Source organism: Carassius gibelio, chromosome A1 (genome assembly GCF_023724105.1).
Source record: "Carassius gibelio isolate Cgi1373 ecotype wild population from Czech Republic chromosome A1, carGib1.2-hapl.c, whole genome shotgun sequence".
NCBI lineage: Eukaryota > Metazoa > Chordata > Actinopteri > Cypriniformes > Cyprinidae > Carassius > Carassius gibelio.
Window position 1 is genome coordinate 23,404,795 of NC_068371.1, and position 67,324 is coordinate 23,472,118.

The 67,324-nt window shown below is 37.6% G+C and overlaps 2 protein-coding genes across 9 annotated transcripts; one reads left to right on the forward strand and one right to left on the reverse strand.

Annotated features, from left to right (window-relative positions):
- The first annotated feature begins 9,011 nt into the window (after positions 1–9,011).
- On the forward strand, positions 9,012–10,599 carry LOC128016075 (BTB/POZ domain-containing protein KCTD12-like). Its single transcript, XM_052600452.1, has one exon. It carries the CDS (start codon positions 9,069–9,071, stop codon positions 9,879–9,881), a length of 813 nt encoding a protein of 270 aa, XP_052456412.1. The 5' UTR covers positions 9,012–9,068; the 3' UTR covers positions 9,882–10,599.
- A 15,528-nt stretch (positions 10,600–26,127) lies between these two features.
- On the reverse strand, positions 26,128–57,705 carry LOC128015991 (LIM domain only protein 7). Of its 8 annotated transcripts, none has more exons than XM_052600298.1 (29): positions 57,553–57,705; positions 56,812–56,885; positions 54,957–55,027; positions 54,752–54,821; positions 54,273–54,379; positions 52,513–52,543; positions 51,596–51,709; positions 50,357–50,555; positions 47,677–47,836; positions 45,290–45,319; positions 44,566–44,773; positions 42,132–42,280; positions 40,315–40,735; positions 38,610–38,879; positions 38,277–38,391; positions 35,946–36,107; positions 34,566–34,660; positions 34,235–34,298; positions 33,077–33,102; positions 32,878–32,985; positions 32,123–32,212; positions 31,747–31,961; positions 31,425–31,469; positions 30,782–30,837; positions 30,514–30,679; positions 29,876–30,130; positions 29,730–29,759; positions 27,480–27,585; positions 26,128–27,036 (listed from the first exon to the last, which is right to left on the reverse strand). In XM_052600298.1, exons 2-29 carry the CDS (start codon positions 56,878–56,880, stop codon positions 26,935–26,937), a joined length of 3,534 nt encoding a protein of 1,177 aa, XP_052456258.1. In that variant the 5' UTR covers positions 56,881–56,885; positions 57,553–57,705; the 3' UTR covers positions 26,128–26,934. The 8 variants fall into 8 exon arrangements, with proteins under 8 accessions (XP_052456258.1, XP_052456240.1, XP_052456249.1 ...); XM_052600280.1 differs by having other exon boundaries at positions 29,730–29,762; XM_052600289.1 differs by lacking the exon at positions 57,553–57,705 and adding an exon at positions 57,382–57,518 and having other exon boundaries at positions 29,730–29,762.
- Positions 57,706–67,324: the final 9,619 nt, after the last annotated feature.

Here is a 67,324-nt window from a genome sequence, read left to right on the forward strand (position 1 = left end):
ATGCATCTCATCACCACGGTAAGCAAGCAGGGGACCTGAGCATATTACAGTGTTTGACATCGTTGTTCACACACCTCTTTAATGTTATTTTTAGTGATCTCCAACTGGTGAAGTCAAACATTATTAGTGCCGTTGTTAACTGACTAGCTGCGCAAATCCACGTTCATTATCAGCGTTTGTTTGCGCAGCTTGTCAGTTAACAACGGCTCTGTGTAGTAACAGCTGCTCTATGTGAAATCACGCACATGATGGAATTTACCGCTGATCGGCCGATCTTTATCGGTGCACCCCTAATGCAAATTACTTACTTTGAAGTATATACGCATACACTGCATATGAAAATATATTTTAAATGTATCCTTTTATGTTCCACACCAGAAAGAGCAACATTGTTTTTTGGGGGAAATATAGGGAATTTTTGGGATGAACTATTCCATAAAGATCATTTTTAAAGCAGTAAATTACTATATAGCGTTTCTGGTGTGTTCTGTGTTGCTGTTTTAATCACTGTGTTGCTTCAGCAGTTTAGACTCTAAAATGCCAAGACTCTCATGAGAAGTGATGGAAGTTAATGTTGTGTGACTAACATCTCCCAGAGAGAGAAAGAAGGAAGGTATGAAAATACCACCTATAAAATACCACCGGAAAGCAACTGAAGAAATATTTGAAGCCTTATGGGGGACTTTCATGTCACCTTCTCTCAAATTTGACAGTTTGTGTAACTGAAAACACATTTATAATGTGGATTGCTTTTCTCTGAGATCCTACCTCAGGGTATACTTTCCTATTAGTTATGAGACTATACATCAAATTATGTTCTCTTCTTTTATGCAGTGCTCTCAATCAACCAATGCACAACTAAATGGAAGACATAACTTAGCCCAACCAAAACACAAACACACACACACACACACACACACACACACACACACACACACACACACACACACCTATTGATTTAATGAGGACTCATTTACCTCCACAAAACCGCAGCAGACAGACAGGGGAGATGCAGAAGAGGAAATACAGATAAAGAACTGAAAATGTCAAGGCTGATTAGACTTTCATATGTCTGCAGTAACACATAAACTGGATTGCATCCTGACGGAGACACTCTGTGCTGAAATTAACAGGCATCTCCAAATGGCAGACATCTGGGGAAAAGGCTCTTTTCTCAAAGGGCAGAGGTCAATATGACTTTAAGCCAACAATAAAGGCTGAATACACTGTCAGAGTGAAATAGTAGGATGATATTTCTAACCGAGTGAGCTGTAATTGAAGGGGTTTATGTACTTCAGTGCCTTCTGTGTAGTGAGGCTTCATTTGACAAGCATGCACAGCTGATCAATGCTGCCCTCTGCTTTATGAGGATAGAATATAAGGATGATATTTTACACAAGCAAACTGGCAGGACCAACATCTGCACTATAAAATCAGAGTATGTCCAGCTGAGCCCTTCTTAGTATTTTATGGTTTTAGACAAAACACTAGAAAGAATAGAGTAGTCAGTAGGATACAAACTGCTGAAAAATATTCAGAATGTAGTTGAACATTACCAATGCACATGCCACAATCTGTTTCTCAAAAAAACAGAAGACCACACACCAACACCAGCGAGTGATTGCTTATGCATGTCAGGGCTAGACACGAAATCACAGACAAATTCGTGGGATTTTTTCATTTAAATGGCAAGGGTCTGACTGGGGAAAAACAAACCGTGACGAGCGGAGAGGAGAAGACTGACATGTTGATATATTAGGGCAAAGAGTTACGTTAAAATTCAGCCCACAGTCCATTGTGTCACCTGACATAAGGGTTTGATTGACTGTTTAGAGGAATTCTGCAAGATTTTAAAAGATGTTGCTGCTGACCAGTGAGCCTTCTGTACGTTTAATTTCAAGGCCCATATCAAACAATGTAAAGATTTAATTTAAAACACACATGAAGGTGAACATGAAATCTAGTGATTTGAGCAACTAATCTCTTCACAGAACTATGATCATAACCCATCAATCGGTGTACACTGAATTATAAATTGGCAGAAAAATAGCATTGCAATATAATTATAGTATAAATATAATAAAATATAATTATACTAATTTGCTATATTAAAGGTGTAGTTCACCCAAGAATGAAAATTTGTTGATCTTCTACTCACCCTCGAAGCATCCTAGGTGTATGTGACTTTCTTCTTTCAGAATAATCCAATCAGAGTTATATTAAATATTGTCCTTGCTCTTCCAAGCCTTTCAATGGGGTAAGCAGGTGTTTGTTGTCAACAGTTCAGAAGACGTGAAATAAAGTGCACGTATCTGTAATAAAACATCCCTCACACGGCTCCAGGGAGTGAATAAAAGACCCCTGTAGCGAATCCATGATTTTTTGTAAGATAAATATCCAGATATCAAATGTATATGTGCAGGCGGATGTTGAAGTTAACTAACCCTATAATTAACTACATTTTAGTATAGTTGTAACAAAATAGTTATTATAAATATAATTGCAATAATAACTACGGTTAAAATAATAGCTATAATAAGTATAATTACTCTCTTTTTTTCTCTCTTAAATCAAGTTAAGTCAAGTTGAGCTTTATTGTCATTCCGCTATGTGGACATACAGTGGAACGAAATGTCGTGCCTCACAGGTCCACGGTGCTACATAAATATAGACATACAACAATGAAGTAAAACAGTCTAAACCTATACACAAATAACCTACTGGTAACGTCCATCATGGGACCGTGGTGTGGACACCGGTTCTGCCACTTGCCGCCTCCCTGTGTGAAGAGGCTCGCTCATTTTGGGGGCGTTTTGTGCAGTTGGTGCGGTGCTCGAGTCGCAGTTCCGAGTCCACACGGAACATAAATACAAACTGAAAAACCTGTGAAATCCAAGTTGAAAGGTTCAACATCTGTATTTATTTTATTGTTTTGCAATTGTTTTGTTTTCTTTAGGAGTCATGTAAGCAGGGGCACTGCACAAGATCCCGGGCCCTATGCATCGGCAGTCCTAATGCCCCCCCCCCCCCCCCCCCCCTTATTTAGATCAAAATGTTATGACATTGTATGTTACAATTGTAAACTTAAACTGTGAACCTTTAAGCAGGGTCTAAAATTTATACATAGTCTTTTTATAGAATACATTTTATACATATTATACATTTAACTAAAGGATCCTGCAGGCACAGAGATGGTCCATGTTACAGGGGTTTGTGTGGGGTTTCAGAGGAGGGCAGGGTGATTTGAGTTCAGGGCTCTCACAGCCTGGGGTAAAAAGCTGTTGAGCAGTCTGGCAGAGCGGGTTCTGATGCACCGGTACCGTCTTCCTGATGGTAGGAGCTGGAAGATACTGTAGAAGGCGTCCTTCAAAATACTGTTGGCGTTGCTGGGGCATCGTGTCCAGGAGGGAGGGGAGAGGAACACTGATGATATTTTGCAGCTGTGTTCACTGTCCGCTGGAGGGTCTTGTGGTCTGCTGCACTCCAGATCCCGTACCAGACAGTGATGCAGCTGTTCAACATGGTCTCTGTGCCCCTCTAGAATGTGGTGAGGATGGGTGTAGGGAGAATTGGTCTTTTCAGCTGGTAGAGAAAGTGTAGGGGCTGTTGTGCCTTCTTAGAGAGTGACATGGTGTTCCATGGAGGTGAGATCCTCTGTGATGTGCACCCCAGGAATTTAAAGCTGCTGAATCTCTCCACAGTTGAACTGTCGATGGTCAGTGGGGGGTGGTCAGGGGAGTTTCTTCTGAAGTCCATCACAACCTCCTTTGTCTTCTACACATTAAGGGCCAACACGGACTGACTGAGGTCTTCCAGTTAGAAAGTCCATGATCCAATTACAGAGGGAGGTATTTAGGCCCAGCAAGTTTAGTTTATTAATGAGCTGTTGTGGGATTGTGTTGAATCCTGAGCTGAAGTTGATGAACAGCATTCTAACATAGGATTCTTTATTCTCTAAGTGGGTGGAGGAAATTGCATTTTCTGTACAGCGGTGTGGATGGTATGCAAACTGGAACGGATTGAGTGTGTTGGGGAAGCTGGTTTGATGTTGTGCGTGACTAACCTCTCAAAGCACTTCATCATGATTGGAGTCCGTGCTATGAGACGCTAGTTGTTTAGATAGTACACAGGTGATTTCTTTGGTAGCGGTATGATTGCTGTGGATTTGAGACATGTGGGGACGACTGCCTGGCTCAGCGAGATGTTGAAGATAACTGTTAGGACATCTGTCAGCTGTGCAGCAGTCTTTCAGTACACAGCCAGGTATGTTCTTGGGACCCGCAGCTTTTTATTATTACCATTAATACATTTATTTAAAGGAGTCATATGCATAGAAAGAACATTATGTTGTGTATTTAGTGTGATGAAATGTGTCTATGCGGTTCAAGGTTAAAAAAACATTCAAGTATTTTTACGTGTTGTGTTACGTATTGCGCTGCATCAACATAATACCATGTCTACATTTGTGATCAGAGAAATGACAAAAAACAAGCGCTACCATACACTACTTAATACTCGCGTTTGAATCATCAGTGGCAAATTCTTTAAATATAAAAAACTTACAGGCTGTGAGTCAGAAGCACCAGACTGTCCTTGTAAAGTTAGAACTGCCCCACTTTATAGAAACAGTCTTTGAGCACAGACGCATTGTAGTCTACTTTCCCAGGATCAGAAAACAGTCCTCCACAAAATGTGCTGCCCATATCTGAATATTTGGGTTGAACTGTTCTGAAACAGTGTTGTAAATACAACTTAACCACTGATTTCTAGTTATTTACTCTTCTGGAAGGCCAAACAAAGTAGTTTCGCTTTCACAATGAAACACAGCATCACACACGACAGGCTAGAGTGATTGGGCGGCGGGTTAGCGGCAACCACGTGTGACGACCCCAGGCTGGACTCCTCTTCATCCACGGTGAAAGCCGATCTGGTGAACCACAGCAGGAAGTTGATGTATTTCCTCAGTAGTTTTGCTTTTACAACGAAACACACAGCATCTCCACAACATGGTGTTGGCAGCAACAACAATACTACAGCAAGAATAAAAGTTACCCCTTCTTTCTTTGCGTGAACATCTGGGCGGCGTTATGCAAATTTTCCCACATCGTGAGATAGACACGTGGGGGTGTGTTTAAACTACGTTTCAGTCTTAACTTTTATAAAAAATATCTCTTTGGATTTGAGACTTCAGTCTTTGCAACTTTACAGATCTTTATGCACCAAGAGCTTGTAACGCTCCAAATAGAAAGGAAATTTTTAAATCGCATCATATGACCTTTTTAATAGCTATCGATGAAAGACTTGATTTAAGAATGAATTATATTCCTTAGACAAAATATTCCTCAATGAAGTATTCTATGACTCCAAATCATTGTTCCTTTTATTTATTATTATTATTATTATTACATTTTCTTTAATGACTACTGATGAAAGACTTTTTGTTAAGAAAACATTCTTATTATTTATAATCATTTATAATTATTTTCCTAAAACTTTATCATCAAAAATATTATATGGCTCCAAAATCATTGTGTTCCTTTCGTTTTCCATTGTTTCAGTGAAAATTAACTCCAGAAAGTTAAGACCAGTAAAGCCAGACTGGTAGAAGGTGATTCATTGACTTATCATTATGTTTACAAATGAGTCTGTCAGTCTGTATGGAACAAACTAGCTGCTGAGAAATTAAATCAATTAGAAAACGTTGCAGCTCGTTTGATAAATTGCCCTAATTATATATATTACATATCACACTTCAGGATACAGACTCTCTTTAAAAAAAAAAAGACAACACTTGTTTTGACAATTCGATTGCATTAGAAATCCATACATGAATAATTCTAGCCAAAATATCTGAGCATCAGGCTTTAGCTAAAATTATGTGACTGTTAATGTCTGCTACCAGGTTGAATTATTTAATCATATGAGTAATGTACCACTACAGCAAATAGCTAATCTGCAGATGACCTTCATTATTTCCGGCTCACTGAACAGTTTTTTTTTCCTCCGCTCCAATATAGGAAATGATGTGGAGGCGTAACAGAAGGAAATTTAAGGTTTAAGTGCTACATGCCCAGTCTATTCACCGGACACCATCCAATGAACAAAAACATCACTGCGATATTCATCTACACAGATGCCTAATTATCTGATTCTCCCAACAGCGCCTGACCTTTCCTAATAGACAGAAATACATGGGATCAATACTGCAACTCTCACACAGATGCCCTGCTATCATGCATCATGAAATTACTTCACTCCTGTGTCAGTCTCAGCAGAATGACACCATGCATATCCGAGAGGAAGGCAGCTGTGTAATGAAGTGTGCTTTCTTCAGACATCTCGGGGGTTCCTCTATTTTGAACCGTCAGTGGTTAGATTCTGATAAAGAGTGGTGCCTCAAATTTTGAAGAGGTGAACCAAAAGAGATCTGCAAGTGAGCAATGATGTGTTTGCACATGTCTGTCAAAGACCTAAATGTAGCTCAATGTTGTTTACAGTGTTTACGTGCATCGCAATGTACCACATCGGCCACAAAGGGGCAAACTTGCACTGTTTTTCCTTACACGAGTCACGAGATACATGTTAAATAAATCGATAAATTAAATAAATACATAAATAAATATGCTAGTACAGCCACACACTGCTGCATGTCAGAATTGTTTAATAATATGCTCTGCTTACTGAAATCTCAATTTGTTTTGGGCAATTACTGAGAGGAAGAAAATATTCTGCCGTTTTGAGATATATCGTTCTGACTGGGTTGGTAAAAAATGAAAATGAAGATCACAGTATATAACAGATCGTGTAAAAAGCCAGAGTACCTGCATCAGTTGTTTTGATAAACACACTGAACCTTTATTTAGCTAACCTTGCGCGTAAAATGAAAATGTATCGCGTCTTAATATTTCGTTTTTCTATCCGTTTTGCTTGAAGGCATGAACTGTAGCAACTGAGGTGAAGGAAATGCTTTATAAACAAAGAGCGGTTTCCCATCTGCCCACAGTCAGAAGTGTGTCTCAGTGGTCTGATGATGGAGAACTATTCCCACACTCCAGCACACTGAATGGGCCTTCTGGGAAATTTAGAAGCGCTTCTTTAGGAGTCAGTGATGTGTGGACCGTTCTCTAGACAGCGTTTTAACCATAGACAGTAAAAGAAATGGACACAGCGACCCCATTGGAACTCAATTGAGACAAATGAAGCCCAGTTTTAGCGTTTTTTAGCACTTCCGTTTCTGACGCGCAGACTCAAACGAAGCTTGACGACGTCAGCAACCTGTCTGCCAGATGTAAATATTCTAAGTGGCTGTGCGTACAAACTGCCATCGTTAATCTTGCAGAGACGGCGAGCTTGAGCGGGGAGTTCTTTGTCGTGAGTGAGCAGGAGTAAGTATTCTGATTAATTATTTTGTATAGTATTTTAAACTGTAACGCCAGTACGCCATATTAAGTTAATTGTCTGCGAGCTTCTCCACCTGTCTGTACGGTAATGCGACAGAGAGCCGAGTGGTTATGACGCAATAGCCTATTTTTTACAAAAACTGTTTATACGGGGCCATAATGTAACATAGAAGGTAATGGAGCCCTTTATACATTGTCGTGTATCTTTAGAAATAAATAATGGACAAACAGAGTCTTTAAACGCCTCAGATGTAAAGTTATTCGCTGTCAAAGTGACGCCAAAATGAATGGGAGTCAATGGGAATGCTAACGCAAGTGAAGTTCTGCTAAAAGATGGCAGCCCCCACCGACTTCAACTTCCGGTCGAGTTCCTTGCCCCTTGGGTTTTAACAGGATGGAGAACAGTCTTGTTTTTTTTTTTTGTTTTTGTAGATGGCTCCCCCTACTGGACAGACAGAGTGTGCACCTTACACACTGTTGAACATCTCTTCTCTGTTTTAAAATGGAGCTATCCAGGTCATACGTCTAATGACTGTTAGCATTTCAGAGTTGAAACTTCCTTATTTATTTTTTATGATTTTTTTTTGCGGTTAAAACTATTATTACATAATGTCTACCGAGAATCCAACGAGTTGTTTAACAAAGCATCAATTTCAGAAACAGAAGTAGAGCGATCCATGATCCTGCTTCTCCTCCTCACCCACTAGATGTCGCTAGAAGATCTGCTTTCATATAGACATGGAGGCGCCTGTTTTGCATAAACAACATTGCAGTTCTACATTTCAGATTAGTAGTAGATAAAGGTTAAAGGTCATATATATATATATATATATATATATATATATATATATATATATATATATATATATATATATATATATATATATATATATATAAGCATAAGCATAAGCTAAACAACCTCCAAAGGATATCTCATTGCAGAATTGACCGTACATCCACAGGGCATATAAAATTAAATAGTATTAATTTTTTTTAAAAAAGAACTTGTATTTTTGATCTACAAATAGGAAAGTTTCACTGGCTCAGTCAGTGTATTTTTTAACGAAAGTGCATCTTGTTTTTCTAGTAGTTCCTAATTTCAAATGTGTTCACGTTATGGCAACACCTTTAACACATCTAAGTGTATTAAGTTAGTGTTAAGTGATTTTTAGTGTAACACCATTTTGCAGTGTCCTTGTTACACGTAGCCTACTTATTAAAGTAGCCTAACCTAATAACAATAAATTATGCCTAATAATAGGCAACTTTAATCCTAACCTATATTAAGTGCATTTTGAAAGCTACAATTACACTGTACATGGACAGTAAAAAAAAAAAAAAAAAAAAATCAGATGCTCTATTACTTTGTCAGGAATCAAAAGAACAGATTTGTTACTCCGATCGTGGAATCCACATAAAAAATGCTTGCATTCGAAATTGTATTGATTTGTGGAACATTCTCAAATTGAAGCCTACTGGATCACAAGAAACATCAAAAAAAAAAAAAAAAAAAAAAAAAAAAAAAAAACGGGTGGTAGTAAAGAGTTAATACAGCCGTCAGATTCCTCCTCCTACGTAACTGTGTTTAGCCCACATAAACAAAGCTGAAATATTCCTCTCTTCTTCAGTCCCGTGATTGCACCGGAGGTCTCGCGCAGCTGTGCAGAGATGGACAAGAGTCGCGCGGACGCTTCCCAGCAATTCCCCGAAATTATTGAGCTGAATGTCGGGGGGCAAGTTTACGTTACTCGCCACTCAACTTTACTCTCCGTGCCCAATACTTTACTTTGGACCATGTTCAGTCAGAAAAAACCCGCGGAACTTACCACCGACAGCAAAGGACGCTACTTTTTGGACAGGGACGGCTTTCTGTTCAGATATATTTTGGATTACTTGCGGGACCAGACTCTGGTTTTGCCCGACTACTTCAAAGAAAAGGCGAGCCTTCTTAAAGAGGCAGAATATTTCCAACTTCAAGAGCTGGCAAAGCGCCTGAGACCGTCGGTCAGTAAGGAGAACTCCATCAGCGAGGAGGTGTGCCAGAGCGACCCGGAGGAGGCTGCGCTCGCCTGCATGAGTATCTCCAGCACCGGTCCTCGCTCTCCGTCCCTGGACGCGAGGAAATCCGGCTACATAACCATCGGGTACAGGGGCTCCTATACCATAGGACGAGACATCCAACAAGACGCCAAATTTCGACGGGTGGCGAGAATCACCGTGTGCGGGAAAACATCGCTCGCCAAAGAAGTTTTCGGGGAGACGCTGAACGAGAGCAGAGACCCCGACAGACTCCCAGAGAGATACACTTCTCGGTATTACCTCAAGTATAATTTCCTGGAGCAAGCCTTTGACAGGCTGGCGGAGATGGGCTTCCACATGGTCGCGTGTAGTTCCACGGGCACCTGCGCGTACGCGAGTAACGACCCCAACGAGGACAAAATCTGGACGAGTTACACCGAGTACGTCTTTTGCAGGGAGTGAAGAGGACTCACTTTTGGGAACGTTTATTCTAACACGTTTTTTTTTTTTTTTTTTTTTGGACACTCATCTTTCCGTTTGTTGCGCACCAAGAATGTGTCGTTTTTTTCCTTCACAATAGCTGGGCAGACGTTTTGTGCATATTGTGTGTGTGTGTGCGTGTGTGTGTGTGTGTGTGTGTGTGTGTGAGAGAGAGAGAGAGAGAGTAATAATTAAATAATATCTGATCTCCAAAGTCTGTTCCCAAAATTCAAACAACCACTGATAGCAGTTTTCAGTATTCAGGTTTTGACTGTAGGAAGCACTCTCTCAATGATACGACCTTTTTAAGTCAAACTTTATAACACTTACATTCTGTACATTTTGTGATATTAAAAGTTCATTAAATTCCTGCACTTAAAAGTTTCCTCATATGAGATTAAGTTTTTTTAATTATTATTTATTTACTTTCTTCTTCTTTTTTTTTTTTTTTACTGAGAGTACAGTACATTAAGAAGCTATATCACAACAGTAAAATAAAATGTCATCCCAGTAGTAAAATAGCAACCTGTTCCACAATGAGTAAATATATACTTCCCTTCCCTCTGATTTTCACTGAACAGTCGCATTAAATTTGTGTTTTTTTTTTTTTTGTATTTGCACTGCTATGTATCTTTTTTTATTATTCTTAGCCATGATGTCTGTCAGCTTCACACACAATAAACTTATCATGAAAGACAAATTTGGATGGAGACTCTGAATACTACAGATTTCTAACTAAATGTTGCACATGAAATTTACATGCCAAACAAGCTATGCATAGTTATTGTAAAACCGTGGCTACTGCAAACCTAGATCACAGTTGATATCCTGTCCCAGATCGTGTGAAATAACAATGTTAAAGAAACTGTGGTGTGCACAAACTGAACCCCTTTGTTGATGGTACAAGATTTGGTGGGCGGAGTCTCAGAAGCAAAAGGAGATGTGAATGTGAGTGGAGAAGAAACTCTGTCGGGCCTGAGGAAACAGATGGACTACAAGGAGACAGAGAACAGGAACTAGGCCTGTGTCTGCCAGCAGTCCTGTGATTACACATACACACACACACACCATCTAAAGGGCATTAGACACTTCCTCTTCATCGTTACACAGATATAACCAAAATATGCAAATATCAGTGGTTTGAAAATCATAGTACACATAAACATGCTTTTATTTTATAACTGTGAGGTGTTATGGCCAGTAAATGACTGACGATGCTGGGCCACCTGGAGAGTGTCAGTGTCACAGAGACAGGAACAAATTATCTCTCTAGAGGAAGTTGTATCAAGAGGAAGAGAGAAAGCAGATAATATCCGGTTTTAAAAAAATCCTCTCAATTTTTTCGTTAATACGTACTGCTTGTTTTTTTTAACATTCATGAAAAATCAGATGTTCAAAATGTTTGTAAAATGAAAAAAATAAAAATCTCCCCTCTATCTTTTAACATTAGCATAGCCAAGAAAATTGTAAAATATTTTAAAAACTTGTTTTGAACATTCAGAGAACATTCAGAAACAACATTTTTATAACTTAATGGGACTGTTAAAGTAGCAAAAACGTTCATAGAACATGGTTTTGTTAGCTGGTAAAGCAGTATATACAAACAAAATGTAGCACATTGATTTCAGTGTTAATTTTGAATGTGAATTGCATTGTGAGAGTTGTGTAAGATAATATTCTGGAGTAATTAAAAAATAGGCCTATTTCATCCATTGTTTCACATTATTAACCTACTGATTAGATCAGTGTACGAAGCACTTTGCAATCAACACAATTGTTCATACTGCAACATTATCACACTGCCTTTCAAAATGTTACCTTCCACGCATGACAGTGTAGGTAATGCACTACAGTAGCAATGACAGAAGAATTTCAATGTTGTTGCATGCAGCTTTAGAGCAGATATACCTTTGTCACACTTGTGGTTCCTTCTTTTTGCATTCCACCCACACAAGTGACAAACCATCATGGCATTACATCTGTTCCTCAAAACACACACAAATCCTTCCCTCTGCTTTAACTTGTTTGAAAATAGATCTTACCATACTTATAAACACAAAAGTAAAAACAGCCTGCTTTGCTATCATGGTCACACTAAAGGCCAGAGTTGCAATATAATTTGGTGAGTCTAGATTTATGTGGTCAAGAAAAGAGTACCATGCTGAAGTTTTTCATTACACTCTGGAAATACAAGCATGTGCATAATAGGTTAGGAATCTCGGAAAAGCATTACACTGTGCCTTTCAGTTATAACAAAAGTTTCCTGTTATACGCAAAAGGTGTTTTCAACATGCATGTTACCCTAAAGTACACCTTCCCTTTTCAGAAGACAAAGAAAAGATAAATGATATATTTTAAAACTCATTTCCAGTGTTTTAAATAACAGTATCTGTGGGTCTTTCTTACGGCTTGTAATAATTCAGTGGAATACTCTGCCAGACCGGAGACATACACTATGGAGGAGACAGCAGATGGTCCTGGTCATTACATTCCTTAACTGGAAGATACTCTGTTTGCACTTTTGATTTCCTTTAGACATATGCATTCATTTATTCTTTCAGTCAGCCAAAATTAAACACACTAAAGATGGATTATGAAGACGTTTTTGGAAAAAACTCCTGTGTGATATTTAGACAGACTTTTGAATACAGGTTTCATTTCATGCGCATGCATATTATGTGTTCAGTCTATAGGTATATGCAGGTGCGTAGTGTTTGTTTACAAAGTGACTGGCATGCATAATACCATGTTTCAGTAATATTCACAGATCCGTGTAAACAGGAATCATTTTGATGATGCCGTCTGTGTATGTCAAAACCGCAAAGGAAAAAGATTCTGTTTTTAGAATGTTGCTGTGTAAACATACCCTAAGTTTAGTTCATTCATTATTTCATTAATCCCAAGTGCTTTACTGACCTCTCTTTTCATTAAGTTTTTTTTTTTACAAATTTTACAGCTGTTAGATTGTGTTTTGTTCCAGTCCCGTTGCTGCAGAGGGAACACTGACAGAAGGCCTTGTGTTATGAGAAAATATTTTCATAATGAACTGGGGGAAGGAAATGTTGTTAGAATATAACATCGTTATGTGGGAAGCTTCATATTACATGAATAGATCATTTAGACATTTAAATGAATGACAGCACACATTAATGGTCTTGCGTAGATTTGGAAAACCTGGAAGACAAATGCCATGCAGTGCTGGAGCAAATGTGGAGAGGATGCTTACATTTTATTGCCTTTTATCCTGCTATTGACCAAGACAAATATATATGTCCCCGTATATTCAATATTTGCACGCACTGTTTATTTAGAGAAGGACCTGAGTGCACAGTTATGAATGGTCGAGGGGATTTTCCAGCATTCAGATATATCTCCCCAGGAGCCTTTGTCATAAACCACAGAGAGCCTTTGCCTCTATGTAAACCAACTCCATAGCGACAAGCCAAGATCAATATAATCGAATGTCCTGCTGAATTCTCCGGTTCCTACCTTCATTCTGTTTGTCTAATAACCAACGCGGGTGAGTGGCTGAATCAGGAATCCTAGTGTTGTCAGTTATAAGGCTTTGAATATGTTTAGACAATCGCCGCGCTTAATGAGGGCAATTTTAACGGCGAACTCCGTCTGACTCACAGAAGAGAATCAGAAGGATGTCGAAGACTTCCCGTCATCACCATGACAACCACTTTTAGTGTGTTTACAAAGTCGCTTTATGGCTGCACGAGCCACCTGCACCTGTAAATGCCTATGTTGAAGAGGATGTTGTCATTATTCAAATGAGACTTTTCTATATTTGCTTTGTGTTCATATCTAGAGTGCAAATATGAGCCTGATCATATCATCTTCAAATAAGGAAGGTATTTTTGGGGGGCTGTGCAACAAACCTGCACATTATGTCGGCAGCATGTACGGTATAGCATAGTGGTCACAAGGAGGCTTGGAAAATTGGGAGTCCTTTGCTGGTGCCAGTGTGGGGGACATCCCAAAGCTTCTGGAGCAGAACATTGCCCAGGGTCTGTACATCAGAGACAAAGTACACTACAAATCAAAGTCCAATAATCCACCAGTCTAAGGAGAAGGATTTAGAGGTTTGTTTTTACCCCTAACTAATAATTGCCTTTGGCCAAATGTGATTCGACGTCTTTTCACAAAGCAGATTTTCTTTGAAAGTGGGCCAGGTTATGTTATTACACAAAGATCGTGGAGAATATAGGCAATAGAAAAAGGCTCTGTGTAAAACCACAGGCATGATTCATGAGTTTTCACTGCAGAATGTTAAAATGAGGAGGATTCGATGAATACATCTCAGCATTTTCAGCAGGAACAGGTCAGTATTGTATTTTAACATAATCACTGAGTGCATCAAAAAAATCAATTCAAGATAAAGCTCCTCCATATAGCCTTGTGGGTTTAATAAAAAGCAGATTGGATCTTTTCCTTCACACACGGTTAGGGTAGAATGTGGTCTTCTAAGATGACTTAAGATTTGTACTTGTCTTTAGTGTGTATATTTCCATTATGAGGAGGGAATCTGACCTCGGATCAGTTATAAAAGACAAGGTGTTCTGCCATCAGGGCAGACAGTATCAGCTTCGATGGATACACACTCATCATAGACTAGATGTGTGAATATAGTAGTTAATATTGGAATTTTATCAGGACTCAGCTCATGAATCTGTCACTAAATGGGAATTTTTAGCTTGTGCTAGTGTCCTCTGTAAATGTCGCTGTTGCTTTCCCCTCTCACTGTGTCTTCCGCACCGTGGAGGTCCGGTTAGCCTCACGCTGCTCTTTCTGAGCATGGTAAAGGCCGTCGGCATCAATCAGCGGCGGGGAACAAAAGCAGGCGCTCAGGCGCACCCCTCCCAGCATCCTGCACCCCCGCTGGCTCTGACACAAGGCTCTTTTGGAGAAAAAGGAACCCCTGGTGACTGTAAAAAGGCCAGGAAATCTACTGTCCCAGAACTCAAGAGTGTTCATATGAAAAAACAAAAAAAAATACAAATTGAGGCTTATGCACATGCGCACATAAGCATGCTGGCTAGGGAGGTGACAGATAAAGTAAGTGTGTAATGATGATAATCAACTTATGGACAGGAAATACACTTTCACAACACACCATAACTTCCATAACCGTCTCAGTTGTCAGAATTAATATTCTGTCCTTAACATTTTTTGCACATATGTCAATACACCCGAAAAACAGATGAAAGGAGCTAAAAGTTGATTCATTTCAACTAATAATTTGGTGAACTTTGGGATTGTGAGCACAAATTCCTAGTATGGGTCACCACTTGGTCACACGTCAGATCACTTTTTCACTTTAATAACCTATTTATTATAATAACTTAATAAACTTCTTTAACCAAAATATGAACAAAAACATCTTGCCTGCAAAGACTTACATCCATCTTATTTTTCAAAATGGAAATAAGCTATTTCTGAGAATGTGCTCGACTTTTGTTTCATTAGCTTCCATTTAACAAAGAATGAGTGCAGTAAACAGCAAAACTATCCATGTACAGTAACATACAGAGTGTTTATGATTATGTTAAAGTTAATTGTTTCCCCTAAAGTCTCTTTCACACTAAAGGCAAACAAGTGCCCTGGTGTAGGCCTAGCATCTGCTGAAACCTCAGGCTAATGTCTGACCATTAAAAGTCATAAATAATGCACTGTTTTGGACAGGAATATAGCTTCAGCAGAAGTTATTCTACAACACAGTGTTAGAATAGGTTTATGGACTCTCCAAAGTACGCCGCATATAAACCCTAGTGGTAGAAAAGAGATGTTGCAGGAGTGCACGCAAAGCCAGTTAGTCATCATGCGAAGCAAGCCAAATGTGCCTGTGTCTGGATAGTGTTAGCTGGGGGGAACTACTAGACAAGATATTCTGCAGATGCTCACATTTGCTCAGAGCTGTAGCTTATATCCGGCACTGATAAGACCTTTCTTATTTCTTCAACTGTAGGGTTAGCTCAACAATTCTGATCACAAGAGATGGACGTTCTCACTGAGGCTTTGCTGACAGTCTCTATGGCGCTTCGTGACGCACAACATTTTAGGATGAGATGATGATCAGCTGCATAATCACAGGAACTATTCATATCAATGTTAATTTACGTGCCATGCTGCTTATATCAGTTCTACTCACGCTAGTGCTTATCTTTGAGAGGGGCTGCTTGTTTGTGGAAATTATATTTCACAGAAGATAATCAGACACCGCACACTCCGACTTTTAAAATCATGATATGATCTCTGTCTGCTAACAAAGGCCACTATTATATATTCCTGGAGCTCAGGGCTAAAAGGAATGCAGTCCCTACAGAGATACATCCACACTGCTTCGACCTTGAATACAACGAAATGTTCTCAGAATATTATTGCAAAAGATACTATGAGCTAAACTTTTAAATCTAAGCTTTCATCTAAAATAAAAAGCCTTTAAAAATATCATTCGCCTTGAGAAATAAATATTTCCATTATCAGGAATGCAGCAGTGCTACGACAGAATGATCCACATAAGCATAAGGATATGAGATCTGACATGTTTGGGTCTGAGATGGGAAGATTCTGGGTTTAACCCTCTGGCCTTGGTGAATAACAGCTGTGTCTTCCCATCTGTCACTGCCTTCACATGTGATGGTATATTAGTACTATGGGGACTATAACTGCTCAGTGACCAACATCTGCAAGCATGGGCATCACGGGATGCTTTGATTTTAAGGGTAGAGACAAGAATGAGTTTTGATCTTCCACTATTATACAACTGTTTGTTGTTTGTGTTTTCTTTTCCAGTAACACTTTATAGAAAGGTTCAGTTTTGATAGGTAAACTAAGAACAGCATTTATTAATTAAGGTTAATACATTTTCAGCAAATTAGATTGATTTCTGGAGGATAATGCAACACTGGAGACTGGGGTAATTGCTGCTAAAAAAACCTGCTTTGCTTACAATATTACAATATTATTGTATTTTACTATTTGTCTGAACAAATAAATGCAGCCTTGGTGAGCATAATGGACATAATAAAATATTAGCAACCCAAAGCCATATGAGTAAAATTTAAAAAAAATAAATGTGATCATTAATGTTCAGTTCAATTCGCATTTATATGTATAGCACTTTTTTTCATAATACATACAGTATTGATTCACAGCAGCTTCAGAGAAAATTAGCATAGCTGCTATTCATAATATTTAAAGAAAATAATCATGGGCATTTGATCCGATATAACTATAATACAAGGTTAATTTCTGGTCATCAAATCTTTTACTACATTCTTAACTTTTTGAATTCAAAAACATAAGCAATGCCTCTAAGATTGAAGGATTTTTTTTTTTTTGGTCCAATAAGAAATGTTTGTCTTGACACATTTTTATGTCTTTATGAAATATATAGCTAAGTATCATGACCATAATAATGATAATGCATAATATTTCCAAAGAGATGCATGTATATAGAAAGAGGTAAGGGTCTAAAACAGATCCTTGCTGCACTCCATCATTTATTGGCATTAACCAAATAATTCTGTTTAAATAAACAAAACAGTAATGGTATGACAGGTAGGATCTAAACCATTCTAATGCCTTTCCCTGAATACAAGTATTATAATGTCATCAACATATTATGTAGTTATTCCATTGTACTCAATGTAAACCTACACAGCTTTCATAAAATATAGCATTACTATTACAGTATTGCTGTTTTTGTAAAAGAGGCCAGTTCAACAATAACAGACAAATGCTGTCTTTCCAGATGCATGTTTCTAATCTAACACCTTTAGATATTATATGTCTGTATTACATTTTCTGTTGTACACATACACACAATCATTCATACTAAGCAAGGACAGGGAAAGCAACAAGATAATGAGAAAGAGAGAGTCTGGCCTTGTTACAGAAAATCCCAAAACAAACAAATGCTTGCCAAGTGCCAGTCTTCATTTTTCATTATGCAGATAAAAAAAAAAATGCATAATGAGTGAATTTTCTTGTAAGCCTTCAGAGGTACTGGGTTTGACTGGAAAGTCCCCACATAGAGCCAGATGAGACTACAGTGAGACAGTGATTTGCTGTGAGAAATACAAATAAATTACAAATTTTGTATGAATGAGGGTAGTAAGGGTCCAAATGTGCCTGGCTGAGCAAAATAATAACAACAGCTAGTTTAGCTGACCATCATCTGAGGTCTCACTTTGTTCCGGAGACACCAGGAACAAACATTATAATGCAATAGGCAGACACAAGAGAGAATTACATTAGATTTCATCAGCATTGACACACTAATGAAAAAGAGTCTGGCTATTTATATCTGCAAATTGCATTGAAATGCACTGGCCCAAGCAAATTGTGTTTATGAAAAAAAGTCCTCATTATATATATATATATATATTTTTTTTTACCCTATTTTGTCTCCTGTGCACTTTTTAATGACGTGTTTCAAGGGATAGACAAAGAACAGGCCAAATGAAAATCTAACTTTGTGAATATTTGATGCATAATCTTATTTGTACATGTCCTCCACCTAGTGATATCAGAATCTCTGCAGGCTTTTTAACAAAACAAAGGAAAACACGGCCAAACCTTCAGTGGAGAAGTCAATTGAAAATCTCAGAAGAATACTCCCACACACACGCACACAAACAGTGAGGTGAGTCATCTACATACCTTTCCAGACTCCCCTCAGCTGTCTGCCTTCTTGGACCAATGTTTCCATGACAACTGGCCAAGACTGCGGTTGGCTGGTCACTGACCCCAAGTCAAAAGAGTCCACCAAACCCACAATTAACCACTGAAACACTACAACACACTAAGATCAGGCCATGTACTGGAGCCGTCTCAGTATGTTCTGTGTCACTCCCTCACATTCTTAGGGGAAGACTCCTTTGCCTAAAGAGAGTCAGTGGTTAGTCTAGCAATCAGTGGTGACCATATAAAAAGAAAATATGACTAAAAGGTAGCATTGGGAAATATGTTAATTCACATTTAATAAAATTGCTAACAATGAGCAATGAAAAATTTGGAAATCTTAAAAATAATAATACAAAAGAGTCCACCAAACCCCACAATTAACCACTGAAACACTACAACACACTAAGATCAGGCCACGAACTGGAGCCGTCTCAGTATGTTCTGTGTCACTCCCTCACATTCTTATGTCCAAAAACATTTTAATAATGTATTTGTAAATGCTGAAATAAATCATGATTTATAGATGCTTTTAAAAAAGAGGCTGTTTATCATTGTTAGCTCATGTTAACTAATGTACTTAACTAATGTTAGCACGTGACACAATGTGTTTTTTTAATTAATGTTTTTTTATAAATGTACCATCCAGGGTACCATTTATTTTATTTATTTTTTCATTATTCAGCAAGGATGCATTATATTGATCAAAATTGTCTGGAAAGACTTCTGTTTCATATAAATGCTGTCCTTTTGATAATTGGAATATGTTACATTTTAAAATATATTCAAACAGAAACTTTATATATATATATATATATATATATATATATATATATATATATATATATATATATATTTTTTTTTTATTTTTTTTTTATTTTTTTTGGTGAGCAGAAGACTTATTTAAAAATCTTACCAACTACAAACTTTTGAATGGTAGTATTTTTATGAGTGTTTTTCAACTACCACAATTTTTGTATTGTTTGAAAATTATATTTTGTCTGACTTCTTTTTCTCACTAAAGCTAGGTGAAGAAGGCATTAAAAAAATACAATTAAATATATAAATAAAAATCCATGAAGTTCATGTCAGTTTAATAGAACCTGAAGTTGAAATTTGTTTTAATAAAAACCAGTCCTTGGGTCATAAATGTGTCGATATGTTAATTGCACCTTGTCTTTCATTAAAGGTGTTCTAGGTCACAACCATCAGATCTGTATCATGTCATGTTCTCCTACACAAAACCCAGTATACCGTTTCTGTGTAAACTGGCCTTTCTTTGTGAATAGGGCTGTTGTTGTGCTGAAAGAGAAAACGGCCCTCCCCAAACTTTTGCAGCAAAGTTGGAAGCACACTATAATGTCAATGTATGGCGTAAAAATTTAATGTTTTTTGGCATAGAATGCTGAAATATAGCCAAACCTGTAAATTATAAAAGGGTATCCACATACAATATTAATGTATTTATTTACCTGTACCCTTTAAGGATGGATGTGATTAAGATGTCCTTATTGTTAATAAAAACTAAAACTTGTCTGTCAATTAAAATAAATCTGAAATAATAATATAATATAGAAACTTTAATGGATATAAAATTCAGGTATAAGTAGCAAATCTAAATAAAAAGAAAAAGTTAAACAGAAATATGATCACAGAAACATAAATAGATCAAAATGACAATGCACAAGAACATCACTAAAAGAAAAGTTAAAATAAAAAAAAAACAGAAAATATCAAACTAACTAATTCAAAACATGGGCAAGTAGAATTTCTTCATGTGGAGATGACTCAATCATAAGTTTTGTTGCGGTGTAGGCAGAGATGTATGGCAGATATGATTCAGTTATAGAAGAAGTTGCAAGAGTTGAGCAAGAACTGTATGAGATTATCTGCATTGGACACGTGCTATAGAAGAGACTTTTTATCAGGGTCTTAGAAAGAGCTACACTAGATACAATGCATGCAATGGTAGATCTGACCTTGTTTAAAAGCTTACCACAATGGTACACAGGGCTCATTCATGGAAAACCATTGGTCAAATGGAAAGAAACATTACAACTTAATGAAATGCGGAAATTAACTGGACAATGCATTCACAATACACTGTGGCATAACACTAAAAGCCATGCAAACCTATTGCAAACTGTAAGTGCAACTTAAAGGATCAAGTGCACACTAATGCATTCTATCACTTTTGGGCATGCAATGTTTTAGATATTTTCCGCCTTTGAACCTCTTTCCTCCATGGATCATTTTCTTCTCCGTCAATAAAACATCTAACCAAGCCATTTCTATGTCTTGACTCAAGGCCCAAGTAATCATCCTTCTAATGGAGGCCTCTGTACAAAAGTGTTATCTCCTCCTGCAGCCTTTGGCACAGCCCTTCTCCTAGCCCCCCCTCAAAACGGATAAGAAGAGAACACAGTGTGTTAATGGAGGCCTCAGTGCAACCCTATTTAAAAGACACCTTTACAATCAAGAGATAGCAAAGAATATTTTAAAGCAATGAGAAAAAATAATAGAGCAATTAACGATACCAGAGAGGGGTTGAATGTCTGCCGCGCAGCTGTGAACTCTCCACACTCAAAGAGCGTGTGAAATGAGCTCTGTGTGGGCTGATCTCACACACACACACACACTCTCTCTCTCTCTCTATCTGATTTGAAATATCAGTGACCCAGTGAGAAAAACAATCTCAGGTCAACAGAAGAAACTGATCTGTAATGCTAGCTTGTGACATTTACAAAATGGCAGTGCACTTGACCTGCTCAACACGGCCATTTCCATGCCCACAAACACATTCGCATTAATACACATGGATCAGCAGCAGCTCCATTCTTCTGTTTCCTTCTGCATGTATAAAAAAACAGCTCGTTTCAAATGATTCTCTGGGTAGTGTGATAAAACTAGCTCACGCTGCAGTTTTCTAAAACCGGAACGTTACACAACAATGGAAATAGCTTTTTATGCATGGCATCACTACCACAAAGCCTACAATACTGACCAAAGAGAAAGAACAAATGTCTCTTGGTATTTAAATATATTCCACATTTGTCCCAGTCTTGTACATTTCTCAGTTGATTCCAGTTTTTAAGGCATCTGGATATTCATCCATCAGTTCCTGTAGTGCGCAGTTCATGAGATTAAATCTTTCAGTTGAACACAGTTCTCATTAATTCTGTTTACATTGCATTTCTTTATAGGGATTCCTCTTTTTATTTGCTTTTCTTTTTTCTTTTGTTTTTGTTTTTGTCTTTGTCTTTGTGTGTGTGTGTGTGTGTGTGTGTGTGAGTGTAATTTCCCTCCCACCTCTCATACAAAATCAAAACTAAACTAAAAAAGCAAAATGCACATGTATAATATATAAGGGGGCGCTTGTTGTAGCAGTTCCATTGAAATGTTTGTTCACCGTCCTATTCACCTGCTTTTTGAATTATTTTACTATATTAAATGTTAGCTCTCCCCCCGAATAATCTATTTATTATTAATACTGTACCCAACTGCATAGAGGCAATATGGTTGAATCTTAATTTTTCGCGCATAATGGACATTTTAATATTGTGTCCACTGGTTTTATTTGAGTGCATGATATGACAACCACCTTCTCCATGCAGAAAAGTTCTGTATCCTACCACGATGAGTGTGATTTCACCAAGTACAACATGTTCCTGGATCAACATCCTTGTCAACATTCCAATCAACCAATCAGAATTGATATATAACTTTCCAGGAAATATCTGTTTTAGGCTTAAAATCAGGGTTAGGTGCTTCTACGCCCTTGTTGATCAGCTATCATTGCACACTGATTTAAGGAATACATTATGGGTATGGTTAGGTTTAGGGGTAGGGGTAGGGATTGGGTTAAGTCTATATTTTTGGACAAACATGTTAATCCAGGAACTGTCTGTAGGTAACAGAATGACAGCTGGTATGGAGTCATTTAATAATAAAACATATTTTGAGTCAGAATATCCCTCCTACATGCCGTACAAAGCAGGTGCTATATCTCTTAGCTGGTTACTGTAGTCAAGAACACACAAATTGGACCTGGACCTGTATCAGCCTCTGAGATAGTAGATGCGATGCATCGTACCAAACATATGAATTAATGTTCTTAAATGGACATCAGTCAAGTTTCCTTTAAATGAAGAGTGTCAAACATGTCCAGTTAACGTAAAGTGTAAAACCTCAATGGATCCCTATGAAGAAGAGTAAAAACATTGTGGGAAATTAGCGAGAGGAAAAGGTTCCAAGATGCTAACAAAAAATTTTACCACATAAACAAGGAATACAAGGACTTTTTCAGATGTGTTAAACACATGGAGGGACCATAGTCCTGCAGTTTAGCTTCAACCTTATTTGAATGCACTTGAAGCACCTAATCAAGTCCTTAAGGCTGATTTGAAACTACAGGTGTGTGTGTGTGTGTGAGTGTGTGTGTGTGTGTGTGTGTGAAGCAGGGTTGGAACTAAGCTTTGTAGGATTGCAGCCCTCTAGCAAATGAGCTTGACATACCTGGTTTAGAAACATAGCCAAAACCAGTTTAGAAACTTTTATTAATATCAACTGAAGAAAAGAAGAAGTCTAGAAAAAAATGCAGGATTGTAGGAGTGCTCATGCGAGTGGAAATTGTTACTAGTCATTACTTGGAGGTTTTCAAAACTGTGGTCTGTCCAGAGGCCAAAGCCCAAAACCCTGTCCATGACCTGCTTTTCTAAGACCCAACCAAAGATCACACAAGATGACCCGTCCATGCTAAACTATACTTAAATACAACATTTGGTGGACAGAGGGAATTAATTGTGTTATTTTGTGTTTTATGCCACCACAAAATGGCATAAAGTTATAAATCCCATCTGCTTCTGAATACCCAGAAAATACAGTCTGGAGAAATTGAGGAGAAAGAAAAGAAAAAAAAAAAAGTGTGAAATGGCTTTCAACCCACCGGACATTTAATTACATTTGAACTGTTAACCCTCCTCCATTATGTGTAACTTCACGTTGTTATAGTTTAAGCAAGTGTCCTGAATTCCCATTCATTCCTATGGGAAATTCAGTCATTCAAATTTTCAGTTTACATGGATTTCCAGGAATACTCTCTTCACAAAAACATTAAACAGGACAGTGCTTGCTGAGACCAATGAGGTTTTTATATTTCATGCCATCTACACAACAATTTCACTGATCTGTGGTAATGCGAATTCAGACTTTCCGGTAATATTCTGAGAAGCCTTATCTTAGGGATACACAGAAAGACCACAATACGCACATACATGGGGGCGGGAGGTATTTTCCAAACCATCCTGTATTTACTCCAACTCTGTTCCCAAGCTACCCAAACTGCTTCTTGTTTGCAGAAATGCTTTGCAAGGGAAAACAAGACATCATTCAGTTGGCTGAGAACTCTTATTCTGCTTTAGGGGTTTATAGGGACAGCTCTTGATCTGCCATGGCAGTAAAAAATAAGCTAAATAAATTTAAACTCACTGCACTCCCATATAAAGACACAGAAGTGCTACTGTGCCCTTAAAAAAGGCCATGTGTCATGAACTAGCTTGAAGGGAATGGTAAAAATATACAGATCTCGAAAACACAACAGACAGAGAGATTAAATGTCAACGTGCATAAAGAAAAACAAGGAAGGGGGAAAATAGGTTATGCTAATAAATAGGAAGACACTTGCAATCACGGGACAAAGAAAAACAAACCGTGGCATGCGGTATTAAAGAAGGTCTTCTTTTGTTTAGTATCATGCGACCCCAGCTGGCTTTTATGTCACCATATACAAAATTCAATTCCAGGGTTATTTGGGTATATTTAAATCAGGTGAAGAATGATCCCAATTGTTCCTTGGTCTCTCAGAGGGAGTCTGTTGACCTCAGCCAGCAGATATAAAGCTCAGATTGCATGAACTGAGCATCCCTAGCAAACTAAGCATGAGGACACATCTGAGACTTGGTTGCACGCATGAACGGAATGCTGTGCTTTATGGGTGATGTGGACCCTTGCGGCTAGTGCACTAAGGTCATGACTTCCAGAACAATTCTGGGAAGATTGCACTGCTGAGGGAAGAGGTATCTGCATGTATGGAGAGGGACAGAAGAGCACCATCTGTTTATCATAATTGACGCAATTGTGCAAATATTAAACTTAAGCATGATAATTACAATGAATTTTTATTTTTTTTATTTGATGAGAACGGTTTTAATTTGATGAGAACAGTGAAGTCTACTATAACGGTAATGGCACGGAGGAGCAATATCATTGGAATCGCTTTCAGAATTTTTTTTTTTTTTTTCAGTTTATGAACAATAAAAACAATGTCAGCCAAACATAATTCACCAAGCATAATGACCACAAGTATTTTAAGTGGCAGACGACAAAACTGCAGCATGATTAGAAAGTATTAAACACTTTATTGTCTGTCTGGATACTAATATACAGGTCTTTACTCTCTCATGGCTTTATATCGATATATATATATATATATATATATATATATATATTAAATAAAGACATTTAGAAGACATACATATTTTTCCCCCATGCATTTTGAAAGAATGGTGTCTTTGGCTTTCAAACTTGCTTATATTCCAAGCTTGTATGTTTCTGATGTAGTCATAAACTTTTATATTCAATGATCGTCCATCGCTCTGTGACTTTTTCAGTGAGATGAACTCAAGAACAAAAACAGTTGGATTCATGAAATCATTTTGACTGATTTAGGTACACCGGTGAACGGATTAATTCGAGCGATTACTTTATTTTCTGTACCCACACATTTCTCAAGATGCCAAGAAGAAACGAAGCTGGATCTTCAGTGAATGACGGCTCCAACCCACTGTTGTATGAACAATTACGGTGACTTTGTTTTGCTGTGCACCAGTTCTTATTTAAATTACAAAAAAAGAGATTCCAGGATATTAGTCTTTTGTGTGCCATAAGAGTTTGTATATACATGAGTGCGAGTAAACAAAATAAAGAATATACATTTTGGGGTCAATAAAAGCAGTAAACCACTTTTAAAGTAACTGTTCATCCAAAAATCCAGTGCTTCACACTCCAGTCCAGTAAGTGGCAGATATGCACCTGGTATGCAATCCATCACAAAAACACCAGAACACCACCACATTTCAGTGGTTGGTGATGGTGTTCCTTGTTTAAATATTGGGTTGTTTTTGGAGCACTTGGTCATACGGGTTTTAAAAGAACAAACAGAACAAAGCTCTGCAGGTAGCTTCTATTATTCCAACACTGCACAGGGCGGTTAAGTCTGACAAATCTGCACCGTAGAGGAACTGAAAATAATGTTGTAGTTGTAGGAATGAGGAATGCAAATGACTGTGGGAGCAAGTTAATGACAGGAGGCAAAAAAAAAGGTCCGGCCATATTCTACAGAAACTCTTAAATTATCCAAATTTGGAACAAAGTATGCGTCCGTTTCAGCTAGGATATAAAGAGATAATGATACGGATGGATAAAAATAGGCTTCAGTATAGGCTTTAGTTCTTCAGTAAAATTAGTTTCAGCACAGTAGTTTCCATTTAAAATCATGCTTTATTTCCAAGGCAACACTTAATTTAATTCATTTAGTCAGTTAGAACTAGACTTTGACATACAACGAGAGAGACATGTAAACTTCAAACAGAAACGTCTGGCCTATGGGGCGTGAAAAGAAGCATTCCATGTCATTTGATCTTACAACTATATGAAATACAACCTTTATATGCATGCCATCCGATTGGCAGAATATTTCATCTAAATAAAAAAAAAAAAAAAAGAAAAAAAAAAAAAGGCAGTTACTACAAGGGTGCCACCTACTGGATTAAACTTTGCAACATCTATTAGGAAGACAGACCAAATACATTTCTATTGTAAAGCAGATTGTTTAAAAATGTTGCATATGGTTCCTCTTAACTGGAACTTAACCCGTCTACCATCACCACTATGTGATTTCTACCAATGAAAGGGAAAAAGTGCCAAATAAAGTGTGCTAGAACATTTATTAAATAATTATCAGAGGAAAGCTTGTATTATAAAGAAAGGGGATGATATGGTAAAGAAATTAGTTATCAGCAAGGACATAAAAAAAGAACATAAAACAGTTCTTTGAAGTCATGAGAGACATCAGACTTGTTATTACTTGCCACATGGAATGCATAACTGTTCAGTAATGCATGTTCATCTCACTACATTGATGACAGCCAGCACAGAAACAACCTTCAGCAATGATCAAAATAACATGTTCGAACTCGTCACTTTGTAGCGGTCATACCATGAGAACAATCAGAGAAATGTCAGTTTATATGATTGTCAAAGCAGTGGGTAAAGCCTGCTGCAGTGGTTAGGTTGTGCTAATAGCTGTGATTCCTGAGGCCGCTTCTGTGGTACACTCCTCCATGATCTGTTGCAATGCATTCTGGTCACTCGGAGATGGAGGAACAGACTAAGAGAAAAAATGCAGTCTTTTAGTTAGCATGTTGTTCCCGAAAAACTAAAAGCAAAGGTTTCTGAAAGTCGTCTATTTGTGGACACTGAGGATCACATTGAGAAAGATATATTTCAGAGAGTTTCAGTTGAGATCATCTCTGAATAATTAATTAAAATGTATTTCATGACCATCTTTCAAAATAATAATAATAATAATAATATAAAAATGATTATTGTACATGAAAAAAAAAATCTGTATATAATGTAAGATTTTGACTTTTGTAACATGTCTGCAATTAGGCTGGTTTTAATCAGGGCCAAGCACCATTAGCAGTGTAATTAATTTAGGAATAAAGGCTAGTCTGCAGGTTGGTATTTTTAATAGATAAGTGTATGGTTATTCAAAGCAAGCCCTGAATTGAATCTGGTTTTCTAAATGGCACGTTGGTTGTTTCTTACCTCTGATTCTGCTGTAGCAGCTGTTACAGAAGAGCCGTCCGTGTCGGACTCTGACCTGAGCTCCGGACTCAGCCCCTCTCCCAAGTTCAGTCCTGCAGCCGACACACTGCAAGATCAACAAGAAACAGCGAGTCTGGACACACATCAAGATGACCGGATACAACCTGATTTTCCAATGACTCCAAAGAATTCAAACCCTCCCAAGGTAAAATGATTGAATCATAAGCAATCCAATAATCAGTGTGGGTAGATCCTCCACCATAGCTAGTTAGATTTGCAAAGGTGATTTCTTTAGTGAAGGCTGGTGAAGCGGTGATGCAACGGTCCTGCGCAGCAGCGAAGAAACTAGGAGATACTGTAAACAAAACAACCCCTGCAACCGGACACAGGAATCTAAAAGGAACAAGCTTCATTAGAAGGAAAGCAAGAGACCAAAGCAAACACTGGATTTTCCAGAAAATAAAGTTACACTTGACTATAGGTCGTACCAGGTCAAAAACAGCATGCTGTGGAAGTAAAGTTCTATTACTAGATAAATAGTTGTATTATTTTGAAATAATGTAATATACGGTAAAAAAAGTATTTATATATTCATGTACACAAACGTTTTTGTTTCCCCTCACTCCACAACAAACCCTTTAAATTTAACGGAACAGATGATTAATGAAAAATATAAGTATTAAAAAGAGTTATCAAACCATTCGTTATAAACAACAATTATTCTAAACCGGAAATAAATAAAGCCTCTACTTCATTTATTTAAAGCAAAACTAAAACTACTTGTGGGTATGGGAGTTATGCTCGTGTAAGTTGCTTTGGCATAGAAACAAAACATTTCAGAGGATTTACAAAAAAGTAACATTCCGGAAAATCCAGTGGTTTTGTGTTTGGAAAAGCCTGTGTGATCAGTGACGGGCAGGGTTCTGGTGATGCAATGGTTGGTATTGGTTATGCTGAGTTTAGCCAAAGGGGAGTTCATTTCACCAAGTTTATTGGCAATGAGTCAATCAGAAAACAATTTGATAATGTTATTAACTTACTAAGAAAAACACAAGTTAGAGTTAAAGCACTACTGTTATATTCCTTTACATAATTTTCCCCTGGATTTCAAGTCAGGACTTCAGACAAATCTATACCATTTCCAATTTGTTTTGCATGTTTGTAATCTGATTGCCTACACTAAAATAGATTAATTTGCTGATATTAGGTGACTAATGATCTCCTGTCGGCCCAAATGACGAAGGTAAAAAATCCAGCAAAGGTGCAACCAATCCACGCTCTCATTTCAAGGTGACCTACAGTCTCACCTTGAAGCAACCAATGTGAAAGCTGAGCTCCAGGGCACTGATGACCATGGCAGCTCCCTTCCCCAGAGGCTGCTCGCACCTTGAGCACATCCGCCTGCCACTGACCAGCCTACAGGCACCACATGCCAGTGTCAAGAGTTCAATGTCTGACAGAAGACTGCATTGCTCTGCCCTTGCACTGATTCGACTGCATTTAAAAGAAGAGGTTGGTGGCGGAGTACTGAAAGGCTCGGAATAGCATACTACCATACTATACTGCATGTACACTGTACACAGTTAAGTTTTAGCATGCATGAAATACTGAATTTGCAAAATGTACATGATGAGAACATGATGTGTGACAGTGTATCCCAAAATGCAATATGTTCCACTTGGGCTTTCAGTGCAAAAAAAAATTAATCAATAACAATTTTAACATTTCGATCTTGATTGCATATTAATAACATAGCCAAAAATATATGTATTTTACAATACAATATACACTGCAGCATATACTGTTCACTATTGTTCAAGCTTGGGGTCTGTAAGATTTGTTTTTAATGTTTTGAAAGAAGCCCACCAAGCCTGCATTTATCTGATCAAAAATACAGTTAAACATTAATACTGTGACATATAATTGCCATTTAAAAAAATAAATAAAAATAAAAATCTTGAATACGTTAACATTTTTGCTGCTTCATATTTTCGTGGAAACAATTACTTTTTTCCAGGATTCGAGTAAAATTAATTTTGTATTTTTTGGGGTAAGAATATAAGTTTTTACTGTCACTTCTAATCAAGTTATTGCATCCTTGGTGAATATAAGCATTATTAAATAATAATAATAATAATAATAAAAAAAATCATACATATTCCAAATTTTTGAGCTGTAAGAGTACACTACATTATACACTGCAGTATACTAGTATTGCATTCAGAATATAGCCAATGTTTTCTTAAATACCTGGGGTTAAAGGTCAGGTAGAGTGAAATCCTTCTTAAAGAAAAAAACAAAACACTGAAAATGCATTTACATGAAGCAATGCTTTGGATTTCTTCAGTAAAGACGCAAAGAACCATTTCATTCTGAAATCCCACACTAGCCCATACCTTCCATGCTGCTGAGAGTGTGGACAGGACCCAGGACCTGATGGCTCAGGCGTAGTTGTGATGGGTGGAGCGGGAACGTTGGAGCTTTGCTTAAGACCGGTAGAGAAGATGGCTGAACCAGGGCTCAGGCTGCTGCGTCCGCCTCTGTAAGTGCCAGTGTTTCCCAAAGCAGAATGGGGCCTGTTTGCGATACCCGAAGTGTAGGACTGCCTGGACCAGGAGTTGGTTGCTTGGAGGTTGTCCAGAGATTCATATCTGTGATGCAGAGATCGAGATATTAAAGCCTTCAAGATTGAAAATTATGTGTTCTGGATGACAAAGGAAACCACATTACCGGTCAAAAGTTTGGGCTGAGGTAAGTTTCTGTAATGCTTTTAAAGAGGTTTCTTATGCTTACCAAAGCTGCATTTATTGGATCAAAAATACAGTGAAAACAGCAATGTAGTGAAACATTATTATAGATTTAAAATAACTGTTTTCTATTTGAATACATTTTAAAATACAATTCATTTCTGTTGCTGTGAAAGCTCAATTTTCAGCAGCCATTATTCCAAGTGCCACACTAGTGCACGGTAGAGTAGAGCTGACAGAGTAAGCCCATGCTAAACAATATAATAAAAGAGTTCATTCATCAGGACCTCCTGACAGATGTTCCCACAGAGATGGGCTCTTTGTTGAGGCTGGCATTGCGCTGACGGATCCAACTGTTGTCAGTGAGGAGCGGAGTCTTCTTCCTCATCTCCTGCAGGATCTGCAGACGTTCCTTTTCTGTCTGCGACAGCTGGCCCTTCTTTTTACCGCTTCCTGCAGCCAATGAAGAGACAAGGCCCAGAAGACTAGTACTGTACCTGGCATTCAACTATTCAGGAATTTGGATAAAAATAACTCAATATAAACTATTCAGACCTTTAGCATCTTGTTTGTGAAGGCTCTGAAGTGCAGGAGTAGATTTTGACTTTGTCCTATGCAGAATTAATACATTAATTACACACACACACATGTAATTCCAGAATAGTTGGGACGTTTTGTGAAATGCTATGCATAATGCTATGGAAGAATATGTTATTTGTTCATTCTCTTTAACCTTTATTTAATAGACTAAAGCACAAAGAAATTCCAAAGTTTTCACTGGCCAACTTAACATTTTGTAAATATAAAACACATTTTGATGGCTGCAACACACTCCAAAAAAGTTGGGACAGAGGCATGTTTAACACTGTGTCACATCAATTTTACTTTTAATTACAATGGTTAATTGTTTGGGAATCGAGGATACTAATTGTTAAAAGTTTTGCAACAATAAATCCCTGCATTCTTATGGCAATGGGGACAGAACTGAGAGATGAGGTTAACATGAAATACTGTATTACTAAATGGAAATGTAATCTGAACTGGAACTGTTTAGATTTCTCTTCACATTATAATGAAACCGTAAAAAAAAAAAATACATACATACACACACACACACACACACACGTACAAATCGCCACATCTTTCTTATGCCACAAAAGACAGTAAAAGAACAATGTAGCCCCAAAAGCAAACTAACCTGTCAGAAACTGTAAGCTTGGCAAACCCGTAGCACTCCTCTGAGCTGATGCAGGACAGAGCAGAAGCAGACAGACAGACAGACAGAGACCAAAGCAGCAATAAGATGTACATACACATGCTTGGACCAAATAAACAACAAATGCCAAATAAGCTTATATGCTTAAAGAAAAAAAAAAATACCTAATACTGTTAATTTTGGCATCTTAAAAATATGGTGCTCATGGCATGAGATGCTGGAAAACAGCTAAAAACGTTTTTGGCATTAACTTCAAAAAACACCTACAACTTTTTTTCCAACTGTTGTTTGGCATACTTCTTACCACAGGCTCTTTGTGGTTGAATCACACTCCACTTCTGACTTTAGTGACTGCTGTCGTGCTGCTGTATGCACAGCGGTCGGTCTGTTCTGTGTTTCTTCCACCTTCTCTGCATTCTGATTGGATGCCACTGAAGTAGTAGCAATGAATTGGTTGGAGGAGGAAGGTGGAATATTAGTGGTATTTCCATTGGACAGCACATCAGGGCATATCTCCTCCTAGAAACGGCAGGAGGTAAATAATAACAGTGTTGTTATTCTTATTCACAATTTATAATGCTGGAGAGTCTAAAAAGCGATGGAACCACTGTATATAACATTACAATTAACATGAGAGAAATTTGAGAAAGATGAAGCAAGAGTTATGACAATCTTCTGACCTCAGTAGCACTGTGCTCCTCTCCATAGACCTCCTGCTGAGCTCTCCTCCACTCCTCCTCTAACTTCTCCTGGTCACGTCGATACTTCTCCTGAAACCATTTCAGACAAAAGTCCACAAGGAAATCGCAAAAGAAACGGCACGAGAGTCAGATGTTTTTGTACGTTTATTTTAAAAGGTTTGTGATACTTCTGTACCTTTTAACGTATAAGAAAAGTAGACTTAAAGCTATGTTTAAATGTTTCACCACCTGCTAGAGCAAATTCGTAATAGATCTAAAAGTAAAATGCATCGTATAATGCATTGTTTATAGTATTTATTGTGTTTAAACGTGAATAGCTGTCTATGAGTGCATTATTGCACTGTGTAAAAAGAGAATTGCAATTCTAAAAAAAAAGAGCATTTTCAGTAATAACAAAATTATAATGTTGTGTTTGTGGCAAACAGCCGTGGATCAGAAGCGGACTGCAAACGCATCCTGTGTGAAACACTATGAGCCTGTGCTGCTTCAGCACCACAGCATACACACTCTAAACAGAAGTGTGTGAAACGGGCGTTACTGCAGTAGGCTATTCCAATAAAATGATGCAACAATTTATTAACTATAATAAACAAGGGACTATATTAACTAAACTGAAAATAAAAATTTACAAAATTAAACCATCCCACCATAAAACGAAATCTATACTGAAACTTCTTGCTCGTGTGTACAAGATCTGGGATTCAGTATAGAATGTGTGCGAGATACGGTGGTACCTGCAGGAGGCGCTCTTGTTCCATCTGCCATTTCTCTTGCCGCCTCCTCTCCTCTTCATGATCCCATGACCAGCGAGATGAGGTGCTACTGATGGAGGGAACCTGCAGCTGAAATCACCGATAAAGAAACCAGAAGGTAAACCATCAGCACTGAATTTAATACTGATAGACTAAATGTAAAATGACAGATGGGACTCACATCAGAGATGGCAGACTCTGAGCCACCTAGTTTAAAAAAAAAAAAAAAAAGGTAGAGACAATGATTATGTATTTAAATCGCATTAACAGAGCACACACATAGCATGAGTCTTCCATGCCTGTAACCGGTTGATTCATGCTGCTCAATGGATTCTGACACACACCCTCTGCTCAGATGACAAAACTGTAACCAAAGCCACCACGGTCAAGTGAACGCACAACAAATTTCACACTCAAACGCTGGTATGCAGGCTTTAAACAACATGCGAGACAGAGAGAGAGAGTAAAAACACCTCTGAGGAGTAGCGCATGCTGTAGAATTAAAAGCACTTGAATTGGCGAGGAATCAAATCGCGGATGGGCACTTCTGGGTGGAAAGACTAAAAATTATAAGAAACTAGTGAACATGAAATTCTCATTGTAATATTTTATGCAAAGACACAAGATAGGGATTACACAGATACAGAAGACAGACAGAAAGAGAAAGAGTAACAGACAGTAGTCCTCACATAGAGACGCATTACAGTGCATCACAGCACACAGGCAGCACGCAGCTTTATTTACCACAGAGATAGACCCAGGAGCTAACCGTGGCACCTGAAGGACAGAGCAGAAGAACAGGAAGCAACAGAAACCCACAGAGCACTTTCAGATCTTCCTGCTCAGACTTAGAGCCTGACTTAAGAGCTTTTGGTACATACAGCAGTGTGAAAAGAGCATCCCAACTTAAATGGGAAACCGATTTCTTGTATGTACTAAATGCTTTAGTAAGTCAGGCCCTTAGAATGCAGAATAATAAGCAAACCCATCTGTTTTTGACTGAATTTAGATATTAATATTCCACAGAACAGACCTCACCAATACACTCCATTAAGAGTGTGCTTAATACAAATAAGTCACAGCATAATTAAATGAACAAGCTGCAGTGATCAATTACCCGCATAGCATTCAATTGCTACAGCCTGAGTGAATGCAGTTACCTTTTCGCATGAAAAATTCTAACTTTCTTCGATTATTTTTCAAAACTATGTTCTCATAGTCTACAACAGAGAACATTGGAAAGATACGAGTCATTTTCAAATGTTTTGGTAACTTTTATTTTGTAAATTAACAAAGATTCTTCAGTTTGCCCGAACAAAAAGGGTCTTAAAGCACCCACCTTTGTTTCTTAGAGCATCTGGATTGTCCTGGATTCGTCCATTCACCGTTTTTGACAGCACTCCCTGAAAAACAATACAAATAATAAAATGTCTTTACTGTCAATTTTTAATAAATTTACTGCATCCTTGATCGAAGTATTAATTTCCTTTAAACTAAATGTTATTGATTCTATTGAACGACAGTGTACCCTTTTATTATTCATTGCACAAGCAAGCATATGAATTAGCAACTTGGTCAAGTACTGAAAATGAACACATTCAAACAACAACAACAGCAGCAGTTAAATAGATTGATTTCGGACAGTCCAACACATTCACTATATTCCTGACCTGACTCCCGTTGGCAGGCTGTCCGTTGACTTGTGCCTTCATCACGGTCTCCACCGGAGAGGTTCTGCTGATTGAGACACCGTGCTCGGGCCGTCCTGTAAGGGTTGAATTGGCACTGGTCAAATTGATGGTCTTATGGCTCTTGTACGGTAGGGAAGGGTGGTCACTGCCCCAGTCTGTCCAGTACCCGAAAACATCAGAAATGCCAAGTCACGAAGTCACGTATAAGTGAACTTGTTAGTGATTTAGCCTTGTGATTTGTAATTTGTGAAAGTGGGTAAAATTATACTGTTTCATATAAATGTCCATTAAATGAAATTAAAGGGTGCCCATAATTATTCCCTTCGATGAAGCTGAAGCAAAGATCAATGATCCAATGGTAAGAAAAAAAAAATGCAGACCATTCAGGTCGGACAGTGAGACTGACTGACAGACAGAAAGACCACCTTCCCATGGTGACAGAAAGCAATAGATAAAGCATCTGACAAAAGCAGAAGGAACTGTGCAAGAAATGTAAAAAGTCTGATTTAAGAAGCACTTAAAATATATAACCATTTCATTTGTGAGTGGGACGTGTTAAAAACATTCATTTGTAGCAAACCAAAATTAAAACGTAAACAAATTGACATTTTAAATTATGCAGGTTAAGTTTACTCACCCTCATGCCACCCAAGATGCAGAGTTTGTTTCTTTATTGGGAACAGATTTGGAGAAATTTAGCATCAATTGCACACCAATACATCATTTGCAAATGGGTGCCGTCAGAATGAGAGTCCAAACAGCTGATAAAACATTGCAATAATCCACAAGTGATACAAGTATTCCATAAGCTGTGGATTTGTGGGAAACAAATCTACCATCAAGAAGTTTGTAACTTTCACTTCCCGCTAAGATCTGAGTCCCCTATCAATTAATATCAATTTCTCAAGTGAAAATGTTGTTGTCTTAATCAGGAGAGAAATATGCACAGAGCAAGCACTGCGTTTAGAAACAGTTTTAAACAAATTAGTTGCTGGATTTTAATGTGAAAGGACAATAAGCAATAGACTATCACTGGTGAAGCACTATTATGGAAAGAGGACCTGTCTTTTAGCAACAGAAGCAATGGTTTGAAGTTAAAAATGGCTTTTCGGATTGCGTTTTATTTATTTTTTCCAGCTGTTTGGACACTCGTTCCAACAGCACCCATTCACGGCAGAAGATCCACTGGTGAGCAAGTATAAAGTTAGAATGTAATGCTTAATTTCTCCACATCTGTTGATATAACAACATATCTGATGAAGAAACAAACTCATCTTGATGGCCTAAGGGCGAGTAAAGTTAAGGTGAACCATTCCTTTAACAGGTTTATATTCTCACAAACAGGTTCCACACCCTCACCATTCTGGCCGTGTCTTAGGATGTCCATCAGTAAAGTGCCCTTTTGCTGTGCTGTGTCCATACTGCTCTTAAACTGCTCATAATTCATTTCAGCCACCCTGCATCCAGCCAGGGCCACGATCTCATCACCCATCAGCAGACCACACGACTCTGCCGGGCTGCCTGTGTGATGCAGGTTAAGAAAGTGAAGCAGGTCAAAAAAAAAAAAGGTGCCTTTAAGCCAAACTGAGAGAGTTTGTGAGTGTACAGAATCAAGTTTACTTCCAGATCTGGACCAATAGGACAACTATTGAAAAATCTAGTTCTAATAGGCTTCCATTCAATTCAACTTAAATTGTACAGTTCTTTATGTAACAGTTTCATAGTAAATAGTTCACAGTATATTTATGGTCCTAGTAGTCATTTCAATTACTTTTCTTTTTTTTATATTTAACAACATGTTTTATTATTAGTAGTAGTATATTTAAGTGTATTTAGTCTTCTGTGCATTTCTAATATTATTATTCCGATGCTACAGGTCACCATATACCTTTATGTCTTCACCTGTTCCCCAGTATTTGTTCATCGGGTCAACTATGTGTGCCCACAACTGATTTAACTAGTCACTTTGGGATTAATAAAGTCAACAAGCTTCCATACCAGTAGGCCAATAACCTAACTGAACAATCCGTTTTAGCACAGATTAGGGCTCCCATTGGGGTGTTACCATTTGCAATAATTTACAGCATTACTATTTTTGGTAACACTTTACTTTAATGTGTCCTTGTTAAACATGCTACATTTACATACTATAATAATGACAATTAATTATGCATGCCTATATGCAAGTAACCCTAAGCCAAACCCAAATCCCGACCCTAACCATATAGTGAGTACATGTAGTTGATTAATATTACTCAAGGTTTTTTTTATAAAACATTTTAGGACACCATACAATAAAGTGTAACTCAATAATTATTTGTTCTTAATGTGAAATACATTTTCAGGAAAAAAAAAAAACAACACTATTTTATGGTGTCCTTGTTATTATAATAGTAAGTCTATGTAACTTGTAACAACGACACCATAAGATAAAGTGTTACCTTACATTTAATTAAATGTAATACATCACAGCACATGCAAGTCCATAAAGTGTAAGGACATTTATTTCATATATGGATTCCATCATTTTTGTGCAAGTGAGACAAGTGCACTGTTGCAGAAATCTACTTCTGCCTGCGGTTTGGAATTTATTTATGGTGCAGATACATTTTACCACATTTAATGACTGAAACCAGCATTTGTGCATTGTGCATGCAGGTTTTATTTCTATAAAAAGATCAAAATCCATTAACTAAAAAATAAATAAAAAAAAGTAAATAAAAAATAAAGAAAGAAAAATAATAATAAATATAATTAATAATAATAATAATAATAATAATAATAATAATAATAATAATAATAATAATAATAATAAATTACCAGATTGACAGCCCTGAATGGTACAGAAAACAACAGAACGGGTTCATCATACATCAGTGAGGAGGCTCTACATGTAGGTTAGTGTGTGTTTACTAGAATTGTGGGGCAGGAGATCAACCTGAGCCCATCCTGATCTTATAACGCCACACGACACTGCTGATTAAAAGCCTTCCAAACAAAAGCAAAACCAAAGGCTCTCATTCTTTCTTCTATACAATGATTCAGAAAAAAACTAATTTAGCAGAGATGTGCTTTAAGCTGTAGTTACTGCGTGCATGGCTGCCCCGACCTGCTTTTAGAAGCACACAGATGAATGCAAAAGCTCCTCTCGTTCATGAAGATATATTTCCTAAGCTCAGGACCAGACTCCCCACAGGACTTCTTCAGTTTAACCAATCAGACTAATGCACAGTAAGAAACACCTTCACTGTTCTCTATAAATCATTCATCTCAGTCTCACGCCAGAATCCTGAGAATGACACCGTGTGGATCAACAAAAGCATACTTGGTGATACAGGCACCAAAAAAAAAAAAAAACTTTTAGGTTATTAAAATATATATATGTATATGTATATTACACACACAAATAAATACAGTTTTTGTCTACACACCTCCATTCATCCATAAACACACACAGACACACACACACACACAACACCGCCGAGTTGCACCAGTGCACCCCATTTCTCTAAATGGAGATTCTGTATGAAAGAAACATCCATATATTCTAAATCTAACCTGATTGATTGACAGATAGTTCATATTACACCCTCTATTAACTTCAATGGCAAAGCCTGGATGCATTTCAAATGAATGGCAGTTTTCCAGTTAAACCGTTTGCTTGGAACCATTTTAAATTAGAAGTCTTACCTGCTTGAACAGATTTCACACAAGCACCAGTTGAGTCCCAGTGAGCCTTGAATCCAAAGTCTCCAGCGCTGTTAGGCTTCTGATTCAAGCAGACTCGCATTTCACTTTGACCAACCTCAGAGAGAGAGAGACAGAGACAGAGAGTGAGAGAGAGAGCGAGAGAGAGAGAGATAGTGACACCTGAGGATCCCATGACACCATCGTCAAGAAATCAGCTACAGTCAGTACAACACAAGCGCGCATATATATATATATATATATATTTTTTTTTTTTTTAATTTATTTTCTTTTTCTTTATGAGAAAAACATTTTAAATAACTGTATGCAACTTACCTTAATGTCCCTGATTTCGGCAACAACAGGAGATGTTTGCACATTAGAGGCAGCCACTGTCACTTTAGTGACAAAACAGTTAATTGGAGGTGCTGATGACCTTCTATCTCTTCTCTCTTCTTCTTCCTTCTTAGGGTGGATTGGATGAGTGCTGGAACGACAGTGGCCCTTGTCAACAGAGGCTTTGACCTTTCCTTGACCGCTGAGGAACGAGGGGATGATTGAATTATCTCCGTTTCCACAGATCAGGCCTTTATGAGAGTCATCCATCTGTAGAAAAACCAAAGATAAAGGCAAATAGTGGTAACTTCCTTCTACGATCACTTCAGCAATGGCAAATTCTACTTGATATTGAGACTAAGACTGATGGTTTAGATGTTTTCCCCTTGTGAGCATTCTAAGGAAATTATCAATTTAAAGAGTACTGTAAAAATGGATTATGCCTCAAAGGAACATGATCACTTTTTATTATTATTATTATTATTATTATTCTTATTATGTATTAATTTTATCCCTTCCCTGGTCTTTATATATGCATTTGTTAAAGCAAAAACATAAAATAACCTGCTCCACCTCTCAAACTACCTTCAGGTGTCATTTCTTTTTTACTTTAATCTTCAAAGCCACATTCTTAATAAAAAACAACAACAACAACATACAATACAATAACTGACAGAGAACACATAATTGCTTTTTTCTAACACAAAGTGACCAAACACAACGTGCGACCATGCATGGTTGAGAAGCTCGTCATGGAAAAGAGAACACACACAATAAAGTCACAGCTTGGGTTTCATGAAGCACCCGGAGTGCAGTAGTAGTGGCTTTATCCATTATTCATAAGCCAGCCGCTAGATGATCAGGTGTTGAGGAGGAACACTAAACTTCACACACACAACACCACACAAACTATCACTCTTCCTCATCCCTCACTCTTTTATCAGGTGTGTTTAAGCACCGTTTAGAAACGAACAATTACTGTAGGTCAGTATTCAGCGCTGAAAGAATACTTTAAGAGCCCCTGCAGTTTACGGTCATTATATATTCAATGACTTGAAACAGTTTGAGTCAGTATGTTTTGGTCAAAATACTGTAAAGTCAAATAGCTATAATGGCTGCTTGAAAGAAAAAAAAAAAAAAAAACACTTTAAATCATGTGATGCTTTTCATGATTGATTATTTTCACTTCCAAGTCCTCGGGTACTTTTGCCCATCCTTACAGAAACTGAGCCTTTATATACATTAAAATGTCAAACCTTTTAGGCAGGGGTCACTGAACTTGGTCCTGCAGAGTCAAACACACCTGAACCAGCTAATCAAAGTCTTACTAGCAATCCCTGAAACTTCCAGACAGCTGTGCAGAGGCAAGTTGGAGCTAAGTTGGTTTGGTCACCCCTGCTTTTAGACATGAAATAAGCAGTTTTATTCATTTAAGGGCATCATGGTCCTGGTGGAGTGAAATATTTAGAGTACAAAGAAAAATAAAACTACATTATGGAGAGAACACCACAGAGAAAGCATTCTAGTTGCTGTATTAGGAATCAGAAAAAGAGATACTACCGGTAAATACAATGGGAAATAGACAGAGATAGCAAAAATACTATCAAATTAGAATCAAAAGCCTCCACTGTGAGAATATTTTTTTTTTTTCCTGGATAAAAGAACACATGATCTATATTGTGTAAGACTAACAATGGCAACTTACGGAATATACTCTGGGCAGTGAGGACACTTTGGAGGGTTTGGTTCCAAATGGACGTGGTGTGACACCTGTGGAGAGGCGCGAGGAACCTTCGGACCTTCTGAAACCTCTGGGTAGAGTGGCAGATATGCGCGCTCCCCCTGCACAAAAGCTCTCCGGGGGGATCACGCGGTGGCTGAAGTCTGGACCCTGCTGCTCATAGAGCTCTGGATCCCCAGTAGCCTGGCTGCTCCGTGAACTCTGTGTAGAGACAACAGCTGCTGGAGGGGTGAAGAATTCACCAGCCGAGTCAGTAGTCTCTGCATCCGTGCCTTTGGTCGGAGCAAAAGAGGTCCCGTTTGTGAGGGGTGAAGCCAAGCTGGTGGACCACCCAGTACTGCTGACACTGGAGCCCGCATCACTCATGGGTCCAGGCATGCTGGAGCTGGAAGAGAGTGAAATGGTAACTAGACTGAATGCCTGATCTGATCCCAGGGCAGGTGTTTAAGGATGGGGCAGGACTCTACTGGAAAGCACATGGCTATTAGTGGTCACCTGTGCACTAAAGGGTGGGAAGTGAAGTAGGGGGTGGAGAGGGCTTAGAGGACAGGTGTAACTATCAAATGTCTCTATCATCCACAAGTGAACACCAAGTGGAAACACTTTAGAGTAACATTCAATTCGTTATCATCAGCTAATGCTTTAGGTATTATGGACTAAATCATTTGTTGATGTTTTATAAATATAGCCAAATTTTCTTCCTTGTTGGTTGCATTCAGTAGTATGGTACACATTAAGAAATAAAGTGTTTTGTGAAGTCACATGCATGCTTTGCTCTAACTGATATACAGTATAAAGACTGCTCTAATAGTATTAATGTTAACAAATGCAACCTTATTGTCAAGTGATATCAACTAATGGGATTCACTAAACAGTTGTGGCGCATTTAATCTGGTGTGTCAGAGCAAAAGCCTGGGACTTGTCCCCTAACTACCCACAATCCAGCTTTGCAGGTGCAGTTCAGAAATTGTGCTCGGTCTCCAATATTTAAGTAAAGTCACAGCAATTCTTTATGTACTAACATGCCTCTTATATAAATTAGGCTCACTAGATATTTGCACTGTTCACAAAAAAAAGAAAAAAAAAAATATTATTCCAGAGACCATATTATTCCATTTACATGTACGCATGCATCAATTTTATCCAGATGGAAATTACCATCAACACTAATTTTATGGGCATGTTTGATTGATCTTTATCAAATCATGATCTAAATCAGCATATACTGTAGCACTTGCAAAAAAATCTAATAAAATGAAAATTATATTCTGCCAGTGCTTTTCAAGATTATTTGGAGACAAGATACAAATTCAGTCATTATTAATCAGCATAATGTCTTCTAAAACCCACATAACTCACTTTCTTTGTTACGAAATGCATTATTTAGAAAAAATGACTGAGCCCCTTCTTTGCATATAATGAAAGTAAATGGCCACCGTGGCTGTCGATAAACAATTTCAGTAAATGACTCTTAATCTGTTCTTAACGCAAAACTACTCCATTGTTTCAGAGGACCAAACACATTAACATTGTCATGTATATTACCATCCTACACTCTCTGAGAGTTGTCATGCAGAACTACTTTTCTTCTTTTTGGAGCTTGACAGCCCATGGTCCCCTTTCACTTTTATTGTGTAGAAGACAGAAGCTCAGGCATTCTGCTTAATTCCCTACTTTGTCAGTCACTTTGCATAAATAAATAATTTTAATTTGTGGTTGAAAACAAATAAGTGTACTAAAACAAACAGAAAATGTATGATAGTGCGAGTAAAATGCATTACCTCTCCTCTGGCACCCCGGTGAGCTGTGCAGTCCTGTTGGCACTGCCCTCTCCCCCATCGGTAATGGGTTCAGTCTGCTCCCTCTCCTCACGCTTCCTGTGGAGGTCAAAGTTTGCACTACGTCGCCGGCTCTTCCACCTGTTCAGATCCTGCAAAGACCGATGAGAAAATTAAGTGATAAATGAAGAAATACCTGGAAAAAAAAAAAAAAATCTGTCTGATAATAACATCAGTGTGACATATGAATGACCTTTATATAAAAAAAAAAAAAAAAAAAAAAAAAAAGATCCTGTCAACAACCATTTCGGGTATTATTTGGCTCGCTGGGCACTCCCACAGTGCCAACTGAGAAACAGCAACATCTAGGAGAAATGTTGCCAGAATCGGATGTCCTAAGAAATTAGTTTTCCTCTGCGACAACCCAAGGCTCCAAAAACAGCCAAAATAAATACACATTTCTGAGAAATGTGTTAACAATATACAATATACTGTTTTTGTCCAAACAATTGTTTGGTTACCAATATTCTTTAATATATCTTGTGCAGAGGTGGAAAGTAACGAATTACATTTACTCGCGTTACTGTGAGTATCTTTTTTGTGGACTAATACTTTTTAAAGTAATTTTTTTAATCTGTAATTTTACTCAAGTATACTTTGTTTGAAGTATTGTACTTCGCTACATTTTAAAACACATTAATTACAGAGTAAAAAAATTTTTTAAAAAAAATAAATAAATAAATCGCTCCCTGGAAACTACGGCAGTAAATAATGGGCAGGAGGGCAAACTGGCGCTAAAATCACAAGAAAAATGCAGACGGACAAAACAGGCGTTAGTGGTGCAGACACCGCTGAAAACGAAACCCCGTCATGTTCTGAAGTCTAACTCGAAGGAAATGAAGTGAACCCCTGGCCATATGTATGCTCTATTATGCAGTGTAAGCTGTACTTGCCTAGGAAGACCAAACTAGCAGCTTATAAAACCTATAAAAAAGAGGTAAGCTAAATAATTGCATCGTTGCATTGGTGTTTAAAATGAAGCTTTGACATTTTAGCAAGAGGTTTTGCACAAATTAGCCAAAAAGACAGTGGTGAGGAGTGTGCTTTATATAACGTCTGCGATAATATCATAATTTTTGTTTTAATGATGTGCGCGGCTGTGCGCACATTTATAGTGCGTTCTTTCACTGTGTGATTCAGTCTCCTAAAATGCATTTAGAATGATCACAAAATTGAAGATATGGGGCAGAAAATTCACATATTTATATAATTTCATATATTAAATCAGAATCACACAAATAATGCCGTCTTTTCCTCCAAAAATCATTATGAATACATACAAATATATAACAGTTCAGTAAACAAGTTAATTAAGAGACTTGCATTTTAGACACCATATTGCCTTTTTTAGCTCTATTTCTACAACAGAAAATAATTCCAAACATAGCCACCAAAGCACAGTTTTGCATCTCTGAGCAACATGACTGTTTAGTTCCTGAATGAATCAACCGTTTAAATGATTCGGTTCAATCGCAATGACTCGCTTATTAACAGTGACTTGCTGACACATACTGGCCATTTTAATTTCACATTTAAAGTATCTTTTGATTTTTTTTTAATAATTAATTTCTTATCATTTCAAATGAGTATTCAACATTTTATGTCTTGTATATCAAAACATTATTCATGCATTTGTAACTGCAGGTTAAATGCATTCTTGTCCTGCACTAAACAGTGTAATACATCTAAATGCCACTTCCAATTAATCTTCTACATTTCCTCTGCATTAAAAGATGAGTTTGTTGATACTGATTTGCCTGGTTACAGCCCAAATGTTTTATTATTCTAAATAACTGATTCCTTTAATTAAAAACAACTAATTTGAGATTAATAGGCCTATCCCAGGGGGGTCAAACTCAGTTCCTGGAGGGCCGTAGCCCTGCAGAGTTTAGTTCTAACCCTGCTCCAGCACATATATCATGTAGTTTTCAAATAAACCTAAATGATTCGATTAGCTGGATCAGGTTTGTTTAATTAGGGTTATATCTAAACTGTGCAGGACTGTGAACCTCCAGGAACTGAGTTTGACACCCTTGGCCTGTCCCATTTTTGACTCCCTCCCACTGTTAAAATGTAACCAAGTAATTTTTACACTGAGTAAATTTTAAATGAGCTACTTTTTACTTTTACTTGAGTAGATTTTTAGGCTGGTACTTTTACTTGTACTTAAGTAAAATTTCATTAATGTAATGGTACTTTTACTTGAGTAGAATATTTTTGTACTCTTTCCACCTCTGATCTTGTGTTCCACAAAGGAAAGAAACAGACAGGTTTGAAAAGACATGAGGGTAAGTAAAGGTTGCCTGCACAAAGTCTGTGTGATAAGTAGTTCCACCACCATGATGTAAAAAGTACTTCGCAAATAAGCATCACTTACTTCGTGCCATTTGGCTTCACTTTCCTTTATTCTGTCCCGGATGCTTTGTAACTGTTCCTGCTGAACCCTCTGAATGGCTGAGGGTTCAAGGGTCACCTCTCCAACAGAGCTCTGGTGAACACGGTGTGACCCCAGCGGGTCAAAGCTGGAGCAGTGGTCAGATTCCTGTGGAATGGGCTCCAGTGGGATGTCACCCATAGATTTGCTTCTGTTGAGTGGAGATGGACATGCTCATTTAAATGATAATCTCCATTCAAAAAAACAAAAAAGAAAACACAAGCTTGCAATGCTGGCTTTTAAGCAATTATAATTGTATTACACTGACATCTGGAGGTTAAGACCTGAACTGTATCCTGTCCCAGTAAAAGCTGTCATAAAGACATTAGCATCAAGTAAATAGAGAGATGAACAAGCAGAAACTCCACACAATGATGGAAATATAATAGTAAAATATCACTATATAACAAGTGTTACATTACAGTTTATGCCGTAAAACAAATATTTTTGCAGGAGACCACATGCAAGGCACTGCTTTATAACGTAGCATTTTGTAAAATACTGCGTGGTGGTTGATTTTATAATTTTTCTTGAGGGACAAGTCCTTAAAACAATAAATAAACCCATTCAGAAGCAGCCTGTGTAATGAAGCCCCAAATGCAAAAGGAATCAAGCGTTTGCTATTGCAAGATGAAACCGAAGCAACATCAAAACTAGCTGAACTCACCCTGTGTACCGAGAGGGTCTCATGGGAAATCTGGGAAACCATGAAAATGTGAATGTAAAATTATTTTTTAATTGTACATTTATATAAATTTGTTTCTGCCCATGGATGATCGCTTCAAAAGAATAGTGCACACAAATAATATTCATATATTAAACAAAAAAATTATAATTCATTTACCCACTCATGATTTTCAAAATCTGCATGACAAGCTTTATACACACAAACAAAAATAGGTTGAACCATTTTTGTAGAAAGCAACTAAAAGGCCTACAGATAAGCTGCTGATAATAATAATAATAAATTGTTGTTATTATTATTATTATTATTATTATTATTATTATTATTATAAATAATAACTAAAATAAAAATAAATACATATAAATTATACACACAAATGATGTGCAACTGAGTTGGCATTTTTATTGGCCCAAAAAAAAAAGTTAATTTAACATTTCAGTACAATTTGTTTGACCTCATACTATGACAGATCGGATAGACAAACATTCCACTGAATGAACAACATCAAGAGCCGCAATTGTCAAGACTGAAAGTGCATATAATTGATTACATCATGACAACTATGAAGCAAAACTATTAAAATCTTCTTTAACACTCAGCTCCATTAACGCCCCAGAGATATTTCATTATTGGAGATCTTTTGCTTAAAGTCCACTGTAAAACACCGTATCGTAAAACAAATGTTCTAGGTCTCATTTTGCTCAGATCTTCTAGAAATGAATGCGCAAATGCAGTCTTAGGGGCTGTTCTCACAGTTATTCGATGTAAATGTGCAATACAGACTTTGTTCAGTCTTGTACCATTAAAGCTGAAAGTTTAAGTTCAGCTTAACCCAAACCAGCATTTTATCTGTGCTTACAGTGGATGTGCTCAGGCTTACACTGCTCGGGTTAAGTCATCTCACACCTAAAAATAAATGAGGCTGGGGAAAGGAAGCACTCAAATTAGGCTCAGAGTTTAGATGCATGTTACCAGATTAAGAATGTTACAATCTCAATTTGGCCACAACCGCTACATTAGGCTTAAATAATGCTCCATTAAAAGGAAGCAAAGTTTTGGTGCAAACATACATAGTAGCTGGATATCTGCTGTATAAATTGCTTTTACCCCACAAAAAAGATTATGGTGATTATTTACTATTTTACACATTTGCATATAAACATTCTGCACATCGGCATTTTAATATGCATAAAATATCCTTCTCCAAATATTTATATATATATATATATATGTATATATATATATATAGCTTGAGTAAATTATCCAATGCACTACTACACTCTCTGAACTCTGACCTCTGGTTTGATCTCTGGGGCGGCACTGCGGCCAGCTGTGAGGCATCTGACAAGGTGAGCAGTGACTTCCTAGCACTTGGGGTCACCAGAGGTCACCCTGGGGGCTAGAGGCTTTGAAGGGATCGCAAAGTTCACGGGCCACGGAGGTTACAGAGCGAAATCTGCGACTCGCTAGGTCGTCCTGCACAAGGTCTGGTTCAGGGGGATCTGCATCAGAGTCAGTGTCACTCAGGTAACTGCTTGCCCATTGGAGGAAGGCCATGGTATAAGCCACTCCCACTTTCACTACAGCCAAAAGATGGTGGACAGACTATGAAAACCACCTCCAATTACACGCACAATATATTTGCTAAAGCCAACCCGGTTGCATAATAAATCATAATAATAAAGAAAAGACGGTTTTATTTGGATAATTGGATATTAATAATTTTGATTTCTTTTTTATTTTAACAGCAATCCTGCATGATCTCAAAACTCAAGCAAGATGTATACGTTTAGTGGAATTGAAAAAAAAAATGGTTTTAATAGGTCAACCTTTAATGACAGAGAGTGATCAGCTGAACTAAACACATGGTGAATAGGACAGGACAATTTACTGTGTGTGCGCATATATATATATATATATATATTTTTTTTTTTTTTTTTTTTTTTTATTCAATATATATGCACGCACACATATATATTGAAATCTAAACACAAGTACAAAATGTTTCCAACTCTTAATGATATTCAATGTCCTGATACGAAGACAAATAATATTAAAAATTATAAAATGTATCGAAACTAAAGTTACATCAATGCTTTTGTGTTTTATTGTAATTTATTATATTGTATTTTACACACACACACACATACACACATATATTTTTTCAATTACATTAAATATACATTTAAGATTATTTTAACTATATAAAGACATAAGTGAATTAAAAACATCTGAAAAATTAAAACCCCTTGACGCCATGCTGTACATCTGTTATAAGCTTAGAAGTTATAAGCAAAAGTTGCCATCCAACAGCTTAATGCAGAGTCAGTTTCTGAAGTGAAGTGAGCCAGTAATGAGAGTAATCATACCTAGTGAGGTTGCCTGCATGACTCCTGTCTCCCTGCCGGTATTCCTGCCTTTTCTTCCTCAGGGCAGATGGGACATGCACTCTTTCTCTGATGGGGGCATCACTTTTACTGCCTTCCGCCATCCTGAAGCAATGTTCTGCTTCTGCGTCACTACCCCAACCTGGGAGAACACAAGAGGGTAAAAGAAAGATGATAAACAAGATCAACAGTCAAGCGAGACATCATGTGAAGAGGTCTAGAGTAGTTACATGTTAAAGAGTCTATTGCTCATTTTGCGGTTCTTTTATTACTGACTGTTCACTAGAATATTTCTTGTACAGTTTTTTGAGAAACTAGGATATTCTTGCAGGCTACATCAGTGGCGTAGCCACGTGTGTGCCAGGGTGTGCCTGTGCCACCCAGAGTGGCAGCTGGCACACCTAAAAATAGATGCAGTATTCTTTTTTATAGTCTCAAAAAAATTTTTACTAAACTTGGGCTATTGTTGTTTACTTAGAAAAAATATATATATTTTTAAATCAATCCTTTCACGCGTAAATTACAAATATTTTAACCGACCCCTTGTTTCCATGGCAACGCGTCATGATTGTCATGTGACACACCGCAGCCACTAACAGATGTATCGGTATTCGTTTTATTTGGTTTTTTATTTTTTTATTAAAATACATACACAAACTTGCCTACCATGTCAACTATCTGATATTCCGATTCGTCGTTTAAAAACCTTTATAAATTATCTTGATCTATAACGAGATGAGCGCTGCAGTTCAGAGTCCTGTCAGCCGGATTTAACGTACAGCACTTGAATTCCCCAGTTTCTCCCGAAATACATGAATGTGTTGGCTGTTGGCTGTTGAACAGAATAGAGTAAACTTTATTGTTCTGCTATGTGTGTCTGATATATGAATAAAAAACGTCTGCAAATTACATTTGATTAGATCGTTTTTGCTGCTTCCATAGACATCAGTGTGTATTTTACAAACTACCAATGTATTGTTTTACTAGTGATTATGTATATTTAAATATATGAAACCTAAAATAAACACTATGTGGTTGAAAACACAGAATATTAATTGTGATATATGACAAGCGCTGAGCGTGTCCGTCTCTGGTTCAGTGCCAGCCAACTCGCGAAAGCTGTTTGAATCTGGCAGTTCTGTGACTCCACTGAACATTATAAATCATACTCTCAGGGGCATAGAAATAGGAAACCTTGGCTTAATGGACAGCCGGACAAAAGTCCTAACCTACCTGATGAGGATGCTTCTCCCTCCCAGGGCCAAACATCAACAGACAGTGTTGCCAGATTGGAAATGTCCAACAGTCCAAGTTTCATTCCAGAAGTTCAAAATTATTGTATTTGGAAGAAAATCATTACATTTAACAATTAACTACATTTTGACACGACCTGCAAATTACCACTAGAAGTATGGTTGGACGGAGGCAGTGCGACAAAAATACTATCCCATAATTTTGCACAGTAATCTGAAAATAAATGTGGCACACCCAGATTTTCATATGCATACCCAGAGTCTCGTTTCTGGCTACACTACTGGGCTACATGATGCCACTGTCTTATTTTTATGTGTGTAGAGTTCATATATTTTAAACAGCACATTATGCATTACAGAACGGGTGTGGAACGATCAACAATGTCACACTTACGTGAATGGATAGGGCGAAGGGAGAAGGTAGAAGCAGCGAACATTCATTACATTCAAGTGTTTGAGAGATGCAATATGGAAGTCACAAAGTAAACACGACACTGTGATTTTGGTGATAACACCTGGAGATATTTAAGCAACAGTATGGACCATCATGTCCTGAAGAAAATGTCTGATGATTTTGCTCATTTGAGGTAAATAAATAATTGGTACACTTAGATGCAATTAATAAATCGGTTAATAATCTGATAAATGCCTCAATGGGACTGAAAAGCATTCATTTACACACCTCAGTTGATCCAAATGAGTTTGATTGAATGCAATTTCAATCTGATTTAAAGGGGTGATGTAGATCTTAATTTGTTAAAAATGAAAATAGCCATGCAAACCTAGTGCGAAACTACTTGCTCAACTGGATTCAAAAACATCTTGTGCACATTCCTGGGGTCACAATGTGTATATTTACTTGTGTCATTCAAACTTTACATTTATGTACTTGATTTATTTACAAAGTGGTCAATGGAGGACACTGAATAGTCACAATATATTCGGAAAAGGCGATAATATAATTTGTGTAGTTATATTAGTTAGTTCCAGCGACACTCTCACAGAGGCTTTCTCTGTTGCAAACTGACAGACTGGATTTGCACAGAAATTTTGTTCTAAATCGATTCAATGAACATATCTAATATTTGAATCAGATCCCCAGTTTAGGGAATGCAGATTACCGTTCAAAATCTGAGGGTTTGTACGATTTTTTTTAATGATTCAACATTTAAAAAAAACTGAAATTTCTGAAAATCACTTAAAAATAAAACTTCCTGACCGAAAACTTCTGAAGGGGTGTTTATAAACAGTACTTTTAAATTCAGACAGATTGCTGAAAATCAGTGCATGTTAGCACACCCATTGTCCACTGCAAAGTTTCCACAGTGATGGCCAAATCAAAAAGATCACAAGTACAGTAAAAAGGGTATTACACAATTACATCACCATACACGCACATCCAGTCTTACCTTCACTGCCGGCTGTAAGTGTGCAGTCTGAAGCCAGACTGAGTGTGCGAGACTCCACTGAGTCCAGGCTCTCGACTGAGTCCTCCCTCCTGTAGCCCGACTGCTTCAGACTAAACAGATCCTCCCGGTCAGAAAACCAGCCCTCTGCGTACCCACTGTCCCTCACACTCGACTTAGACTGCACGGACTCCTCCAGAGCCTGGAAGAAAGTGAAGAAAGAGCCAAAAGCTCAGAGAGGGTTGAAAAGTGAGCTTTAGAGAACAGATGTGAGCTCCAGTAGACTTTTACAGTTTTTTTTATTTTATTTTATTTTAGTGACTGAAGAAAATCACCTACTGTACATACAGAGTAATAAGTCGGCAAGTGATAATTACTTTGCGGGGAGCGACAACACTGACTTATGCTCGACTGAACTAATGGGAAGTTCTGGATCTGAATGATTACCTTTGTAAAACTCACATGTGATGCATAAACATTTAACAGAAATTGAACTGTAAAACTGTGTGAAATGTTTAAAATTAAATGACAAGGTGTTTTAAGCTATAAAAAGCATCAAATAGACATTTTATAATTTCCGCAACAAAATCTCAGACTTACACCCTTGTTGATTTTATAAATATTTAATAATAATAATAATAATAATAATAATAATAATAATAATAATAATAAATAATAATTTAAAAAACAAGGTATTATACCAAATATTTATCAAATGAGGATGTCTTAGAATTCTGCAAATTATGAAATGTCATAATTTGCTAAATTCTTAGACATATCCTCATTTTATAAATACTTTATATAATAATCACTAAATATTTTAAAAAGGTATTTCATGGTATATGAAAAAAAAACTGTTTGTGTGACAACTCTGAGTTGTTCATTGTTTAAATATTTAGAAAATAATACAATTATACTACTCATATTATTTATTATTATTATTATTATTATTATTATTATTATTATTATTATTATTATTATTATTATTATTATTATTATATTTAAATGATTTAAAATTCATTACATTGTAGGCATTTTAAACTATAAAAAAAACACAGATATTTCTTAATTTTCTGGAACAACACTGATAATAACATACTTTATTTTATACTGTTTAATAATAAATAAAAAGTTTCATTTTATTAAAAAGGAATTTTAGGTCATGAACACATCAACTTAGATAGCACTTCCCTGAATAGAAAAAAAAGGAAAAGGGGGAGTGAAAAAAGAAAAAGAAAATACCTTAGATAATGCTGTGCCCAGCAAACCTTCAAAGGCTTTTAGATTCAGCTGTGGTCCAGTGTAAAACGGATCAGACTGGGCCTTTCTGCCCAACCAGTATATAGTTATCAAAACCTGTATGAAATACCAGCATGATAGAAAGAGAAGAGAAAAAAAAAAGTCTTCAAACAAATGACAAAATATAATTCAAAACAAAGATGAAAATAAATTTGAATCTGTAATGTCAAGTTTTAACATAAGATGGCATAAAAGCCTCTGAGAATTCAGGGTTGTGTGTGATTGTGTGTGGCATGAATGGCTTCTGTGTCCCAGTTACATTCTGGTTTTCATCTAGACAACTATGACTGTTTACACACACACACACACACACACACACTGTACATACAGGGGGCCAACGAAACAGGAATATGGAAACATAAGACAATGGAGACAACAGGGCTTTGTGGTGCCTGCTGGATCTCTAAGATGAATTATTCAAATGAGAAATCAAATATTAGTAAATCAACATTACCAAAGAATCTTTTTCCCCTAATATTACTTACTTTGAAACAATCACGAGTGCACTGGAGAACAATCGGAGACTCATGAGCATATACAGTAAGTGATTTGAGAACCATGGAGGTGTAAAACACTTTTCTAAATTAAACAATTGTTACCATTTCAAAATGCTGTACTTGGATTGAGTCATTAATTCATACAGTGCATGCAAAGCAGTGCATCAAGCGGCTTTAAATGGCACCCTAATAACACCTTCTGCAGAAGAGCGCAATGAGATAACAGAAAAAACTTGTTTGGTATGCAAACTAAAGAGTCAAAGGCCAAACTGAGCTCACAGTAAAACACAGGCCATGCACCATTTAGTTCAGAAGTTACTGGTTTGTGATTAAGAACAAGATCTTAATAGCAGAAAAACTTACATTTTTCAGTCTCCTGCTTGTCTCTTCGTGTCTAATCAGAAATAGAGAAGGAAGTTAAATGTGTGATCAGTTCCAGCTCACACTAACAGTACCAGCAACTAAATCCACCCCATACCCTCCAATAAATTAAGTCATTTCTATAAATGTACCTCAACTACAAGCACATAAGCTTTACAGTTAGTCACTAATCATGCACACTGATTTATATTTACAATAAGCATGATATGCAGAGCTTGCAGTGCTAATTTAACAAAAGGTAATCAGCAAGTGCTCAAAAGAAACTCTAAACTATCTGCCAGAGGAACATACTTGTTCCCACAGCATGCTGAAGCTGGACATGCGAGCCATCTGTTCATCTCCAATAACTAGCAAATGTTTTTACAAAGGAATTTAGCCATTTTAACACCAGACGCTCATTACACAAATGCGAAATGTTGACTTGAGAAGAAGTCAGACAGGCTGTAAGAAAACAGAACTTGAGCTGCGGTTCTAAGATTGTTAAGTGAAAGTGTACATGTTATTTCATTGAGCCTTAAACCAACATGACCGCGAGAAAGTATGTAGGTTAAAAAATAGCAGTCAGATCCACTATACTGTAGCTTCACCATAGGATTTGGTTTGAAGGGACAGTCATATGGAGCTAAATTTAGAGGTCACTGTGCCCCCGCTCCACCCATCCCTCTACATGACCAATGGTAGGGACTTTAAGCTCTCAGTGGGATGGACAACATGATTTATTGCTCAGGGTTGAGTCAGGACGTGACTCAGAATTTGCTCCAGCTCACTCAGGACGGGTCTAAGGTAAGACGCCAGTCCAGTCTGTGCTGAAACGCTACTGTCAATTAAACTATCGTGGGAGGGGCCTGTTTTGTGACATCACACCGACAGGCATCTGAGATCGACCTGATTTGAGAAATGGGTAAAGATAAGCAGGTTAAAAATTTAATTTAAAAAACACTAGGTGGATTTTGTGGATTTTTGTGGTTGTGTACACACACATTTCAGTTCAAGCAGCTTGTAAAAGAGCATGTAGCATCATATGGCCCCTTTAAACAATTTATTTCTTCTAAATATCTTCACAATGTTATTCCATCACGGAACGTTTGTCTTCATAATCTTTTCAATATTTTCCCCAATCATGCATTATATAGATAAAACGAACAATTCCATCGAAAGCGAACTGAGCCATGAAAGTCATTTCAAGTTGACTAATGTTTAATCCCAAGAGAGGTTTATGCTCAGAATACATCTTCTCTGGCCCCGATCATATTAATGACAGACTAGGAGTCAATGCATCACGAATGACTGCTCTGCCATTTAATGCCTTTAGATTTTATTCAAAATACATTTTCATAAGGGAACTTGGCTAAAACATTTGTCTGGGTCGGTCAGGTATCATTGTTTGAGTTTGATGCTGGACATATAATGTGTGACAGGACCCATCCAGCCTTTCATTTGGTATTTAAATGTAATCGGACTGCAGACATTATTCAAATGTATTCAAATGTATATAAAAGGCATACTTCCTTAATATTCACATAAACAGCTAAAGCAGTAAAAATACAGATAGACAGGTTTGCATCAGATGTTTAAGGCTTATTGAATTATTGAAATATAATGCAAACGAGACATTCGAAAGCACAGGAGACAAATCCAGCTTTGACGGTTCATAACAGATCAACCATTTACTTCATAGCAGTGTAACAAAGGGGGTATATAAATGGCAATAAGAATTTCTGCTTTCATTTCCCTCTGCTCACCTGACAGTCACACGTGTGGACACATCTTGCAGGTCTCCCGGATGGAAGAGCTGTGCCTCATTAAGCCCTAGTTTCTGACAAGCCCTGAGAAACACATTCACGTTGTCCTGAAGAGAGACCAGAATTGACAATTGCAGCTAGTATCAATGAAAAGGTAGACATCATCCTCCATTCTTAACCACCCAGTGAAATAATACAGTTTAGGCAGTAGCGAAGGCAGAGAAGAGTGGACGACGAAGCTCCACTAAGAACAGACCGGCACAAGAGATGGACTAGTGGATCAGAAAAGGGGTGGGAAGAAAAGGAGATAGTCGTCGGGCGCTATCCCACACATTCAGCATTAACTACTGGAAACCTCTAGACTCACATGGGTTTATACAAGTATACCTGAACCATTTGATGAAATATTTGTTTCATTAGAGACCAACTGGTTGACTAATTCCCAATTCTTAGATAAAGATGCTTTTATATTTGCTCACCAAGCCTGCAATGGGAGTGGAGAGCCTGTTCACTCGTCTGATGATGCCCGGCTTCAATCTGTTGATCAGGCTGAAAACAGATGAAATATATTTTAAGTACACCTACAAAAAAAATTTCATGTTGATTTTCAAACCAACATATTGTTATGCTTAAAGAAATAAAAGAAAAATTGAAAAAAAAAAACTGAAAAAAAAATTTACTTACTCGCACAGAAGGACCCCGTCCTCTAAAGCCACTCGAAAACTTTTACTTCCAAATTGCTTTTTTGTCACTTCCTGTTAATGAAAGAACCAAAACATACCACATGCACAAAGTCTTCTTTGAAAAACAGAAGACTTCTTTGAAAAACATTCAAAGATAATTTACAGGCCCAAAACTTATGATAAATGTAAGTGTTTATATTTAGTGTAACATTACATATATAATACTTTATTAATAAAAACAAGAGCAAATCTCGTCAGCAACACATACTAGTTACGGAGTAAGAATTAATATCATTGAGTGAATGTCCACAGACAGGAAACCACAGGCCCTCTCAAACACGAGACATTCTACTTTCTACACCAACCAGACATATTTCACAGCACATTCTGATCTTCAGTCATCATATGCAATAGAACACCACATTATTGCTTTTACTGCCATTCAGCAAGCAAAACAAACTATGAGACAAAAAAAAAAAAAAAAAAAAACACTATCAAAAAACGCACTACTAAAAACTCTCTCCACTGCTAACCTCAGACGGCACAATCAGAAATCAATCTATGCCATCATTCAGCCAGGTTGACTACATCTTGCATTAATTTTTCAGAAAATTTCTGTCATGTTGTGCACATAACTTTATGCATTTAGCAGACGCTTATCCAAAGCGACTTACAGTGCACATTCAGGCCATCAAGTTTTACCTATCATGTGTTCCCGGGGAATCGAACCCCCAACCTTGCGCTTGATAACGCAATGCTCTGCCAATTGAGCTACAGGAACAGGCTACCAGTCATGTGGTGGAGTGGACATTTGGCAAGCAGAATCGGCAAACAACTCAGGGGTCCTTTGTGTTCAGATTGAGATGCACTGAAGCATCTATGCCTGATGCCGGCCCAATTCTGCATCCTGATCATCAGCTTGTTTGAGCACATGGAATGTAATCCATCAATGGCTGCTTGTGTACGGTCCACATCAAAAGAGACCTGAGAGAGCCGAGGCACAATCTAAAAGATCTAAGAGCTACTGACAATTGCATTATTTTATCCCGGCTTATACATTTCCAAAAACACTTCAAAGCATAGAGAAGTTCTTATTTCTGTTTGAATCGCATGCAAAAAAATTAAATAACACCTCTATTCTAGGTGGCATAGGAGTGACTTCACCCGGGAAATGGTGGTTAGATCTTAGGGGCGAGACTTCATCAGTGCAGTTAGCTGAAAACAAGCAGCATTCATCATGCAAAGCTACTGTAAACTGGGTTTGTAAAACATTACTGCATTGCAAACACAGAACAAATTGTCTTGCTGCAAACTGCAAGTGACGTAATAAAAAGGGACTTTGATAAAAGCAAACAAAACCTTACATCATTATTCAAAACAATCGACGGTTTCATAAAAGACGATGAAGTTGATGGCACTTAGCTACTTTGCAAATGGTTTAAAGCTGATAAAGGAAGACAACCACAAATGGTGCAGGTTATCGAAGACTGCTTTAAAAACATAAGCGTTCAAGACAGAAGGGAACATCATGAGGAGTTTCCATTTCATTAGTCCTCCTAAAATAACATTCAAGAAATAAAGCATTTCCGGAGAACTTGCACTTAACGGTCTATTTATTTTTGGCATTCTAAAAAGTGCACATGAAACTAAAGCTGGGCATATTGGGCTAAAGCTCCGATAACAATGGTCAGGTTATTCTAAAAACTTTTATTATTTACTTTTTGCATACGCAAAGCATTAAATTCCCTGAGCGCAAAAAAAATAAAAATAAATCCTACCTCACCAGAAGTTAAAAGGGGAAAAGACTTGCAATTTTGCAGCCAGATGGAGGAAGTGCTTGATGATAATGTCATTACCTCAATCCATCTCTGTGCCTCCTGGAACGAAAGCTCACAGCTGACTGCAGACTGCTGACGCCACTCCATCACACCTGTGTGCATTTCACAATGAACACTCCTGTGAGTATTTGAACCCCATTTACAGACCAGTCACATTCAAGGACTGGGGGGACTATTCAGTTTATATTCTATTGAAAGTTACTTAAAACAAAACCATTTCAGATCCAGGCTGCTTTTATCAAATTGTGTACTATAATGATGATGGTGACGATGATGTCAATAACAGCTGACAATCAGCAGTGATTTTGAGTTTCAGTGTTGGAAGCATAGCTATGATTTAAAACAGTGAAAGACAAAACGGTATGCATTACAGAAAATCAATCAATATTATATTAGCAGCATCTAATCGAACAATAATTTGCGATTTGGACAAAAACACCACCAGCAGAGAAACGTGACTCTGAAAGGGTTAAAAGGAACTTCCATCACTTCCATGTTTGCAACCCCAAAATATGCTTCATGTGCTTCATAACAGGGCGCACCTGTTGCACCCTACAAGCATCTCAGGTGGAATGACTCAAAGCTTACCTGTTAGCCTCTTTTTCAATCGTTTATTGATTTCCTGTTAGTATCTTATAATTTGACTTCGCAGATGTCTCAACTCGAAAGCGCAAGGTGTTTCCTGCTACTAGAGCGCGCGTGCCTTCAACACAACTCTTTTAATCTTTTGCAGACATTGATTGCTCTTCAGGTTCTCACCTTGAAGTCCCCGCAGGAGACTGGCTCGTGCAGCTCTCTTTCCACCAAACTTGCGTGTTGAAGTGTGCAGGAACAGAAAAGTCCTTGTTCGGTGATGAAACAGAGGCGGCGAGCAGACAGGACAGTTTGCGTGCTTGCAGAGGCAAGTGCATATGTGGTGATGATGAGTTGCTTAAATATATGCCACGCCCCCTGCTGCTTTTACTTGGTTGACGTGAGCGCGTGTGCTATAGCAGCAATGACCAGCAGATGGCGACAAATATTTACTTCAGCAACGTTGTCATCTTGTTGAACGAAAGGGAACAAACATTTTTTTCACTACATCTTAGCACATTAACCCTTAATACAACTTGTCTAATTATGCCAGTAAAGTCAGGGGATTTCATTTTTTTTTTTCATTTACATTATTTTATAAAAATGACCGTACACATTCAGCTAAATGTTTTATAAGATTTACCATGAAAATGAAATCATAATGAATATTTTATCCTTTCAAATGTTATTTGGACATGAACACTGCGCTGGTTTGCTTTTGGGGAAACTAGGCTAGACGATCTATGACCAGAAAAGAAAAAAAAAAATGTAGTATACGTGTTAGGTCTAGACTGTGGTCTGCTCTGCTAAGAGATTTTAACCTCACAGATGAGTTTTGGGCAGAACACTGCTGCATCAGGATACACCACAATATCAGCAGTTATCTGTATACTAATTATTGACAGATCTTATTTGGCCCACCTGCTGTATGTGTTAAAGGAATATTAGAATTATTTTATTGTATTATCATGTATTTACCCAAAGATGCAAATTGGTAGTTTATATATAAAATAAAATAAAATACATGTTTCATGAATTGTCAAAAATCTCTTTTCCACATAAAAACAGTTTTTGATGCTTGTTAAGTTCCAGGAAGTCCCCAAAAATATAAATATATAATGCATGTACACATATGATGCAATTAGGTAAGATGCAATTGCAACAGTTTGTTGCAACAGTTACGTGCTTATAACTTACACTGAGAGGTGCTTTCAACAGCTGGAACTAAAACAGGAAGTGCTTCATCCAGTGACAGGAAGTGTTAACCAAAGCTGGAGCAATGTATAAGCCTGTCTGCCCACTGGTTTCCTGTGTGACTTGTCTGCTGTCAGACAACCAACAGTTTATCAGACTATTGTTGTCATCTGAGGAACATTAAGAAAGCAATAGGTTTCAAAGCATGCTAGCAGCACTTCACAGGATGTTGGTAAAAGGTATCCTCTACTGCTGATCTATAAGTTTTGCAGTTTCACTTGTGATGATAAAAATAACTGAAGAAATCTGGTGATATCTATATTTGAATGCACTTTTTTGTCAAATAATTTGGTTGTCTTGTATATAGATTTACTTATAAGAGAATACAGCACAATGTAGCATCTTAAGGTGGATGTGTTGCACATCAGATGGTCAGATTGCAGTCTTCTTTTGTTTAAAAGGCCAAATGCATTTCATAATTCATAAATGAAGTCATTTACAATTGTAGAAGCATTTTCTATATTCTCTAGCAATAGAGCAAAGATTTCCATATCTCTATACTTAGGTCAGTCAGAATTTATTTATTTAGTGAAAAATAATGTACAAAATGATTTGAAGGTGAGTTCAAGTTTTTTTTTTTTTTTTTTTTTTTGAGTGCCCTAGTCTGATTGGCAAAGTTCAATACACTGATTCAAGTTTTATAAAAATGGTGCAAAGCTAAAGCAAGTTAAAGGATTCCTTATTGGGTTTGATATTTCAGAAAGGGTTCTCATCATCAGTCCTAGCTGGTGTTTTACCCAGCCAAGAGACTAGAGTTTGAGTAAACATTTTAGAGGTTCTATAGAATTTTTAGCAACCTAAAGAGGATCTAATAATCTTTTGCACATCCTTTGGCATAGACTTCTCTTGAAATGTGTGTTTTTGATTCCAACTCTTGGTTTCTGAAGCCGCTGGATGGAATGAGATAAACTCGAAACATACAGAGAAAATGTGTTTATAGTTCAGAGGGGCTATATGAGGTTGACCGCACATAGAAGAGGTGATGTTTCTCTAGCTCTAACTCCTACTTACTGGATATATGCTGGATATACAAATTATTTTTATTTTTATTTTTTTCCAGAAATGAATAGATAAGTGAATGTCTGTTTGGCAATGCATGTTTGCGTGAGAGATATTTTTTCAGTCAACAATGAAGTTTGGTTATAAAACAAACATCTAACCGGAGCCAGCGCTACAATTCACAATGGTTGTGATTAGTCGTTTTTCTGCATCTCTTGAGGGATCATTTCTATTGTTTTCAGCTACATGATGGAATGAAACCGTTGTTTTGTGACATGCATTGTGAAATATCATTATCTTGCACCAGTAAGCATATTTATATAATTTTTAAAATATGATTTAGATTCTACCTTCTAAAGTGCCTCATAGTTGCTTTAGAGTGCGTGCATGTATATATGCTTATTATGCTTATATGTGTTCCTGTGGTATTCCAAAAGGTTGTGGGTTCGATTCCCAAAAGGTTGTGGGTTCGATTCCCAGGGAACACACATACTGAAAAAAAATAATAATAATTATAGCCTGAATGCACTGTAAGTCGCTTTGGATAAAATCGTCTGCTAAATGTATAAATGTAATGTATTTGCCTGCCCACTGACTGGTGGTCTATTTCACCTGGAGCTGCCCAGCTGTAGCACTGAAACAGTAGTACAGTTCCCTGAACACTGTAGTTTGTCCTGATCTGGCATTGCCCAGCAGACATATGAGAATAAGGACTAATAAAGAAGAGAAGGTGGAGAGCCAGATATGTTAGTTCAGCAGCCAAGGGCACATTTCTCTCCTGTTAACACACATCTTAAAACACTAGCATCCAGACTCACTCCCATTACAAGGTTCAGCAAATATTTCATGACAATGTCAAAACTGTTTGAATCAGAACTGACAAGAATAATTTCACCCATTTGGCCCTAAATAATGTAGAACAGTTGCTAGAATTAATATCTATATTTTGTACATTTTCTGAAGAAAATGTGAGTGGTGCTTGACGGTGCAAAACTCACCTCACCATGGAGCCCAAATGATGTGGGTGGTTGCTACATGCTGTTCTCAAAGCAGTTACTTCTGTGGTCTACATCAGTGGTTTTCAATCGGGGGCCCTCAGCAAACTTACAAGAGAGCCTCAAGATGACTTAAAATGAACTAAAATTAGACAAATCGAGCATTAAATAAGTCAAAACACTTAAAAAAAACAAGATCCCAATAAAACACACACAAAACTGGAACAATCAAATTATTAAAATATAATGAGTGTAGTTATGCCAAGCTACAGGTTTTAAAGGGTTATTTCACAGGGCCACAAGTATACGTTTTCCACGTTTATTTATGCTTTGGTTTGAAGGAAACAAGCTCATCAGTGCAACGCGGCTGACACAGAAGAGCGTACGCCGCCTGTGTACAGCTCAGATTCACCAAAATGGTGCTACGGTGATGTAAGAAGAGACAGAGGAGAGGAATTGTTGAATAAAGTCATTATTTTTGTTTTCTCTGTGTACAAAAAGTGTTCTCGTCGCTTCATAGCATTACGGTTGAACAACTGATGGCTTTTCAATACTTTTCTGGACCTTGACAGTGTAACTTACTTGGCAGTCTATGGGCCAGTCTCAATCCTCCCGGTTTTCATCAGAATATCTTAAATTGTGTTCCGAAGATGAACGAAGCTTTTACGCGTTTGGAACGACATGGAGGTAAGTGATTAATGACTAAATTTTCATTTTGGGGTGGAGTATCCCTTTAATTATTTGTAAATGTTTAAAATAATAATGATAATAATAACTTCAATCATTAATCCATGTCCAGTATACACAAACTACTGGAAAAGTGATGGGCACTTTGAATATTGTTTTAGATGCTATTGATCTACTTAGTTGTTTGTACATCCCCAGATAGTTTGGTTGATTGGCTTAATCAAACCATAAGTTCCATAAGATTCAGCTAATAATTACTGAACTTTCTCTAAATATTAGTTTTCGGGTAGAAAAAAAATAGCCTAGAAAGAGTTTTCTGTTGTTATTGATTAGTTCTCAAAAACAACCAAATGAGCACAATATGCTAACATTAGGGGAAACTTCTCTGTTTCTTGGAATAGGACAAGATTATTACAAATGTATATCCTATGTAATACTGCAAGGCATTGTTAAAAAAAAAAAAAAAAAAAATATATATATATATATATATATATATATATATATATATATATATATATTTATATTTCTACATGATTAAAAAGACTTATTAGTTTACCCAATATATGTTTGCATTTCTATGCTTTGTTTGAATTGTCATTAGCTTAGCAAAATGCTAATGTCAGACAAACTAATTTTGTGATCAGATGCCAAAAGCAAACAACATACAGTGTCAGAATTCACTTACTGTGTGCTGTTATACTACCAAAATAATGGTGATCCCAACCTTTATCTCCTTACCGAATATCTCAGTTGGCCAGACAGTGATTCATCTTTTATGAATCTGTAAAATATTGCAGTCTGCTTTTTAAACTCTTAGCTTAAACGTGTGCTATGTATGAATAGTGCTCATAAATGGCTGTTCCAACTGGAAATGGAATTGAGCCTTAGACCTGAAAACAGTAGGCCTATTTGTTAGTGCTATTTGAGTTTCTGTTAATAATGAGCATTCCAGATCAGTCACTATGAGGTTCCATGATGGTTAGGATGGTGTCTTCAAAGGTTGTGAATCAGCCAACTAGATTTTGGAACAGAGATAAAATGATGCAAGACCAACTAATTAAAATGTCCTGACCAAGCAATTCTCTAATGAACAACATGGATGTGATGGAGTCACCTTATGTGTGCTATCATGTCATGCATTCTCAACAAGGCCAAAGGAAGGTGACAGAGTGAGAGGTTGCTATCGTGATGCATTGTGGTGTTTGAAGGGTGAGAACAACTGATGTGTGAGATGGAGGAGAGTTCACGTATACACCAACTAATCAACTTCCAGTGTCTGTAATTAGAGAGACACATTTGATAACATTTTACATCTCACTCTTGAGTCAATATAACCCATGAGGCACTTTGATGGGACTCAGAAGAGTAGTGAGGCGGTTTTAAGGCAGGTGAGACAGAAGCATTGCAGGCTGTGGTGAGGCAGCAGACGGCAGTCTATTTACCATGTCATTATGAAGGCATTGCCACAGAGAAAAAGTGTGTCAGTGGCTTGGTTTTACAACAATAAATCATGGGTTGCATGTCAGAGTGCCTATGAGCCAGTGACAGTTTGCTGCTGTTATTTGTACAATGGTCAATACAATAAGGCACCAACAGAACAATGACTCAGTATGTGCTAATGAGGCAGTAGTGCAGTTCAAGTCTTCATTTACTCTCTCTCAAGTTATTCCAAACCAGAATGGCTTACAAAATGTTTTGTTGTTGTTGTCGTTGTTTGCATTTATATATCCATTATAATAGGGACTGGAGGTTTCGGGCGTCAGCATAAAAGTACTCAACTTGTCTACTATATTCCAAGTCCACAGAAGACATCAACATAGTACAAAAAGTGTTTATTCACTGACAATTTTCCACTATGTGGCATGTGCAAGTCGCACTGTGAATGAATGCTGTGAATTAATCAATCTGAAAAGTTTTTAGGATTGGATCAGATGGTTCACTGAAATTATTTGAAGCCAAAGAATGATTGGTTCATGATTTGTACATATAGCTAAATGACTAAATTAGAGTCGGTTCCTTACACATAGCCATCACATGACTTCAGAAGACTTAGTATGACACACATTTTTTTATGTGTTTTTGGTTAAATGCCTGAAATAAAGTCTAACAAAAGCTCACATTCATAGTGTGGCGAGTGGGGCGGGGCCGAGAGGCGTGGGAACGAGGAGTGAGGCCAGGTGTAGTGATTGGAGATGAGCTACACCTGCGCCCCACCGCCAGTATCGAGTCCCACGTAGGAGATGGAAGGATATAAAACTGGAGTGACGACCGTGAAGGACGAGAGAGGACCAGGCCTGGGATATTATTTTATGTTTTGGCTTTTATTTGTGCGCGTCAGTCGCCGCGAGGGGCTGACGCGCTGTTTTGTTTATTTTGAATATTAAAGTGTTTTGATTGTCCGCCGGTTCCCGCCTCCTTCTTCCCGATGAATATGGAGATGAATATCGTTACAGTGGTGCCGAAGCCCGGGAGAAGGAGGGACGCGCAGTGAAGGGAGCGGAACCCGGATGGAACTGTCATGGCTGCCGTCACCGACCTGCCAGTCTAAAGAAAAAAAGAGGAACCTTTATTCCAAAGCATGGATGTTGACCTGACAACATCAGATGATCCCCCTGAAAGCCATGACCAGAGCCAGGATGATGAAACCTCATTGGACCACAGTTTGCCTCTTGAGTTGGCACATCAGCTTCCCGAAACAGCCTCTTGCAATGAGCATTGTGCCCAAGATGAAGCCTCCCATGAGGAGTCAACCACTGATAATCTTCAAGTAGACGGAAAAGCTTCTGGAAAGACTCCATGTAAGATGCAGCAGGGTGCAATCTTCTCTGGAAAAATACTGAGTTTTTGTTGCTCAGAATGCAAAGATGACACCACTTACAGCCCTAACGACTTGCTGAAACATTTTCAAGGTACACACAAGGGTACTCTTCCAACTTATCCTTGTGATCTCTGCTTGTTTGTCACCAATGAATTCTCATCTCTTCAACGTCATCGCATCGGACATCGGAACACTTTGGTCACGTGTGAGATTTGCAACGATGGGGTGCAGTATTCGCTTCTTTTGCTCACAAGGCACTTTACCAACTGCCACAGCCGTAATGGACAGTTTCGCTGTAAAAAGTGTGACTTCTCCACTCGAGATGCAGGAACCTTTGTTCAACACATTCATCATCACAATGAACGTAATCACAAATGTGTGAAATGTCCGCATGGTAGCCCCACACAAGGGGAGCTTCAGAGGCATAATGTGGTGCATTCTGGGACATTATTTTATGTTTTGGTTTTTATTTGCGCGCACCAGTCGTCCGCGAGGGGCTGGTGCGCCGTTTTGTATTTATTTTGTGATTATTAAAATGTATTTTGATTGTGCGCCGGTTCCCGCCTCCTTCTTCCCGATGAATATGGAGATGAATATCGTTACACATAGTTTCACGATTTATTTCTATAACATGTAATGCAATGGTGATACCCAATTTTTATTTGTCTTTAAAATGGTGTTTTTTAAAAAGTGGCTAATTGTTGGGGACATTGAAATTCATCATACTAAACTCAACTACTGGCTATAGTGCACCTTAACATGGTCATTTGTTTATATTCGAGCTCTTGCAAACTCAAAAAATAAATAAATAAATAAATACAAATCTAACCTGTAGATATTCTATTAAAATTAAAAGAATATTCGGAAACCTGGTGGTGGTGGTGGTGGTGGTGATGGTGAACTCTTTAGACTGTGATGCAGGATGCAGCTTTTTAATTCTGGCAATTGTCTTTGGGGTTCAAATGCCATTGAAGTTGTGTTCATTTGTGAAGATTGTCTTGATGTACAAAACATGTGAGAAGCATAAACTTCTTTTGGTCACAGAGCTTATTTTTTGCAAAATCCAAAAGCCAATGAAAAAAAATCCTATTGGGTTTTAATCAAGAGAGCTAGGGGGATACTAACATATGGGTTGGCCTACAAAAATACACCATCTCTGCAGCACTCTATTAAATGCAAATGTACTGAAAAAAGTACACACAGCAACATTTCTCCTTTTGTGTTTCACAGAAGAAAGAAAGTCATACTGTTTTAGGAGGATATTAGGGGTGAGTAAATGATGACAGAATTTCCATTTTGGGTGAACTATTCCTTTAAGGGTGAAGTGGGTTTGAGAGGGAAAGTGTGTTTGGTAAGGCTGAGGTTGAATTGAAAGGCAACGCAAGGATGAGAATGTTTGTTGTAAGATGGGGAGAAGGGAAACGGAAAGAGAGCGAGAGATCGAGGTTGGTCTGGGAGAGTATGTGTGTTGGAATGCTGAGGTTGGAGTCTGTTTCCCTCTGGCTTTGAAAATGAGGGAGCCCTGAGCCCATTAGAAGACAGACTCAGAGTTAAGCCAGGGCCTCCCAACCTTGCCAACCACCCTTCTTCTTTCACCCCCTCTCTTTTGTCTTCCTACTGAGGCACTCACATCAAAATAACCTCTTATTTATGCTCTCTCTCTCTCACTCATCACTTCTTCGCAGGCACTCTATCATTTTCATTTTTTTGTCACATTGTTGGCTTCTCTTGTTATTCTTGTCTCTTTTCCCCCTCTTGCCCCCCTTCCTTTACTCTTCTTCTTTCTCTCCACTCCTTCACTGTAACCCCGCAATATGTCCCTAAGTCCAAAGTCCTTTTATCAGCACAGGTTCTGTTTATCAAAAGACGCATCCCATAAGATTATTTCCTGTGATGCAATGTGATAGTCATCACGGCACAGTGCCATATGGGTCTAATTTGTGTGCGCCTTTAGTAAATGAGTCAGACAAATGTTTATACTTGTACTCATATTTTGTACAGAGGTTTAAAGTGGCAGTTCGCTCAAAAATGACAAATCTGTCAATTAAATTGAATTCAATTCAAGTTTATTTGTATAGCGCTTTTCACGATACAAATCGTTGCAAAGTAACTTTACAGAAAATTAAAGTTCTACAATATTTGGTAGTAACTTATCTTTGTCTTTAGTCTAGATTTAAACAGAAAGAGTGTGTCTGAACTCCAAACGTTATCAGTAAGGTTATTTCAGTTTGGGAGCAAAATGTAAAAAAGCTCTACCTCATTTAGTGGACTTTGATATCCTAGGTACTACTAAAAGTCCAGAGTTTTGTGACTTTAGGGAGCAGGAAACATGCGCATGTAACATGTTTCGCAGCTTGGCAATGTTAATAAGATGGAAGAATACTGTTTTTGTAACATGGGAAATATGATTTTCAAAAGACAAGTTGCTGTCTAATATAACACCCAGATTTTTGACTGTAGAGGAAGTAACAGGTCATTTGTCTAGTTGCACATCTTAATATACAAGAATCTGTGTACTGTTTTTTGGTCCAAATAAGTCATCCAATTTAGAAGTTTCATCTGGTCTCTGGTTAACTGTGTTCCTGTGGCTCAGTTATAGAGCATTGCACTAGCAGTGTAAAATGATATGGGTTCAATTCCCAGGGAGCACACATACTGGTAAAAATAAATAAATAAATTGTATACCCTGAATGCACTGTATGTCAAGTGTCTGATAAATGCATAAATGTAAATGGTCTCAATGAAATATATAGTATAATCACCATAACAGTGAAAACTAGTCCTATATTTTCTAATAATATTCTCAAGGGACAACATGTACATTGAAAATATCAGAGGATCTAGGACAGATCCTTGTATCACTCCATATTTTACGGGTCCAGGCAAGGCAGTTGCTGCCCAAGATGATGGTGCACGATGACGTAACGATGTATCTCCAGATGTTCGAGACCGTGGCCACACGGGAGGCACGGCCCAAGGAGGAGTGGGCATGAATCGTGGCCCCGCTGTTAATGGGAGAGGCACAACGGGCGTACTTCGCACTTCCCCCGGAACAAAGTGCTTCCTACGAGGAATTAAGGAGGGAGATCCTGGGTCGGATGGGGCTATCACCAATCAGCGCTACCCAACTCTTCAATGAGTGACCTTCAACCCACGGTAGCTGGCCCAGGCTCAAGCGGCTAGCCTCTCCCGCCTCGCCCAGCAC

What these genes read in the sequence shown, in the direction of transcription:
- LOC128016075 (XM_052600452.1), top strand. Translation starts at nt 9,069, where the DNA reads ATGGACAAGAGTCGCGCGGACGCTTCCCAGCAATTCCCCGAAATTATT.
- LOC128015991 (XM_052600280.1), bottom strand. Translation starts at nt 56,880, where the DNA reads ATGGAGTGGCGTCAGCAGTCTGCAGTCAGCTGTGAGCTTTCGTTCCAG. An exon ending in TCAACCACAAAGAGCCTGTG is followed by an intron (nt 31,470 to 31,746) that starts GTAAGAAGTATG and finishes GTCCTGCATCAG; the next exon opens with CTCAGAGGAGTGCTACGGGT. An exon ending in CTGCTACAGCAGAATCAGAG is followed by an intron (nt 27,037 to 27,479) that starts GTAAGAAACAAC and finishes TTTTTCTCTTAG; the next exon opens with TCTGTTCCTCCATCTCCGAG.